Source organism: Rhinatrema bivittatum, chromosome 2 (assembly GCF_901001135.1).
Source record: "Rhinatrema bivittatum chromosome 2, aRhiBiv1.1, whole genome shotgun sequence".
Taxonomy (NCBI): domain Eukaryota; kingdom Metazoa; phylum Chordata; class Amphibia; order Gymnophiona; family Rhinatrematidae; genus Rhinatrema; species Rhinatrema bivittatum.
In genome coordinates, this window is record NC_042616.1 from 61432742 (window position 1) to 61504830 (window position 72089).

Consider the following 72089-nt stretch of genomic DNA (forward strand, 5'->3'; position numbering starts at 1 on the left):
AGTCTGTAAGAAGAGGGGAGTTGAACTCCATGCTAAGATATTGCAGAAAGACGATTTTGCCTTTGGGAGACTCAGAGGGAAGACTGCCTCATAGAGGAAGGTCCGAAGAGTTGCTGTCTAAAAAAAAGGACTCATCTGCTTTGGTATATTGTAAGTGAAACAGAGATATAGAGAGACAGAGAGTGAGAGAGCTGCATTCGGAGGAGCAGGTAGCAGGAGAAGTACCCAGGGAAGATGTGCCTGACTCGGAGGCCTTACCTGTCAGGGTGAGCAGCCTTTCCATTGACTAAAACGTTATGGATTTTTTTCTGTACTGTTCGTGCGCATGTTATAAAACCGGGGGTCGGCACGCACAAGGGGGTGCACAATTGTGCACCTTACGCGCGCCAAGCCCGCACCGAGCCGTGCTGCCTTCCCCCTTTCCCTCCCAGGCCGCTCCGAAATCGGCACGTCCTCGCAGGGAACTTCCCTACCTCTCCACCCCACTTTCCTTTCCCTTCCCCTCCTCTATCTCCCCCCCTCTTTCCCCCTACCTTTTTCTTTTTTTTGTTGTAAAACTTACTTCAGCCCTGGGGCTGAAATAAGTTGTGCGCGCCGGCCAAGCAGCAAATGGCCGCGGTGCCAGAAGCCTCTGACCCCGCCCCCTGGACCGCTCCTCCCCCACCCCTTTTTGTAAGCCCCGGGACTTACACTCGTCCCCGGGGCTTTACGTGCATCTCCGTGCCTTTTGAAAATCCGGCCCTTTATGTTTTGAACAATGGCTACAGAGTGAAGTGTGTGTGTGTTTTGGTTTTTTTTTTTTAACTGGATTGTTGCGGAGGAGCTCCAGGTAGATAAAAGCCTTCAGGGTCTTGAAAGATTGACTCTTTCCCCCTTGTGCGGAAAGAACCTGAGCATGGATACATGAGCCCCTGCATGCCAGAAGAAGTTGGGGGCAGGGGCTACACACTTTTGCAACCACCCTCTCACCTTATAGAATATTGCCAGCACAAACGATGGCTAACCGAGTGCTGGCAGCTCAGAATTCCCCACACGCCTTCCGCTCACACTCTTCTCAAAAGGGATGCAAGGCACTACTCCTGGAGTTAACCATGCTACACACCAGCCAAAAGCCACGTGTCACCCAGACAGGGATTGATGATACTCCATGTTTTTTCTATCCCTCAAGCCTTCTCTTTACAATACACTAAGGGTTGGATTTTAAAAGGTGCGTGCGCACGCACGTCGATGTGCCTGCGGTTCCCGGTGCGTGCACATGGATGCGCTAATTTTATAACATGCGCACGTCGCCACGCGCATGTTATAGAATACAATAGCCACATGCACATGTGCGGACAGGTGTCGGTCATGCGCGTAACGGGGGGGGGGGGGGGGATTTTTAGAAAATACTCGCAGCAACACAGGTAGGCCTTTCCCAGTTCCCTCCCAGTCTGCTCCAGTTCCTGTGTGCATCAGACTTTTCCTTCAGACGAGTCACATCTAAGGGAAGCTCGGGAAGAAGGAAGAAGAGCAGGAGACCCTCAACAGGATCTCCATCCTAAAGGACCAGGACACAGGCTGTGGGCAAAAGGCAGGACTATGGACTCAGGATTTTTCCGGGATTCAGGGGATTTTCCCAATAGGATTTCCCTAACCCACTGGGACAGTTTATACATTGAGAGGAAAGTGATAAGCTCCTTCCCAAATCTTGAGATTAGGACATAAGCCCAGAACTCAGGAAGACAGTGTAAATATTTCTAACGCACGGGGTCATTTGTGGAGTCCCTATTGGACATTGTTGGAAGTTTTTTAGATAACACTCAAGTCTATATCCAGCCTGTTTGTCCCAGCCATAAAGAAACAGCCAGAGAACTACACACACTTAAGGAAAAGCACACCACCGCCTGGGCCAAGAAGGACTACCTTCACACCCTTAGAAAGAATCCACCTCTTAGGATCTGCAGTGAAGGAAAATATGCTTGAGAAGGCAGCCCCAGAGAAGAAATTCCTTTATGGCTCATAGAGAAAATGGCAAAGTCCCCAAACAAAGGGTTACACAATTATGAGAAAATACTGCTTTACCAAGAAGTTGGTAAATGCCTACCAGCAGAAGTAGTGGAAAACAGAACTGTGACAGAATTTAAGCATGCCTGGGACAGATGTAGAGGACAGTGGTAGGTAAAGGGTTGAGAGGTTGATAAAAGACATGGGTAGTGGTAGCTGGTTGTTAGTTTATTTACTGCAATTTGCATGCTCTCAACCCAGTATGGTTGAGGTCCAAGAATGGAAGACGGCAAAGCTGATTTGGATAAGGAAAAATATCCTGCAGAGAGGTGGGAGCTATCCTAGCCAGAGCAGTGTAGACTGGAACAATCAGGCCATTATCTACTGTGTTACATGGTGCATTTGTCTCCAGTTGAGGGACACACTTGATTCTTTTTAACATTCTCTTCCTTAATAAATCTGGGGCAGATTTTCAAAGGGGTACGCGCGTAACACCCGAAAGCTGCTCCTTCCACCCCCTGTGCGGGCCGAGCCTATGTTGCATAGGCTCGGCAGCGCGCGTAAGTCCCAGGGCTTTCCTGGGGGCGTGTCGGCGGGCATGTCACAGCAGCATGTCATCAGGGGCGTTCTGGGAGCGGGGCTGTGAGTGTGGTTCCGGCCCGGGGGCGTGGCCAAGGCCTCCGAAACTGCTCCCGGGCCGGGGAATTGCGCGCCGGCAGCAGGCCGGCACGCGTGAGTTGTGCCTGCCTCAGGCAGGTGTAACTTTTATAATAAAGGTGGGGGGGTTAGATAAGGCTGGGCGCAGCCTGCCTCCATTCCTTCCAAGGCCGCTCCGATTTCGGAGCGGCCTTGGAAGGAATGGAGGCAGGCTGCGCGGCTCGGCGCGTGCAGGCTGCCAATTTTGCACAGCCTTACGCGTGCCGACCCTGGATTTTAAAAGATACGCGCGGCTACGCGCGTATCTATTAAATCCGGCGTACTCTTGTTTGCGCCAGGTGCACGAACAAAAGTACGCACGAGCGTACTTTTTAAAAATCTGCCCCTTTATGTTTTGTTAATTTTATGGGTATGTGCCAAATTATGGTTTACTATTACTATTAAACATTGATCTAGGTCTACAGGGTATATGCAGCACTATACAGTCATAGATAAGACAGTCTCTATTCTTTGGCACATACAATCTAGTTGACAGACATTGAGAACATATGGCCATTGAGGACAGGCTGCATTTGTGGATCTGGGATCTTTATCTGGTAAGTGTGAAGGACCATTTACTTCTGCTAGTTGAGGTGAGTTGCATGTAAACATGGCTCCTTTGGAAAGAGTGTAGTCGATATGTTTGGTCACAGTTTTTTCTTGCTTTCTTCTTCCCCTTCACCCTTTCACAAATGGCTCGATTATGGTCACCAACAGTTAAACAATCTAGCTTCCTTTCTTGAAACCAAAAGTCACTTGATATAATTCAGTGTATTCCAGTTTTTAAATATTGATCAGTAATCTTAATTTTATGATCTTGAGCTTGATCCCAGAAGGTTCAGATACCATATGGAGGACTAAAGCACAAGAAAAAATGACAGATAATCATGATCAGTGCAATCCAAATAATGGTCCATTTTTGCTTTTTTATACGCCCTAATCTGGAGGGCGGGTGAGTGTCTTTCATTTCTTCAATTTTAATTTGGTTGCTTCGTTATCAAATCAAATATACATTGCAAGCATTGTATATGGTTGGAATTCTTAATTAGATTTGTTCTTATAGTTCCATTGTCTTTGCCATCTGCATCTCCATCTCCATCTCCTTTTTCTTTTTCCTTCTTCTCTTTTTCTTTATCATCACGTTTTGATCTTATGTAACTATTCTGGAGAGAGAAAAAGATATAAGCTCTATCAATTGTGATCTATTCAACTTAAGACATTTCAAAATGCTAATCTGTTGCTTGCGATTTCTAGTCTCATTTATTATGTATAATCTTGTATTTCTGATTTATCTCATAACATCTTCCTCTTTAGGGGTGTGCAGTGGTAAAATATATATTTATATTTTTTTCTATCAGGGGAGGGGGCATTCCCTCAAATTTTATGCCTCGGCTCTGGCCTAGGCCGAGGTCCAGGCATCGGGAGCTAGCCTCTGGGCCGGGTCCTGGCATTAGGCCTGAGTCTGGGCTCTGGCCTAGATCTAGGCACAGGCATCTGATCCAGTCTCTGGGCTGGGCCCTAGCGTCAGGCCGGGGTTGGGTGCTGGCCCAGGCATTGGGACCTAGGATCTGGCGTCGAATCCCTGGTGGATCAGGTAAGCGGGGTCAGGAAATTTCTCGACCCTAGTTAAATTCTTTGGGCCTGGGCCTTTCCTTAGGTCTTGGCTGTGGCCCTGGCCTCAGTCCTGGCCCCTGAGACTCCAGCAACATGATCAGGTGTAGGCTACGACCCCTGCTTTGGCCACGGTCTGTGCTTAGACGAGGCCCCGGGCTTAGGCCTAGGCATAGGCCTGATGGGAGATATTTTTTTGTTAATGAACAAAACAAATAGGATTTGTTTAATTTGAGGGCCCCTCAATTTGTTTTGGGACCCCACAAAGAAACAAATTGGCCCTAGTCGTTTTGTTTTACAAATTCGTATTATATGAATGCACATCCTTATTCCCCTTATAGTAAAAAAGTCCACATGGCTTCTTGTTTACTTTAGTATTATACAGAGACTTTAGCTAGTAACAGGCATGGGGGGCAAGGGGGAAGAGAACAGTTTTCTTTTCCTCCTCTTTTCTGTGTTGTCATATCTGGATAGAATGAACCATTTTGATCCAACATATTGTGTTTTATGAAACTGAAGATAGAGTAATGGTTGTCTTCTCTGCTGGTGCTCAGAATCCTAGCTGTCATCTGGAGAAAGTACATAAAGGACATTGTGAAAAATATTTCTGTTTTGGTCAGAAACAGCAAGATTCTGATCTAGAAGCAGCAAGTCTATTGTCAGCTAGAGGGAGAGGTACAGGATTGCACGGGCATTCAGGGAGAGGAGGATAGAGAAAGCAGAAAAGAGCTGTTGGGGATGGGGAAGAAAGTGCGGAATGAGTGGGGGATGTATGTGGAAGAGAGAGCAGCTCATGGAGACCTGGGATTTCTGGGGGGTTGTGAAAGAGGAAGGTAAGGTTTAAAAGAGAGGATCGCATGGGCAGGGTGGAAAGAGAAATGATGGAGAAAGTTGAGATAGGATCATGCGGAATGAAGTATACTACTGTAATTTATTCCATTCATGTGGAGAAAAGGGAATATTTTTCTTCCTTTCATTGACCAGCTACTAATGAAAATTTGACATTGTAAAATTTGGTTCCTTGTGTTGTGAGGACTGAACAATCTCAAAAGTGTACATGTAAAAATGTTTTGAGAACTGCAGCTGTTATGATATGTCCCTCTGTCCCTCCTCAGACCACCCGACATTAGATGCCTATGAAAAGATGCTCTGGATAATTTCCAGTGTTAGTTGTCTTTATGGAATTCTGCATTATTCCTAGGGTTTAAGGTCCCCTGGAAAGACAGCATAGAAAAATTATTGCTCAGTTCTCATGCACTCTCTTCGTACTCTTTCTTTTGCCAGTCACAGTCATTGGAGGAGGAAGCATTTAACAGAGCAATGTTCCTGCTTTTAAGTGTTTCCGTTCTGATTTTAAACCCCATGTAGGGATGTGCAGAGGCAACATTTTTATATTGGTTAATTCATTCATTTTGTAGGACACCATCATTTGTTTCATTAGTCTCAAACAAAATAAAAATTAGTTTGTTTTATTCATTCATTTGTTTGCCATTATAGTCAATGCAGCCTAATTTGGGCTCCGAAATTGGTATTTTCTAATGAAACCAGTGGGTAGACAACATCAGAAGGGTGAAGGCATACCAATGACTCATGACTCTGTCAATGTGGCACCAAAAGTGGCATGAAGAGTTCAAGAACCCGCAATGAGGAAAAACAGTACCAGCAATGGCAAGAGTTCTCCAAGGAACCATCAGAGGGGCAAAACATCAACAAGACTTGCCAGATTATCCCACTGCATCAAAAGTGGTGCAAAGGGCACCAACAACAATGGCATGACCCCCCACCCCAAGGCTATAGAAGAGGGGTAAAACAGCACCAAATGTGACATGAATAATTCAAGGCAACATGAAAGGGGAAGAGAGCATCTAAAGAAGCAGAAAATAGTCTAAGACAGTGATAGAAGGTGAAAGTTAGTGAAAAAGTGGCATGAAGGCCCCAAAGTATCATAAGAGGTGCAAAACAGCCACCCAGAGTGGCAAGAGCACCCCAAGGCTCCTAATGAGGGGCAAAAGAATTGGTTGAAAACAAAAGGCAGAGAGAAGCCAGATGAAATCCCTGGAGGAAGTCTGATGCCATTTCAATATGGCATCATTAGGTGAAAGGGCTGGCTGTTCGGACATGGAGTTGGTCTTCACTGAAGAGTAAGATGCTATTGACTAGAAGAAGCAAATGCTCTTTAGCCACTAGCTGTCTAATATCTTGTGATTCAGGAAATCCAGGCTATGATTCTTCTTCTAAATCAATTTTTGCAAATATTGCTTCCATTACCTCAGAAGCAACAATCATGAAGGAGTATGGTCCTGGTTCTGGGTGTTACACTTTCACAAGTTCTTACTTTTTGCTGTGGTATGGACCATTGAAGGCTAAATACTGGGTGAGACCAATAATCCCAAGAATCACAAGGGAAAAGAGTTTGAAGAAAATGTCCAAGAGAGCATGAAACTGTTAAAGATAACTGGCCAGGGCCAGAGAAAGAGTCAGCAGGTACTTTAGGGGGAAATGATTTGGAAAGCACCAAGAAGACTGCTGGAGCAGTGGAGGAAGAGCTCTAAGGTACCAAGACAGGCTTAAGGTGATAGTGGCAGCAGTAGCGCTGGTGATTAAAAACTGAAATGGTAGGAGCAGCGCAATATAGATAGAAGAGTATTCATAACTCCCCAAGTGTACCTCAAAAGCTGAGCAGGAAGAAGAATTATATCAAAAGCCCAAGGAGTGGTGCAGCAAGTGTGCAAAGCAACAGCTCACCAGAACAAGAGCAAGAGTGGCAAGCATCATAGGGGATGGGGATTTGGAAAGAATCTCAAAGACAATCAGAGGCGGGGAGCGGGGGTACCCTAAGGTATCAAGACTGGCTTAGAGTGGCAGCAGCAGTGATGCTGGTGATTATAAACAGCAATGTAAGGAACACAGTAATGTAGGAAAAAGTAGCTGAAAACCCACAAGGTTTACCTCAAGGATTGAGATGGGAGAAAGAATGGCATCAAAAGCTCAAGGCACAAGGAGGAGCATGAAGAGCATAAGGACTGGTACAGGAAGTTTGCAAAGCAATGCATGGCCAGGCAAGACCAAGAGTCGGTAAGTATTGTAGGTGATGGGGATTTGGAAAGCCTAAGCCACCAAAACTAGCTTGGTATAGAGGCAACAGCGGTGGTACTGGTGATTTAAAATAGAAATGGTAGGAAGAAGAGCAGCTGAAAACTGCCCAAGGTGCACCTTGAGGGCTAAAGTGGGAGTAAAAATAGCATAAAAAATTCAAGTCGCCAGGAGGAGCAAAGCTATGCTAGAAGTGGCATGAATAGCCTGAGGAGTTTTGCAGGAAGCATGCAAAGCAACAGATGGGACACAGGGTAAGACCAAGAGGGAGTGCTGACTGAAAAACCTTCATCTGCTGGTGGTAAGTTGGACTTGCTAGTAAAAAAACACCTAAAAATAAAAAATATTCTTAAATGGTTAAACTATTACTGACTGTGTTTATTGTGTGTTAAGAGTAGAACTTGTTTGTGTGTATTTAGAAATAGAACTTTGGGTTATTTTGTGAGCTTATAGAAGTTAGTATTTTGTTTGACATTGTTAATAATTGTGTTACCAAAAGGTATAAATACAAAATGAAGGTGCAATACAATTCATAACACTTATTGGGGCAGATTTTATAAATCTGCGCACACGCGTACTTTTGTTCGCACACCAGGCGGGATTTCAATAGATAAGTGCGTAGCCATTAAAGTCCGGGGTCGGCACACGCAAGGCTGCCCAAAATTGGCAGCCTGCGTGCGCCGAGCCGCGCAGCCTGCCTCCGTTCCCTCCGAGGCCGCTCCGAAATCGGAGCGGCCTCGGAGGGAACTTTCCTTCGCCCTCCCCCCACCTTCCCCTCCCTTCCCAACCCGGATGACGCGCTGAATGCGTCACGCCCCCAATGACGCGCGGATCGCGACACACCCCCGACACGCCCCCCCCCCCCCCCCCCCAGGAAAGCCCCGGGACTTACGCGCGTCCCGGGGCTTTGCGCGCGCCGGAAGCCTATGCAACATAGGCTCGGCGCACACAGGGGGTGTTTGGGCCAGGTTTTCGGGGGGTATGCACGTATCTTACGCACCTACCCCTTTGAAAATCTGGCCCATTGTGTATATCAAGAAAGAAAGAAATAATAATTTAAATACAATAACATAAATATGAATCAATGTTACATTTTATTTTCTCATTATGCAACTTAACAATATATTAAATGTTCAAAAGTGTGATTGCACAACCTTACATAAAACTCAGTTCTCAAAACAGAATTTTATACTTCACATAATTATTACATTGAAATTCACTCACCTCACAATACAATTATAAAACCCCCAATATACCCCATCATTCTTCCTATATTCTCACGTAAATATAATATATTGTTACCTTGTGTAATGTGAAAATAAAATGTAACTGATTCCAATAATGATTGCTTTTTGTCTTGATATACACAGTGGGGCAGATCTTCAAACCTGCGCGCGGGCGTAGATTTGTTCGCACAACCCAGCGCGAACAAATCTATGCCTGTTTTTATAACATGCGCGTGCATGTTATAAAATCCAGGGTCAACACGCGCAAGGGGGTGCACAATTGTGCGACTTGAGCGTGCCGAGCCGCGCAGGCTTCCTCCGTTCCCTCCGAGGCCGCTCCAAAATCGAAGTGGCCTCGGAGGGAACTTTCCTTCCACCCCCCCACCTTCCCCTCCCTTCCCCTATCTAACCCGCCCCCCAGCCCTGTCTAAACCGCCACTACTGTTATCGTTGAAGTTACGCATGCCTCCGGGCAGGCGTAACTTGCGTGCGCCAGCCGGCTGCCAGCTCGCCATCCCCCGGCACAGTGGCTGTTCTGGAGGCCTTGGTCCCACCCCTGGAATGCCCCGGGGCCGGCATCCCACCCACGGCCCCTCTCCCGGAACACCCCTTTATTGGAGCCCCGAGACATATGCGCGTCCCGGGGCTTGTGCGCGCTGCCGAGCCTATGCAAAATAGGCTCGGCGCGTGCAGGGGCAGATTTTCTCGGGTTACACGCGAAGCCTTTGAAAATCTGCCCCAGTAAATGTTAGGAATTGTATTGCACATTCATTTTGGATTTATACCTTTTGCTTATATAGGTTAGAGGTGATTTCTGTACTTGAGAAGTTATTTTATTGAATAATAGTTGCGTTAACATGGAAGAATTTTTAAGTTCTTAGGAGCAAGCTGCTTCCTCTATCTTGTCAGGGTTTACTCTGTTTGATAATGGAGAGATGTCTGATGAATCCTGTGATTGGGAAACTTATTTGAAATTACAAAAAGGATAATTTGGCATCTCTAGCTGAATATTATTGTATTAAACGTATACCGAGGGGATTAAGAATAATGAAGGAACCACTGTTATTCAGTGATCAAGAACATTTTGTGGCTAAATGGAACTCTGTATTAAACAAATGTGCACATGATCTAATGTTTTTAATTGTTGATATGATTAAACATCAGTTGGGACATTTACAAGAATAAATTGTGGGTCAGACATCCTTATTATAAAAGGATATTACTAAGGTGGAGTTTGAAATAAAACTCAATTCATTCCAGAGTCAAATGGAAAAATTTTGATTGGACATTAAAAAAGTAAAAATGAGGAGAGAGGAGAGGGAGGTAGAAGCCTGTCTCTGAAGTTTGAGAACAACCTGCCTGCTTTCCGGAGGTAAACCGGAGCCTCAACGGTGGCTGAGAAGGAGCGGCGTTTAGTGGGCGGATCCCTGGACCGGAGCCGGAAGAGGCCCTTAAAATCGGCCTGTCAGCGGCGTGCGCTCTCAACGGACTTTGCCGGACTTCACCGGAACTCGCCACTGCTTCACTGCTCCAGGTATTTTGTTTTAATCTATTTCAAATATCCTGATCCAGCTTGACTCCAGACTCGGTGGCAATTCAGAGACCTTGTGGAGGCCTGTGGGTGGGAGTGAACAACATGCCTGCTAAGAGGAAGGGGAAAGTGAGGGTTTTTCCCTCCCTGCCCCCTCCATTAGCTTCCCCCATTCAACAGACAATCACAAATTTTATGGTCTCCCCTTCACCGCTTGTTCAGAGGGCCAAGGAACCTGATGAGTTGGATAGTGTGGGAGGACAATCTAACCCTACAGAGGAGGCCTCTCTAAGTCCAAACATTGGACTTCCCCTAGTTCAGAGGATAACAGAGCAAGGCATTGATACAGTTCTGACTGAGATCAGTGTTCAGGATGAAGTGGCGGGAGTGGCACAATCCCAGGCCACAAGTCCTATAAACCTAGGACTGATTTTGAAGCAGCTATTCCATCAAGCAGACAAAAAGTGGAGATGCCTACTCGACCTGAGCTGATAACACTGGACTCAATTTGGGAGATGATGGCGGTAATGACTGTGAACATTAAAGAATTAGAAGGGAAAGTTGATTTAATTAATTCTAGATATTTTCAAGATTCAACACAGATTCAAGCTCATCTTAAAAGTTCTGACGATAGGATTAGGAATCTAGAAAGTAATGTTGCTAAAAATCAGGAATTTAATATTGCAGTTATTAAGGATCGAGAACTGATAGCAAAAAGGTTAGAAGCACTCAAGAACAATGCAAAACGCTTTAATATTCGAATTTTAAATTTTCCTAGAGTGATGGGAGAAACTCCTTTGGTCACCTTAACTAAATTTTTCCATGAAGCGTTTGGGCTTGTTCCTGGTGAATCACCTATTGTAAATAACTGCTATTTTCTTCCTAAATCAAGTAGAATGAGAAATTTATCCGATCAGATGTTCCAGGGCGATTTAACTCGATTTCTGGAAGATTCAAATGTTAAGATAATTGATTAGGGAACTCTGTTAGTTACTTTTTTCTCAGTTACAGATTTGAACAAAATTATGAAGCACTATTTTAACAGATTCCCTATTCTTTATCTAGAGAAACCAATTAAAATGTTTCCTGACTTAGCTGTGATCACACAGCAAAGACGGAAGACTTTTCTATCTTTTCGGCAAGAAATAATATCTATGGGTTACTCTTTCAAATTACGATTTCCCTGTAAATGTTTTATTAATAAACAGGATGAATCCTTTATTTTTCTCCTCCCAGATCAACTTAAGTCATTTATTGAACAAAGGAAGGATCAGCCTACTACATCATCCCTGATAGTCCAGTAAGGGTAAAAAATTAACGGACGGATTTTAAAAGCCCTGCTCGCGTAAATCCGCCTGGATTTACGCGAGCAGGGCCTTGCACACCGGCGCGCCTATTTTCCATAGGCCTGCCGGCGCGCGCAGAGCTCCGGGACTCGCGTAAGTCCCAGGGTATTTTGTCGGGGGCGTGTCGGGGGCGGGGCCGGTCGCGGCATTTTGGGGGCGGGACGCAGCGTTTTGGGGGTGGGCCCGGGGCCGTGGTTTCGGCCCGGGGCAGTCCGGGGGTGTGGCCGCGCCCTCCGGAACCGCCCCTGGGTCGCGTGTGGATTTACGTCTCCCTCCGGGAGGCATAAATCCGTGGACAGAGGTAGGGGGGGGGGTTTAGATAGGGCCGGGGCGGTGGGTTAGGTATAGGAAGGGAGGGGGAGGGGAGGGCGAAAGAGAGTTCCCTCCGAGGCTGCTCCGATTTCGGAGCGGCCTCGGAGGGAATGGAGGCAGGCTGCGCGGCTCGGCGCGTGCCGGCTGCCCAAAATCGGCAGCCTTGCACGCGCCGATCCAGCGTACTTTTGTTTGCGACTGATGCGCCAACAAAAGTACGCGAACGTGCATTTTTTTAAAATCTACCCCTCAAGGTATAAGGTTTTGTCACCTGGATTGTGTTTAAATTATTTACCTGATGAATCTCCCATTGTTTTCTTAAATTGGAGTTTCAAGCAACTCTCCAATTGTTTGATATGGAAATAAGATAGAGTTTGTTGTTTATTATTATTTTTGTTTTTTTCTCTAGTCATGTATTTCTTGACTTCTATCTTATGCATTCTTTTTAAATACAATGATTGAAGATTGTATTTTGAAAATGATAAATAAAGAATTAAAAAAAAAAAAGTAAAAATGAGCAAATCTCAGAGAGTTCAAATGGATTATACTAAGGGGTATGTATATCTGTGGATGCAGAAAGGTAAGAAAAGTCATCCTGAATTATTTTCATCCTCTTCAGACAATTTTTCAGAGGAGGAGGATTTAAGTATGGATACAAGATCACAACAATAAAATCAGTATCAGTTGCTCAACAAATAAATAAGACATTGGGTAATAATAATCAAAATGAACTCCCCCTCATTCTTTTATGATCACAGATGAGGAGGTTTGCACCTGATTGCACATTGTATATTCTAAAAGATATTCAATGTATTTTTTATTTTTTATTATTAATAAAAGGAGGAAAAAGCTTCAGATGCCAAATTTTAGTGAAACATCACTTATTTTGGCAAAGGGCAAAATCATTAGCCAGAAACCTCCTTTCTTTTTATAGTGATACTGTGTCTCTTTTGTCCTTAGTTAAAAAGATACCTTTTTATTGTCCATAATTTCTAAATTTAATTTTTAATGTTCATATTTGTAATAAACTGTGGAAGCGGTGCAATTTGAATTTCCAAATGGACCCATCAATTCAACTTTGAAGAAAAAGTACTTAGCTTATTCCCAGCTGATCAGCTCCCATTATAGAATATGGATTCTTCAAATCATAAGATTTTTCAATGTTTGAAAGAATCTCCGACCTGGCCAGTGTTTAGCATCAATGACTGCTTCAGGGAGTATACACAAGTTCCAAAAACTTTTCTAAAATGGAAACATTCAAAATGTGAAAAAAGCCAAATTTAAAAAAAAGAAGAAAATTAAATACTTTGAAACTCACCATAATTGCAATGTTCAAATGTTTCGCAAACACTCATCTGTGGCGTTGGCCTACTAACTTGATAAAGCAAAACTCATTGTACCTAATTGGTTAACTTCCCTGTTCATCATTCCAGCCTTCTTCTAAATTGTATATTTGAATTTGTTAACCATACAAAATATCTCTATTGGTTCTCAAACCTGTCACTCTTGGAATCAACCAATCAAAATGCTCAACATGGTTAGTGAAATCTCTATTGGTTCATCAATATATCATTCAGGGAATTGACCAAAGTCCACTATTTGGATTCCTTTAATCACTTTAAATGCAATATCTCCACTCGATGTTCCCTTATGGAACCAATGATTCATAGTTTATTATTAAAATAATGAGAGAAAAATCTCATACAAACCCTCAATATTAGTATTTAGACCTGATGGACACAATGCCACTTAAACCAGATAGGAAGAAACACAAGTCATGAACAGTTTAAATACATCTATCAATCGGTTGAAAAATTATGTAATATTCAATAATAACTGGGCATGCGTGACAGTGACCACATTTACGATGCCCTTTTGCACCATCATGTTCCTTTTGAAATTCTGGACAATAATATGCTAGAAAAATCAATTCTTTCAAATTCTTCCCTCTAGTATAAGCAAATGTAATTTCCATTTCAGCGAATTGTTTATGTAAGCTCAGTAAATTCCAATGTTTCTTTATTATTTTCCGTACTGCTCCTGATCCTGAATTATACCTCAAAACACGTTATTACATTTTCTTGTTGCACATTCTGTTTCTTAGCCGATTCATCTAACAAACATTCAGCCCATTACAGTACCTTTCTTCCTTAAATATATTTTCCTCTGAAACATAAAAGAATTCTCTTTCTAATTTCAAAATGAAATACTGTATGCGGTCTACAATGCTCTCGCAAAAAAGAACCTATTATTATCAATGCCTCATCATGTGGAATGCTCGTATATAATGTGCTGACATCTAATGTGACCAAAATAGTATCACAAAGATCAATCTTTATAGTACTTAATAAATTAAAAAATTGTGTGGTGTCCTTGATATAGTTAGGCATTTGTTTTACAAAATGTTTGAGAAAGGTCTCCACATATACAGAAAGAGGCTCCAAGATCTTCCTAGTGGGTTACTCAAGGTTTTGTGAATTTTGGGTAATATATATATGTTTACCACACGAGAATGTTGCATATTCAGAAATTTATATTCCTTTTTAGTCAAAAAATCTGCTTCCAAGGTTGATTTGGTGGTTCTTTTTATAAGAGACTGCAATCTTTTGGTCAGATCCAGTTTCAATAGTTGATATCAATTTGGATCAGACAACTGCCTTAGAACCTCATGTACATAATCTTGACTATTCATGATGACAACTCCTCCCCCCCCCCCCCCCCCCCCCCCCCCCCCTTATCCACTGGTTTAATCACAATTGTGGAATCGGACTGTAATTTCTTAATCGCCGCACATTCTTCTTAAGATAAATTATGTAACTGATAACTTCTTTTATTTTCCATAGTCATTCCTTAAAGGTATATAAAATCAGATCTAGTGGCCCCAGTGGAATCCATATAGACTTGGGTTTAACAATAGAATAATCAACATCCAAAATATTTGGATTTTTATCAAAATATACTTTTATTTGCAAATTCCCAATAAAGCTTTCTAGATCAATTCTCACTTGAAAATCATGTGAACACGATTTAATAAAAGAGAGACCCCTATCTAGGATCAATAATTCAATTGTTGTTAAGGGTCTGTTGGATAAATTAAAAACCAAATATTGTTTGCCAGATACTGTAATTGTGTCTTTTATAGGATCATGGCTGTTGATTCCGAATGTTTGTTAGATGAATTGGCTAAGAAACAGAATGTGCAAAAAGAAAATGTAATAACATGTTTTGAGATATAATTCAGGATCAGGAGCAGTACGGAAAATAATAAGGAAACATTGGAATTTACTGAGCTTACACAAACAATTCACTGAAATGGAAATTACATTTGCTTATATTAGAGGGAAGAATTTGAAAGAATTGATTTGTCCACCATATTGTTGGCCAGAATTTCAAAAGAAACATGATGGTGCAAAAGGGCATCGGAAATGTGGTCACTGTCAAGCATGCCTAGTAACTATGAATATTACACAATTTTTTCATCCAATGACTAATAAAAGCCATGTACTTAAACAGTTCACAACTTGTGCTTCTTCCTATGTGGTTTATGTGGCATTGTGTCCGTGTATGAAGATCTATGTAGGGAAGGCAACTAGAAGTTTGAGAACGATAATTTCTGAACATCGTAGTTGTCTCAAGAGAAAGAGAATGGAGGCACTGATGGTTACTCTTTGTGTCAATGAGAATCATAAATTTGAAGAATTACGATTCTTTGTTATTGAAAAGATTGATAGTCATCCATGTAAGGGAGACAGAAATAAACTTCTCAACCAACAGGAGCAACGTTGGGTCTTCGAGTTAGCTAGCATAGAACCATCAAGTCTCAATACTAACATTGAGTGGGAGCAATTTATTTGCTAGAAGAAAATGTGGGTTTGTATGAGTTTTTTCTCCCATTTTTTAAAATAATAAACTATGAATCATTGATTCTGTATGGGAACATCGAGTGGAGATATTGCATTTATAGGGCATTAAAGGAATCCAAATTGTAGACTTTGGTCAATTCCCTGAATGATACATTGTTGAACCAATAGAGATACTTCACTAATCACTAACCATTTTGATTGGTTGATTCCAAGAGTGACTAGTTTGAGAACCAATAGAGATATTTTGTATGGTTAACCAATTGAAAAATACAATTTAGTAGTAGGTTGGAATGATGGATAGGGAAGTTAACCAATTAGGTACAAATGAGTTAGGATCTGATTGGACTCTTTTGATTTAAAAGCAACTGCTGGCCATTTTTTGCTTTATCAAGTTAGTAGGCAAACGCCACAGATGAGTGTTTGTTAAACATTTGAACATTGCAACTATGGTGAGTTTGAACATACTTAATTTTCTTCTTTTATTAAATTCGACTTTGTTCACATTTTGAATGTTTTCCTTTTAGAAACGTTTTTGGAAGCCTTGGAATATAAGTTATACTCCCTGAAGCAGCCATTGATGGCAAAACATTGGCCAGGTTGGAGATTCTTTCAAGCATTGAAAAATCTTATGATTTGAAGAATCCTTACTCTGCAACGGGAGCTGATTGGGAATAAGCTAAGTACTTTTTCTTCAAAGTTGAGTTGAAGGTTCCATTTGGAAATTCAAATTGCACCGCTTCTACAGTTTATTAGAATTATGAACATTAAAAATTAAATTTAGAAATTAATATGGAGAATAAAAAGGTAACTATTTAACTAAGGATAAAAGACATAGTATAACTATAAAAAGAAATTAAGTTTTTGGCTAATGATTTTGCTCTTTGCCAAAATAAGTGATGTTTCACTTATATTTGGCATCTGAAGTCTTTTCTTCCTTATAATAAAATAAATAAAAAATACATTAGTTAATTTTTTGCACCAATTACCTCATTTCATTTTGGTAACCACAGAGGAGGAGGTACAAACAAAATCAGTATCTACACTCTCAGACTTTGGGAAGGTTCAGAGGCAATCACAGAAAACACGATCAGGAATGAAGTGTATGGGAAATGACCCCCTTTTTTTGAAGATGTAAATTTGTTGATGAGTTTTGAATTAGTGGGGTTTGATATAAATAAATGTAACTTTAGGAATAGAGATTTGTTAGATATGGATTTATAAAAGTTAAGCATGAGAGGATGGAGCCATGGAATTGGTTTGAGTAACAATTGGTCAACTAGTGGTGACGTTATACTTGGTGAAAGTGTGCACATGCACAGCGTTTTTTGGAGTTTGATGGAGTCTGTACATACTTTGAAGTTATAATGTAAGGTTGGTGGGTCATATCCTATTGTATAATACAGAAAAACAATATTGTTGATTGTAAGTGATGTAATAAGTGATTTAATTGTATTTTAGGTTATTTATTTAAGTAAGCCATGTGAATATACAACGGAGTGTTTAATAACCGGTTGGTAAGTATATGTGGAACTGGTTGTATTGATAATAAAATATGCGGGTTTTGAGATGATTTAATATTGCAATACATTTTTATAGATGTGAAGCCGACGTGGCAGACATTTGATATTAATCAAGTATGATGAAGAAGTGAAACTGTGGCTGTACTTAGTCCCGAGACTCAATGCAAGGTGATGTTCAGTGTGGAAGATGGTCATATGTTTAGATGAATAGCGGACAGAGGGGAAGAGAAGTCGGGTTGCCCCGAAGAAGGAAGATGTTTGATTCCCTGAGGAAGCTGTAAAGGTGAAACAATTGGGCCCATTGTTGGGACTATATATATTATTGGAGACTCGCTATAAACGCTATTGTTGCTATTGTGCTTTTTTTTTTTTAAACTCTTTATTTAAGAATTTTTAACAATACAAAAAGTAAAATCTTGAAACATAGTTGAAGGAACAATAGTAACCCCTTTACCCACCCTCCCATGGAGCCGAACCAAGAGCACAGTATAAGCAGAATATACATATTATGCAGTTATACCAAGACTTAACCCAGCAGCACATGATCTTATTTCAATGATAACTAAAGTACTTCTACTACACAAGAAACGTTCTTCTATATACCCAATAGGGTGACCATATTGTGTCATATACTGACTTTTTTTTGTTTAAGTGAGCTTCTCCACAAGAGCAATCTCATGCACCTGTCTCATTCATCCTTCCAACGTAGGAGGTGATTTCCACATTAGTGCGATGGTAAATCGTCCTGCATGAATTAAATGATTGGCTAGTTTCCTTTGTGCAGCCATGAGGGTATGTTTCTTCCATAAGCTGAGTAAATACAACTCAGGGGTCTGGGTTATTTCCTTGCCCAGAGGAGATCAATATGTTTACAAGTCCACCACATGTGGACATAGGAGCCTGACAGGCCACATCCACAAACCGGTAGAAGTTGGACAAAACTTAGTGAAAACATAGGATACCAACAAGCCCTGTGAAGAAGCTTCACCATAACTTCCACCTGTCTGGGACATAAAGAAATCTTTTGAGCTTTTTCCCAGATACTTTTCCAATGTTGGCTAGTTAAATCAAGTTGTAGGTCCCTATTCTACTGTTGAGTGATATCGGGAGGTGGATCCTGCATACCCTGAACATTTAACAAAGCCTTATAAAAAAAAGAGAAGGGTGTCCTGAATAAGTATTCGAATAACAGGATCCAGAAGCACCGGTTGCCAACTATTGTGATATTTTTGGTATGTGACCAGATGAGGTTGTTTCATGATACATTGTGTAATGAAGGTCAGCCAGCTTTGAGGCAGGAAAACCCGGGCTGGTTCCACACTGGGAGAACCCGGAGCCGAGTTAGGCAGCACAGGGCACCTGGGAGCAAAAAGAAAACTACAACTCCCAAGCTCTTAGAGGCACAGCTCAAAGAGAAATCAGGGAGAGAAATCAGGCTGATTCTGCAGCTGAGCTAAGCACTGGTGGCTCACACACACCTGAGCCCATGAGTACAGAGCAGAAGGGCGTGCCAGCATGGTTTGACTGGCCACAAAAGCTGAGCTCCTCGGAGGAGGATGAGGAAATGGAGACAGAAGTCCCTACTATGGAAACCTCTGATTCAGAGATGGAAATCGCGTGAGTGACACTATTTAAAGAGGATTCCTGGGGGGCCTTTTGTGGGTATATTGTTGTTCTGTTTTGTTTGTTGTTAAAGGAATGGGAAGACCATGCCTGCTGCCCAACAGAGAGGAGTTGGGCATGTTGTACAACTCCCAAGCAGGGTGGTTGCGGCTGGCTGAGAAGCCAAGCTGCTGTCTTGTTGCTGTATCCCTGCGAAAGGGGAAGTGTTTTGAATCCCACTGGGAGTTTTTTTGTAGTGGGAATTGGAAGAGAACTGTTTTTCTTGCTAATACAGACTATTTTGACAAAAAAACCTGTATTTTTGTACTGTTTTGGGAGAGGTTGCTACTGACACATTTCTAAGGTGTGCACAAGCACTGCTGGGGCAGCAGAGGCCTAGGGTGAGGCCAGAGGACTCTGGAGGTGGCGGAGTGTTGCCGAGGGGACCTGAGGACAGGAGGAGAGGAGCCGAGGCCGAGGGAAAGGCCGGACCTGAGGGAGAGTGTTGCCCAGACCCGGCACAATTGTTACAATTGAATAATGTTTCAATGGTATGTGTGATAGGGTATGTATGTGAGAGTATGGCAAGAATGTCTGGGGTACATACAGGATTTTAGAATTGTATTTGAGGTGAGTGAATTTCATTATAATAATTGAGAACTGAGTTTTATGTAAGGTTGTACAATCACACTTTTGTTATTGTATTTAAATAATGATTCCTTTCTGTCTTGATATACACAATAATCGTGTTACTCCTGGGTGAATTCTGCACACAAAAAAATTAAAATTCTGCATACTTTATATTGGTCAAAATAATTAATTTAACATGTAATGCAAAAAAGTTATTACTCAAAGATGCAGAGTTTTAAATATTTTGAGCTGAATTCCTCTAGATGTACACTGTAAGAGTATCCCTTCCACCTCTGTCCATATTCTACTGGCCAGACCCCTTTCATTCTGCTCTCACAAGTCCCAACTACTCTGCCATCTACTACCTCTTCCGTTCCTCTCCATAATCAACCTCTTCTAAGCTATCTCCCATCCCCAGCCCTCCACTCCCAGAGTTTGACCCTTCTCTCATACAGCCCCTCTAACAGGCTCCCTCTCTCTTGCACATATGCATACACACATCATCCTCTGTCCTTCTCCCACATACACACACACACACACACTCCCTCATATAGGCTCCCTCTCTCTCTTGTGCACATACACCTCCTCACACAAGCTCCTCTCTCTCTCTCTCACACTAACCCTCATACAGGCTCCCTGTCTTTTTCTCACATATACATAACCTCCCTCTCTTGTTCACATACTCACCCACCCTCAACAGACTACCTCTCTCTTGCACATACACACTCGCTCTCTGTCCATCCACACACACACACACACACACATCCTCACACAGGCTCTCTCTCTCTCTCACACATAAATACCCTCCCTCTCTTGTACACATATTTACCCATCCTCACACAGGCTACCTCTCTTGACACACACACACACACACACACACACACACACACTCCCTTATACATGCATACAGACACACCCAATACCTCTCTAACACATAGAGGCTCCTAAACTCTCACTCTCAAACACACACCCTCACACAGACTTACTCTCTCTGGCACACACAGACTCACCCTCACATGCACAGTGTCACATTTCTCTCTCTCACGGGCTTTCTTGCTTCTCATGTCTTCTTCCGCCACAAATGGGATGGGCTCCGTTCATGGCCCGCCAGCTTTCCTCTTCTTCTGCCACAAATGGGATGGAATCCACTTACAGCCTGCAGGCTTTTCTACAACTTCTGCGCAAAAAATATAAATTCTACACAGGAGGGGAATTCTATGAAATTCTGTGCTCTACAATAGTGCAGAATTCCCCCAGGAGAAATACTAAGGGCCTAATTTTCAAAAGCATTTACACGCTTAAAAATAGTTTTCACACATGTAAATGCACCTGTATAAGTGGTTTTAAAAATTGCTACAGTACATGCCATTGGACTTACCCGTATAAGTGCACTTTACATGGGTACATGGCTTTTGAAAATTGCTACAATATTAGTTACATTTACATGTGTAAATGCGTTTAAAAATTACCCCACATATGTTTAGAAATAGGATTTTGGATTATTTTATGAGCTCATAAATGTTAGTATTTATTTACCACTGTTAAGAATTGTGAGAGTTTAGAGATGGTAGACTTTGACCTAATTTTGTGAACTTGTTTATGTTAGTATTTGTGTACTACTGTTCAGAATTGTGAGTTTTTAGAATTAGGACTTTGGGATACTTTGTGAGCTTGTAAAAGTTAGAGTTTGCTTGTAAGTATTAAAATTGTGAGTTTGCAAGGTTACTTACTAAGGGGCTGATGCAATTATGTGTGCTGAAAGTGGGCGCTGACTTTTCAGCGCCCGCTTTTTTAACCCACGCATGGCACCCGCAAGAGGGGGCGCCATGCAATATGGAAATTAGGGGGTCACGCAAGGAAGGAGGTCCTTGGGCCGCTTGCGTGACCTTAGCACCACCTTCCTAATGCGACCTGCTGCGGCTGCCAGATATGAAGACCGAAGCTGGTAAACTCAACCTCGGGTTTCATAACTGGCCGTCTGCCGTAATGAAAATGGCCGCCGATAACTCAGCGGTCTGCCAAGTTATTTTATTTATTTATTTTTTTACTTATGTAGTGGCTCATTGAAACTGTTGTGTTCCGCGGCCGCGGATGGCCGCGGCTGCGATCCCCTACCTGACCCGCGACAGTGGGGCCACCGCGGCAGCATCGGGGAGGCCGCAGGAGTCCAGCCCCAGTCGCCCCTGCACACTGGCACGGACCTCCGCGGTGACTGCCGGGTTGAGAGGCGTCCCTGCTCCTCCCTCGTGGCGTCGGGCCGCTTTCCTCCGCGGCGGGAATCCAAGATGGCCGCCATGCTCCTAGGCGCGAGGCCGCGCCCTCTTACAGAATTTAAAGGGGCCTCGTCCCCCAAATTGACTTCACCTGTGCCTGATGGGCCAGGCACATGGAAGTATATAAGGAGACTGCCCACAGTCATTCCTCGACTTGGCAACTTCGTTGTTCGAGTCTGCTTGCTTCGGTGAGTTCTCCGGTTCCTCGAGTTCCTGATTCCTGGTTCCTGCTTCTTCACGATGATTCCTCGGAGTGTGACTTCGGACTGGCAAGTGGTGATTCTTCGGTGTGTGACTTCGGACTGGCTAGCGGTGATTCTTCGGTGTGTGACCTCGGACTGGCGAGCAGCGATCCTCTGGTACTCGACCTCGGACTTCTTCCGGACCACCCATCTTCAAGGGCCCAACTAAGTCCCAGCGGCCCGGGTCCCTACGGGCTCCTCCTGGGGGGACCACGGGCTTCCAGTGGCGAAGATCCAGTTGGCCCTTGCACCGACCTCACGCCTCCTCGACCTCTCAAAGGTCCACCTAAGTCCCAGCGGCCCAGGTCCCTACGGGCTCCTCCCAGGGGGACCGCGGGCTTCCAGTGGTGAAGATCCAGTTGGCTCTGCTCCTATGTCACACCTCTTCACCCTCTCAACCACCGTCTCAGCCTTCAACACCGAGGGGCCAGCCAGTCCCGTCTTCTCTTCCGCCTCGCCACCCAACGGGGGAACCTAGGAGCCATCTCCTAAGGTGTTTTATCCTCCCGTCGGTCCAAGGGTTCACAATCCTGATCATAACAAACTAAACTTTTTACCCTGGAAATTTACAAAACACTTAGACAGAAATCTCAAATAAAACGTTGCACCTATTTCAAGGGTCCTACTTTTTAGTGCCAAAAATTGTCTCTTACGGACCTGTCTAGGTCTTTTCTGCTTTTCTGTACTTCTTTTCAATGTGCTCAGCTATTAACGCCTGCTCCAGATAGGTGTTAATATCTGAGCGATAAATGTGCATCTGAGACGCACATTTATCTTTTTGCATTCGGACTGAATGAGTAATAGGCTTTCACATGCATTTGCGTGTGATGACCATTATCCCATTCACTCCGCGTCAGATGTGCGTTAAATAGGCGCTAATCCCCCTTTTGCATTATGGGGTGGATTAACGCCTATTTATCCCTCGTCCGAGTGCGGGTTATACAGTTCGCTAGGCTGAGCGCACTGTATTGCATCGGCCCTTGATCTGAAAAGGTGAGAATACTGGTTTCTGAGGAACTAGTCACTAGTTTGATTCCCACCCACTCCCCCTCCCCATTTCCTATCCACTCCAGGCTCTTTTTCAGTTAATTAGATACCCCCTGCCCCTCCAATTAGGAGGAAAATCTTGAAAATACAAGTCAGTCAGTGATCTTGCTAAACATACAATTAACCCTGATTTTAGTGATTGACTCATTTTAGTCTTATTGCTGGTCATTCATAGACTAACAAGAGTCATCTAGTTATCAAGTTAGACGGTAACTTTAAAACAAGCACACGGGCATTCATACTTGTGCGTATGGGCGTGCAAGCGAACATATGCTGGAATTTTAAATCATGCATGCAAGTACACATGTATGATTTAAAATATGCCTACCACACGTATGTGTGCCCCTAATTTTAAGCGGATACATCAGCAAGCGTAAATCGTTTATCTTCCTCCTGGGGTGGCACTTTTGGAACTCATATCCTATGTGGCATCATTGAAGGGTGTAAAGATTTGCACCAGCTGCCTCATCACTATCCAGTCATAATGCCCCAGGGAGCAATGCTCACCTATGTCTTTTTCCAGAAACAAATCATGCAGGGATATCTGCTGCTCCACTAACTTCGGCAGCATCGCAAAGGTGCAATTCCAGCAGTTGTAAACATCTTGAATCAGATGCTTGTGAAGCATCCCTAATAGTTCCTACTTCTCTTAGAGAAGCTGGCCTCTCTTCATGCTTCGATGGAAATGCCATGCTATTTTCTTGTACCATTCTTCGGGTCGTTCAGCAAGCAGAGTGTTGCTTACCTGTAACAGGTGTTCTCCCAGGACAGTGGGATGTTAGACCTCACAGATGGGTGACATCATCAGATGGAGCCCTGTCACGGAACACTTTTGTCAAAGTTTCTAGAACTTTTACTGGCACACTGAGCATGCCCAGCATGCCACTATCCCCATGGCGACACAGGGTCCCTCTTCAGTCTTGTTTCAAAGTAGAAAAAAATACGAGTGAAAAATAAAATAACAAAACGCAGGCAAACCCAACTTCAAGGGGTGGTGGGCGGGTTTCGTGAGGACTAACATCCTGCTGTCCTGGGAGAACACCTGTTACAGGTAAGCAACTCTGCTTTCTCCCAGGACAAGCAGGATGATAGTCCTCACAGATGGGTGAATACCAAGCTGCAGGCTGTTTCCGGAACACCCTAGGCCAACAGTACCCAATAACATGCAACAGGCACAACAACAGGGGTACTATTGGCAACAATGGGGACAGCCTGAACCTCATACTGGACCCTAGGTAGGGAGAGTTGGGTTCTCACACTGTAAACAGGTTACGGAGGACAGACTGGCCAAAGACGCTGTCCTGTTAACCGTCCTTATTCAGAAGTAATGGGCTGCGAAGGTGTGGAGGGAACTTCACACCGCGGCCTTGCAGATTTCAGCAATAGGGATTTGCCCGGAAGGGTGCCACTGACACTGCCATGGCCCTCACTGAGGGCGCTTTTACTCAGCCCTCGAGCAGAAGGCCTCCTTGCCGGTAGCAGAAAGCAATACAGTCCACCAACCAATTGGAGAGGGTCTGTTTGCCTACCGCAACTCCAAGTCTATTTTTATCAAAGGAGAAAAAGAGTTGGGTGGACTGCCTGTGGGCTGCGGTGCGCGCTAAATAAAAGATGAGAGCATGCTTGTAGTCCAAGGTATGCAGAGCCTGCTCACCTGGATGAGAGTGTGGTCATGGGAAAAAGGTGGGCAACACGATGGACTGATTCAGGTGGAAGTCAGTCACTACCTTAGGCAGGTACTTATGGTGAGTGCGCAGCACCACCCTGTCTTGGAAGAACCTCGTATAAGGTGGATAGGTCGCTAAGGCCTGCAGCTCACTGACTCTGCGAGCAGAAGTAACCGCCACTAGGAAGAGGACCTTCCAGGTGAGATGCTTGAACTTGGGCTCAAACGGAGACCGCATGAGTCATGCCAGCACTATGTTGAGGTCCCAGGCCACAACAGGAGGACGTAGTGGAGGCTTCAGTTGAAGCAAGCCTCTCATGAATCACCCCACTAAGGGCTGCACCAAGACTGGAGTGTCGCCCAATCCTCGGTGGTAGGCGGATTGAGGTAGTCTGAAGACCAGACTCCAAGACGCACCAGAGGTACTCCAAAAGTCTAGGAGTGGGGCAAGAGAAAGGATCAAGACCCTCCTGCATGCACTAGGAAGAGAACCTCATCCACGTTGCTTGGAATGACTTCTGCGAGGAAGGCTTACATGAAGCTACCAGGACTTGCGAGACATTATCAGAAAGGTCGAGGGATTGTAGTATTAGCCTTTCAACATCCAGGCCATTAGGGATAATGGCTTGAGGTTCGGATGGCATAGCCTGCCCAGATCCTGTGTGATGAGATTGGGTGATGTGCCCAGGCAAACGGGTTCCTGGATAGACAGGTTGCGGAGAATGGTGAACCAGACCTGACGTGGCCAATGCGGGGCTATGAGGATCATGGAGCCTCGGTCCTGCTGTAGCTTCATGAAAGTCTTGTCTATTAGCGGAATCAGAGGGTACGTATACAGGAGACCCACACTTCAGGAGTGGGCAAAGGCATCCACTGCTGGTCCCTTTCCTTGCTTGTGTAGGGAGAAGAATGGGTCCACCTTGTTCTGCGAGGATGCAAAAAGATCCATATTCAGCTGATCCCACTGGCGGAAGATCCTGTGCACTACACAGGGGTTCAGGGACCACTCGTGGGGCTGGAATGTCCGGCTGAGGCAGTCTGCTACCACATTCTCAGTCCCTGCTAGGTAGATGGCTCGCAGGATCATGGAACATGACAGGGCCCAGGCCTATATCTGCACCACCTCTTGGCAGAGGAGATATTATTTATTTATTTATTTATTTATGCATTTCTTATATACCGTGAGTGGGAACACATGATTCTATCTTTACGGTTTACAATATGGCTAAAAACAAGTAAGAAACATGAAATACAATAACATTAATAAAACAATAAGAATAATTAATTAGTTTAAACATAGTATTAAAAAGATAAAATAGATAAGAGCCTGTGCCCCCTTGTTTGTTCACGTAACACATGGCCACTTGGTTGTCCGTCTGGATCAAGATGACCCTGTTGGCAGGCAGTCCTGGAATGCGTAGAATGCGTATTGCCCGGTTCCAGGAAATGTATCTGGTATCTCGCTTCAGCTTTCAACCACAGGCCTTGCGTGCGGAGGCTGTTGACATGGGCTCCCCAGCCTAGGTTGGAGGCATCTGTGGTCAAGATCACCTGAGCTGCTGGGGGCTGAAAAGGAAGTCTCTTGCTGAAGTTGGACTCCTGTGCCTACCAGGCGAGGGAGAGCTGCAGTGGTTTGGTTATCTGAACCACTGCCAAGAGTTTCTTAGTGGCTTGGTGCCACTGAAACCACAGGGTCCATTGTGATACCCTCAAGGTCAGGCGAGCCACTGGGGTCACGTGCACTGACAATGCTATGTGACCCAGCAACTTTAGGATCAGGCGGGCTGAGGCTGTCTGCCGGCAATGGATGGATCTGGCCTGCTCAGCCAGGGTGGCTATGCGTTCCCTGGGAAGGAACGCCTTGCTCATTATGGTGTCCAAGTGTGCCCCGATGAAGTTCAGTCACTGGGACAGAGTCAGCTGGAATTTTGGGTAGTTCAAGAGGAAACCCAGTGATTGGAGGAGGCTCAACATCACGGTCAGGGACAGAAGAGCTCCATCTTTTGAAGAAATCTTGATGAGCCAATCGTCCAGATATGGGAACACATGCACCCTGTTCTGGCGCAAATGTACTCCCACCACTGCCAGGCACTTTTTGAAGACCTGGGGTGTGGAGGCTAGTCCGAAGGGGAGAACTGGTGGCCTACTACGAAGTGCAAATATTTGCGATGAGGTGGAAAAATGGCAATGTGTGCGTAGGCGTCTTGTAGATCCAGAGAGGAGAGCCAGTCCCCTTGATGAAGAAGCAGAAGTAGGGTACCCAAGGATACCATTCTGAACCGTTCTCTGCAGAGGAACCTGTTTAATTCCCGGAAGTCGAGGATAGGACAGAGGCCACCTGTCTCTTTGGGCTGAGAAAATACTGAGAGTAGAATCCCCGGCCTTGCTGAGTACTGGGGACCACTTCCATGGCTCTGGACCTCAGCAGGGCTGAGAGTTCTGACTTGAAAGTTGTTGCGTGTTCTAAGAGGCTCCACGCTGGAGAGGGTGGGGAGTCTAGAGGAACAGTGAGGAGATTTAGGCGGTAACCTCGTGCTACAATGGATAGTACCCATCGATTGGTGGTAATTGGGAACCAGTTGCTGACAAACTGGCAGAGTCGACCCGCCACAGTTGGGTTGGATGGTGTGGGCAAAGGGAATAGGCTTCTGCTATCTGTATGCCAGTCAAAAGCCAGCTGCAGGGCTAGGCTGAGGGGCGGACTGAGACCTAGGTGCTCTCTGTTGGCAAGGGTGGCCTTTTTGGGAGGACCGAGCTATACAAGCACAGGAGGATGGAGGGTAGTATCTCCGTTGCTTGTAAAACTGCCTCCTAGTATCCCTACAGGGCCCTCTACGGGTCGCTGAAGAGGGGTCAGAGGTGGTAGTGGATAACTAATGTAGTGTCTCATGGTGGTCCTTGAGTTGTGTCACTGTGCCCCGGATTTTGTCCCCAAACAGGTTGTCTCCTGTTTAGGGGAGGTAAGCTAGTTTTCTTGAACCTCTGGGTGAAGGTTGGAGGCTTTTAGCCAGGCCCAGCATTTGGCACTAATGCCTGCCGCTGAGACTCTTGACCTGTCTCAAAAACGTCATAGGCTGCTCTCACCTCATGTTTTCCGGCTTCGAGGCCCTCCAGAAATTGTTGTGGTAGGGTCTCAGTGAACTCCTCGACCTGTTTCCAGAGGTTCCTGTTGTACTGGTTCATGTACAACTGGTATGCTGCTATCCGAGCGATAAGCATGGATCCCTGGAAAACCCTCCGACCCAGGGCTCTAAGGCTCTATGGTCCTTTCCTGGAGGGGTGGAGGAGTCAAGGCGGGTCCTTTTAGCCTTTTTCTGGGCTGATTCAACTACCACTGACTGGTGTGGCAATTGGCTTTTTTTGGAAGCATAGAGCCTGTTGTACTAAATAGGTGGCATCCATCTTCCTGTTGACCGGAGCCACAGAACCTGGGTGTTCCAAAGCCAGTGAAGGAGGTCTAGAAGAACCTCATCCACCGGGTCTGCCATCATTTCCTTAGGAGCGTCCACAAATTGGAGGACCTTAAACATCTTGTGGTGGGCATCCTCTTCGGTTAAATGTTGGAAGGGAATGGTCTCTGCCCTCTCCCAGACAAAACTCAGAAAGGAGAGATCCTCCAGAGGTGAGTGCCTTCTCTTCTGGCAGGGAGGGCTCCAACAGAAGGTCCTCGGAGGCCTCCGAGGAATGTTCAGCAGAGGCGTCTTTCCATAGGTCATAAGGGGCTTTCTCTTCATCAGCAAACTGCCTGGGTTGAGGAGGGAGGCTGAAACCCAGAGTATGGGGCACAGGCACCGATGGTCAGTGAAGTGGAACAGACGGCAGTGGCACCGGCATCGTGGGCACCGGGACCTGCAATGGACGTTGGGGCACCAGGAGGCCTGATGGCTCGGGGACGGGATCTGGCATTGGCGGTACCATCCGTGGAGATGGGTGAGGAGCCGCATCTTCCTTCTCTGAGGAGCCCAAAATTGGGATTGAGATGGGGGGGGGGGGGGGGGGAGGCACCGGTGGTGGACAGAGCACCAAAGGGACCGCCGGCATGGGCTGCGTCGGTAAGGCACCGAGCAGCACGTCTAGCCTTTCCAGCAGAGGTGCCAAGATGGAAGGCGCCAGTTCCGATGCCGGTATGGGGGCCAGTGTCTGGTGGCTGGAGACCCCGAAGGGCATTTAGCACTACCTGTTGAACCACGAGGTCCTCTCTGAACAAGGGTGCGGACAAGACCGACCCTGGAGTAGGAGGCAGGCTGGGCATCACCAGAGCATCCACGGGGGTCTGCGGAGGCTCAATGCCCAGCACCAATATCTGTGGGGAACCCCCTGGGCTCCCGGGTCCAGAGAAGGATGGTGCTTCCTCTCCCCGGGGCATCTTTGGAGGGGGTTTGGCCGAGGCTGATGCCATTCCGGTGTCGGTGCCGGCACAGGACGGTGATAACCATCGGTGCCGGTGTCGATGCTTCCCACAGTGCTCAGCCCGATCTTTCTCTGGCGCTGAGGAAGATGATGCTGAAGTTTTCGAGTGTCCCGATGCCGGTGAGGAGCGATTTCCTGCTCCCTGATCCTCTTGGCGGGGTATCGAAGGTGAGGGTTCCGAGTCAGATTGATCCCCACAACTCTACATACCTGGTACTGGAGTCAATGGAGCAGATTGCTTGGAACCAAACAAGTGCTCCATCTTGTCCAGGAAGCGTGCTGGCCTTTGAGGGTCATCTGAGCACAGCTGGGATACTGACGTCATGGAAAGGCCCGAGACACAGGACACAAACGTCGTGTGGGTCCGTTATGGACATAGTCCGCAGACATTCAGGACATTTCCGAAAACCGGTCGCCATGATAAAAAAGGGTGGCATGCATTCGGTGGCCATTGGCCACCAGAAGGTAAACGCTCGAGAACCGACAGCAAAAAACGCAAAAATAGACTTACCGAGTGCCAGAGGATTGGTTCACGATGGGGGATCCCGGAGCGGGGAAAACCTGAAGAAAAAACTTTTTCCGTGAGGAAATTATGAAGAAAAAGCTCTCACAGAGCTCCACTAACCACGAGGCAACAGCTCCGCAGAAAAAAAGAGACTGAAGGGGGACCCCATGTGGCCACTGGGATAGTGGCATGCTGGGCATGCTCAGTGTGCCAATCAAAGTTCTAGAAACTTTGACAAAAGTGTTCCGTGACAGGGCTCCATCTGAAGATGTCACCCATCTGTGAGGACTACCAGCCTGCTTGTCCTGGGAGAAAGAGATTCCTATGGTTCTTGGGCCCCAGCTCCATGGTATCCCTCACTACCAAATGCAGCAGTTGTATGAAGCAATAGATACCAGGAACGCCCCCTTTTTCTATTGCCTTTGTCATATTTGCATCATTGTCTATCACAGTGAAACCTGCCTGCAGATTTCTGCCTCTCCAGTCTAGATGCCAACTCTCCAACATCATTCATATGGCTGATAGAAACTTATATGAGGTATGGGGCTATCTGTCAACTGGGTATGCAGAAAAACCCTCCTGTGCCATCCCTCCAACCCTGCTGTCTGCCCCAGCCCCAGTCCGATCCCATGAGTGTGCAGTCAGGGAGAGCTAAGCATTCATGGTGTTTGTTCTAGTCCAAGTATCACTGGTGAAATGCACACTATTCCCCTCTGCCTTAGCCAGCTGCTCCTGCATGTGACTATGGCACTGGTTGTACAGGGTAGGAATGACCTTCCTAGTGAAACTAGTTCTAGATGGCACTTTGTAATTGGGGCCAACACATGCAGCAGACACTTAAAGCCCACGTTCTACACTACCTGCAGGGGGCAGGTCATCAAGTACAATCATTTTCCTGACGCTCCTTATTAGTACTTTAGATGCTGCCTACCTCTTGTCCCAGCAACGTGCTATGGAACCGCACCCCATTTAATCTATGATGGATTGCCACTGCCGACACATTGCTGGTGATTATTGACTTGTCACCTGCCTGGTAGAAGGAGCCATGGAATCAGCTTGGGGAATATTCTTCCCATTTTCAGTCTCCTTCATCTGGCTTTTACTTTGAGTTGCAGAAGGGGTCCTCAGGCCACTACTGCCACTCTCCCCTGATGCCAGTGCTAGTGGGTGCTGCTTCTGCAGGTGATGCTGCATACCAGCATTTTCGTTAGATGCCCTACTTGCTTCCCTTGAATGATATCTTTGCTGCTGTGAATACACTGAGCAAAATATGGGTCTTCCCTCACTTTAAAGTGCCTCCAGGACAGGAATGTCTTGTGCAATCTCTTCTCTACATCTTTGGGGGCTGATGCTGGTACTGGAGTTGAGATTGAGGGTAGACCCTGAAGAAAAATGCCAGGGGCATCATTCATGCTCTCTACCTGCGCTGCCTCCTCTTCCTAGGTGTTGATCTCAACATCGTCAGTATCTTATCGCTCTCCCCCATCTCCTCAGTGGAGGCTAAGACACTACTGACTAAACTCTCCAAATTCTCTTCAGCTACTAGCTCTTTAATATCTGATTAGGAGAATGCCAGACAAGATTCATCCTCTAAATCAGTTGATAAAGATAGTGCCTTCTCTACCTCAGAAGCAGGAACTATATAGGAGCGTGCTGCTGGTTTTGGCTGTTGCACTTTTCCTGCCTCTGTTCGTGCACCTGCCTCTGTTCGTGTGCCTGCCCTGCCAGTTTTAGATGACTCTACCACCTTGTCATGCTGTTCAAAAAACAAGAGGGGGAGGACCAGTTGGCCTTGGCACATGCTCTCCAAATTTCAGTTTCTTCTGCCTTGAACTATCTTCTACTCCTGCCACTCTGCAGCTAAAAATATCTCCCTTTAGTTTTGGGCCAGGACTCCCTTTTTTTGCTGCTATACTGGGCTGCCTCTGCACCAATTCCTCTACTTGCACCAAGCTTGCAACATTCCTTCCTCTTTCTTTTCCTGACATAATGGAATTTGTTGAAGTACATTGTCTACTGGGGATTTAGCTATTAAAAGGAAATTTTTATTTATTGATATTATATACCCCCACTTACAGTACCACTCTACTGTATGTGTGGAGAACTGTCTGTCACACACAGATACAGTGTATCTGTGTGCACACACAGATACACAGATACAGTGTATCTGTGTGCACTCAGTGCTGACTGACAGTGACTCCTTTTCCAATCCCCACACAAAATAACTGTTAAACAAACAATCAAAATGTCTGGCAACCTCTTAAAACTGTTCCTTTCTTCAGTCTGCTCTTGTGTACTGTTCAATTCACTGTCCAAACAGAGACAAAAAAAAATCACTAGCACTTAAGCACCACTGTAATCATAATCAAAATCAGCAGTAGTGTCATTGCCTGTCTTTTTGACACAGTGAGTGAGATCAGTGCAGCACAGAGCAGATCAGAAACAGCCCTTTATCAGTACCAAATCCAAAAGTGTCTAAGCTTGTTTTAAAGCTTTGTAAGAGCTTCTACAAATGTGTCTTTCTCTGCCAAAAGCTAGAGAGGAAATACAGACTGATTCTTGCACATGCTCAGACTTTACAGTGAGAGTGGGTCAGTGTCACTTGTTCCAAATAGCAGCTACATGCTTTTTAAAATGTTGCTGCACTGTGATTTGTCCTCTCTGTGGTTTTGCTGCAAACTTATCCTGCCTCAGCTTTGTCAAGAATTTGAGATCACACAGGCAAGAGTTGGTTGATATAATTGCCAGTTGTTTTTTTGCTCAGCAGTACACTGCCATAGACATCAATAAACTATAGACTTGAATGGGAAACATAAACAGATGTGTTGAAGAGTTTTTGTTAAATTCATGGGACCCCTCCATTTGTTTTGAGAGTCCACAAATGAAACAAAAATAGACTCATTTATTGTGTTTTAACCATTTGTTTCAAACAAATGCTTATCTGTAACCCACCATAACCTTTACTTTACTGTGAGTCCCTAATAGTACCTACAATCTCATCTCCCTAAAAGGACTCAGAAACACTGCTGTCCAATCAGGGAGGTAGCCTAGAGTTACTTTACTCTGCTGGCAGGATCTGGGGGCATGTAGGGTGGACACAGTAAGAAAACTTGGGGAGCAGAGCTTCTAATGTCCACCCATCATGACAGGCCTGACTCTTTGTCCTAATCCACAGATATGATGAAGCTGACCTACCTTTAGCATCACTGTGTTGCAAGTTGTTCTGATTTTCTGTTCCATGAAGAATGCTGTACAGTTTTTTATCAGCTGCAAGAGAGAATATGGAGAATATCTTGCAAGTAGGCTTAAATATCTTTTTTCTCTGCATAAGAAAAATGCCATAGGTCTATAATCTCAAGATAATTGGCAATTTTTATGGCTGGAGAATTTTGCAGAATTGAGGCCATAAAAAGAAAGGCTTTTTAGTTGAGTTATTTATGTTGCACAGACCTTAAATCAGTTCCTGTTATGGGCTGTCAAAATATGCACTGTGGGGCGGATTTTTAAAGGGTTACTCGCTTAATCCCGAGAATCCGCTCCTGCGTGCGCTGAGCCTATTTTGCATAAACGAGGCCGCTCCAATTTCAGAGCGGTCTCGGAGGGAACGGAGGAAGGCTGCGTGGCTTGGCACATGCAAGTTGCACAATTGTGCACCCCTTTGCACGCGCCGACCCTGGATTTTATAATATGCGTGCGGCTGTGCGTGCATATTATAAAATTGGGCGTAGATTTGTGCGCGCCGGGTTGCGCGCACAAATCTACGCCCGTGCATAACTCTTAATATCTGGCCCTTAATTACTAGCAGCTTAAAGAAAGATCTTTATTGAGATAAAGTATGAGGTATCCCAGCAGAGTGCGGAATTACCAGCAAAGCAATTCAGAAGCAGTCTCAGAGAGCATTGTTTACACAATAGATTAAATAGGCCACACCTTCAATCTACACACCAATGAAATTAGTTTGTTTGCATAAAATTTCCCTAATTGATTGGTTGAGGTTCTTGTAAGTCAAGTGATTTCTTGAAAATTTAGCTCAGAAGACAGGAATGAAACTTCATGTTGAACTTTGACATATGTTTTGACGTTTAGTATACATTCTAGCATTTCAACATATTCTGGCATATCAGCAACCTTGAATAATTTTATAAGTCTGATCAGGGCAATTTCACAGTGCAGTAATAGTTTTCTACTTAACTAGTCTGACCTTATAGGAGGGAACCTTTCAAAGCACCCCTATATCTTACCAAGAAGGACTTCTGTGTTGCGATGTAAGTACAGAATATCATCTAGTCTAAGGACATTTCTAAGCCATTTAAATGAACAGGAAGGAGAACTATGAAGAGTAATGAGTTTTATTTTGTTGCTCTGCCTATTCTCTGCTGTATGAACCTGTAAATTCATCATTTATTTCTGATTTTATTGCTTTCTATTGATTGCTGGAACTCCCAGAAACCACAATAAAAGTTTCTATTGTTTGAAAATATTTCTGGTGTGAGACTACTTACTTAAGTTCAAGGCATGCGTTCGAGTGTGTGGTCTACTGTTTCCAGATAACTTTAGACCTGATCTTGGAACAAGCTAGAGTTAGCTGAAAAAATTATTCTGCTAATTCCTAATATTGGAGTTAACCAGATAAGTTTTCAGCTAACTCATCCCAGCCCCAGCATGCCCCGGATAAGTGCCATAGATTTTCAAAAGTCAGCATTTAGTCAGATAACATGTGAGTTCTCCAGCTAAACTCCTTTGAATATTGGCCTCTCTGAGTTTTCTGATTCAAGGTTTTATATATGAAACAAGACAGTTGAACTGGAACCTGAAACATATAGTTTGAATCTTAAATCTGACTCTACATTTGAATGGATATGATAAGAAAAATGTTATACTGCCATTTAACACATCGTTTTTCGAAGATAAAAATTTCTGTTTAATCTGGATCACTCTTAATGCATCAGGATGTAACCTAACTTTAGAACTGAGAAAGACTTCAAGTAATCTTTGGAAGAAAGGTTTTATAGTTTAGTCTCTATCCAGTTCTAATATGAAGGTAATTGATAGGGTGCAATATTCAGATGGAGGGGGTGAATTTTCAAAGATGTAAATGGGGGAAATGCATATAAAATTGGCATATATTTGTGGAAGTAGCCTCCGTGGTTGGTAAGGGCAGGAGTGCACATGTAAGTTGAATTTTGAGGGCATTCAGGGTGGGGCTTGGAAGAATGCATACATTTACATATTTATAAACACAGTGTGTGCAAAACCACCAGTTGACCCAGACTTTCACCAGTTAACCCACACCCTCCACCATCTGCGCCAGACGTCCCCACCCAAAAGCTGCAGACAAAAGAGAAGTCAGATTTAATTTCTGTGACTTGATTAGCAGGTGTAAAAAGCACACACTACATTTATAAAATATATAAATACATGCATATTTCAAAACCCTGAATGCCTGCAAATTCCAAGAGATGGACCTCTGCCAGTAGCTAAGGCCTATTGTTTGCTTATGAAGTCTAAATTTGGATGTAAAGTCAGATGGTCTACAATCCATACTGAATTTTAAATTTAACTTTAGAGCCTCAGACCGTGATACCCATTAAACAGTTGTAACATATGCATGTAACAGCTCTGAGTTTATGTATGCAGGCAAGTATTTTGTATGTGCGCATCTTGTTTATGAAAATGCATGTGCACACACATCTTCCACTACTTGCTCCAGACCTCCCCATTTAGAAAATGCAGACAAAAGAGAAGTCAGATTTAAATTCTTCGACTTGATTAGCAGGTGTAAAAGCTTGCATGCATACATCAGCTAACTTTACAAAATACACGCCTGCATGCATAAACTCAGGGTTAGCACGTGCATATGTTACAATTATTTAATGTGTAAAATATATGCACATACTTTCATAAAACAGGTTTATAAATGATAAGGATCTATGTATTAAAAAATGTGGAAAAATGCAACATGCAGGTATAATTCTGATGCAGTGAAACCACAGTATTTTATAAACTATGCGTCTCACAATGTAATTTTAAAATAAAGTAAAAGAAGCAGTTGCTAGGTGTTGCATGTGCCGGCCGCGGCAGGCCCGCGGCCATGCCTTCTTACCCTCTTCTGCCTGTTCCATCGTCTGGCTCCACTTCCCTTGTGGCTGTGGGCCGCCGCCTTCGACCTCGGGCCACCCCGGTGCTCCTGTCTCCACGGCGGACATCTGTGCTCCGAGGTAGGCCTCCCCGCGTGGTCCACGGAGAGACGCCGCCGGCCCACGCCACGCTTCTCCCTAGGCGCGCGAGCATCTCCTTTCCTTTTAAAGGGGCCACAGCAGGAAAGCAACCCATGGCCCCGGATGATTATGTCACTGGGCTCTGGAATTAAAGGCCAGGCCCAGCCTCAGTTAGTTGCCTTTGCAACAGGTCTCCACGCTGGACGCGTACTTCGTTGCCTCCTCTGGTGATTTCCTCATGATCCTGGTTTCTGTTCCTTTTGTGTTCCTGATCCTGGTTTCGTTACTTTTCCTAGTTCCTGTGCCTTGTGTTTACTCAACTTGATTTACGGACTGACTTCTCCTGGACCCGACCTCTGCTTTGCCTGAAAACGTTACTGATCATCTCCTGGACCTGACCTTGCCTTGCCACTGCTTCTCACTTGCCACCTGCCCTGACTTCAGCCTGTTCTATGAAGCCCCTACAGTCTCTACTCTGGTCTTTCAGGCTTCGGCCTGCTCTTACCCGGGCGCCCCCTGTCTGATTCTCGTTCCTTTTGACGCCCAGGTCTCTGGGACTCTGCCTCATCCAGAACAGACTCTCCATTACTACTATTGCTGGCCCCTGGCTGACCTCCTCCTCATCTACCAGAAGACCTCGGATGGAGGCCCACCTAACTCCATCTGGCCCTGGCACCCAAGGGCTCAACCTGCAGGAACGAGGGCTGGTATTAGTGAAGCTCCAGCTGGCCTCCGTCAGTCAGCGATGGTGGGGACCCTTAGGGCCTCCCCTACGGGTAGCATCAACCCCACCTCTGCCCAAGGGTCCACCTCCTGTATCACACTAGGGTTAAAAGTTTGGGTGAAACATGAACATTATTTAAAAATACCATTTTGGAATCCCAGATAAATTGTGTTTCTTGCATTAGAAAAGGTGGAAGGAAGACCAATCAACTGCCAAGTTAATGATGAGGTAAATGAGCAGTTATAGCTAAAAAGGTATAGTTCAGAAAATGGAAAGCCAGAATAATGAAAATAATGAAAATAGGCAAACGTATAAGCACTGACAATTTAGAAGTAAAACCGTAGTTAGACAGACCAAGAGATACTTTGAGGTAAGCCTACTAGTGAGGCAATAAAACCTTTTTCAAGTACATTTGAAGTAAAAGCCTGTGAGGAAACCAGTTGGGCTGCTTGATGACCACAGAACTGAATGAATTATTTTCCTTGGTCTGTCAGAGGAGGATGTTAGTAACATGCCTGCACCTGAAACATTCTTTAATGGTGGAGATGCTTAGGAAATAAAACAAATAACTGTGACAATGGGGGATATAATAGATCAGATTGACAACCTAAAGAGTAACAATTCATCAGGACCAAATGGTATCCACCCCAGAGTTCTAGAAGAACTAAAACATGAAGACACTAACCTGTTACTATTAATCTGTAACCTATCATTTAAAACAGCCATGATTCCCGAAGATTGGAAGGTGGTAAATTTGAAACCAATTGTTAAAAAGGGCTCCAGGAGTGATCCGGGAAACTGTTTACTAGTGAGCCTGATGTTGGTGCCCAGCAAAATGGTAAATTCTCAAAATCACTGCCCATGTGGACAATGCATTAAAATCCACTGCATCATGGAGGTTAGAAAAAGCAAATAGAATGTTAGGAATGATATGAAAAAGAATGGGGAATAAAATGGAAAATATCATATCGCCTCTGTATCGTGCCATGGTGCGACTGCACCATGAGTGCCCTCCTGTGCAGTGCTGGTTGCCCCATCTCAAGAAAGACATAGCAGAACTAGAAAAGGTGCCATGCAGGGAGACAAAATTGATAAAGGGGATTGAACATTTCTCCTATGATGAGAGGCTACGCAGGCTAGGGGTCTTCAGCTTGGAAAAAGACGGCCGGGAGGGTACATGATTGAAGTTTCTAAAATCATGAGTGGGGTGGAATGGGTAAATAAAGGATTGGTTATTTACCCTTTGAAATAATATTAAAACAAGGGGAGGTATTCCATGAAACCTGTCACGCGTCCCATCCGCGCTCGGCCTGTGCTCAGGCCTGCTCACCTCACTAAATCCTCCACGGGTCCCGGGTCGTCCTCCCCTGCAGCAGCAGCGAGCACAGCCAGGCCTCGGCGTCCCCTGGCGGCGGTCGCCGGGCCTTCCACCTCCAGCCAGGCCTCACGGCGGGGTTCGGTGTCCTCTGTGGCGTCGGCCCCGCCCCTAGGCGCACACAGACTGCCCGGTCCCTTTAAGGGCCAGGGGAGGATCCCAGCTCCGCGGCGCGCCCTGATTGAACGCTGCATAAGAGGAAGTGCCTGCCTTCACTTCCTCGCCTTGGCAATCGGGTCGATCACGCTGTGATTTCTAGTTTGCCTCTGCGTTTCCAGTCTTTGTTCCAGTCTCGTTCCAGTCCTGTTCCTGCCCTGTTCCTGCATCCTCCTGTTCCTGTGTCTCCCCAGGTAGTACCTCTCAGACTGTCTTCTCGGTAATAACCTCTACCTGTTCTTGACTATGTTGATCGCCGCCTGGATTTGACCTTTGCCTGTTTCCTCGACCACGTCTGCATGCTGCCTGGTACCGACCTCTGACTGAACACTGACCACGTCTGCATGCTGCCTGGAACCGACCTCTGCCTGACCACTGACCACGTCTGCCTGCTGCCTGGAACCGACCTCTGCCTGACCACTGACCACGTCTGCCTGCTGCCTGGAACCTGACCTCTGACTGAACACTGACCACGTCTGCACGCTGCCTGGAACCGACCTCTGACTGAACACTGACCATGTCTGCATGCTGCCTGGAACCGACCTCTGACTGAACACTGACCACGTCTGCATGCTGCCTGGAACCGACCTCTGACTGAACACTGACCACGTCTGCATGCTGCCTGGAACCGACCTCTGACTGAACACTGACCACGTCTGCATGCTGCCTGGAACCGACCTCTGACTGAACACTGACCACGTCTGCACGCTGCCTGGAACCTGACCTCTGACTGAACACTGACCACGTCTGCCTGCTGCCTGGAACCGACCTCTGACTGAACACTGACCACGTCTGCACGCTGCCTGGAACCTGACCTCTGCCTGACCACTGACCACGTCTGCCTGCTGCCTGGAACCTGACCTCTGCTTTGGCTGTCTATGCTATCTTGACTCTGACCCTGATCCTTGCCATACATTCAGAGACTCTCTTCTGGCCTTCTCTGGCACCCCGGACTGCTAGCCTGAACATCGACTGCGCACCCTTGATCATGATGGGCACACCCCTGAACTTTCTCTCGAGGAGATCCTGCGAGGCCCACCTAAGACCAGGCGGCCCGGGTAACCAAGGGCTCAACCTGAGGGAACCTCGGGTTGCTATTGGTGAAGCTGCAGCTGGCCTCTGTCTCCTCTTGTGCTCCACTTCCTGGTGGCAGGCGCTCTCTGGATCCGACCAGGGAGCCTACCAATCCTGCACTAGGCCAAGGGTCCACCTCCCAGCGCAACAAAACCAACAACCAGCAAATTCAAAGCAGATTGTAGAAAGCACCTTTTCACTCCACCAGTATGAAACTGGAATCTGTTGCCAAAGGACATAATCCAGGCGATTAGGATTGCGGGGTTTAAAAGAGGTTTAGACAAGTTCCTGGAGGAAAAATCCATAACACATTATTAGCCAGGTAAATTAACAATAACTATTGCTATTCATGGGAGTGGAATCAGATCTACTTTATAGGATCTGGCAGGTATTTACAACCCAAATTGGCCACTGTCAGAGACAGGATGCTGGGCTTGATGGACCTTGGCCTGCACCAGCAATGAAATCCTTATGTTCTTTTTAAATGACCAATAGATGTCTGGTGAGACAAGGTTTTAACTTCTAAATCATCAGTCTCTTTTTTTCATTGGATTCAGATATGGAGCCTAACTTTCAAACCTATCCGCGGTACAGCATTTACGCACGTAAGTGGATGTGCAGAGATTAATACTAGTATATAAAATACTGCATATTCCTGCTATGGAAGTCTGCCTGTATGTTTCATTATGCACAAATATTTCCAATGCAGGGAAACGTATAGTTTATTAATTTATAAACATACTAACACATATTTTAAGTGTGTAAAAGTATATAATATGTACATGTAATAATCCCAATTTATGTACAGAGGCAGGTATTTTATAAAGAATGCACATATACCGTTTTGAAAATACCGGCATGCCTACTTAAGATCACGAGTTCACCTAATCCTCTGCCAGTTCATCCAGTCTTTTATAGGTTCATCTAGACCCTCTAGCACTTCAATCTAAAACCCAACCCCACCCAAAAACTGAAGACAACAGACAAGTCCGATTTCACTTGTGACAGTCAGAAGGTATAAAAGTATACAAATAAGCTCAGTAATGTAGCGCAAATATTTCTTACAAAATAGCAGATACCGCGCGCACTTCAAAACTATGTCCCGGGACACCCCTAGCACGCACTTTTTTCCCCTCAGTAAACTTTGAGCAAGAAACCACAATATGCACGCAATCTCAACGTTTATAAAATAGCATATATATATATATGAGTATATGCTACTAATACACCAAATCCCTTTGAAAAAGTACTCCTTAGTGCCAGGATCTGTTTTATATCTATAAAGCTTTCCATACCTAGTTTTAAGGTGATCTCAGCAAAAGGCTCACCCACATGTGGACTTCCAAAAACCAGAAAGTCCTTGATTGCAATCCTTCCTTATAGACACCAGGAAACTGGATGTCCTCAGTTGACTCCTTTCCAATTGTGGGTGCTGTTTGGTACATGTCAGTACCTCACCCTCCTTGGAATTCTTCACCCTACATCTATGACTGTACAGTTTTCTTACATTGAATCTTAGCTGCCGGGCATCTCAACATATTTCAAGCTTTCTCAGGTCATGTCTCAGTTAACTATTCCCTCTAGCAGATTTTAGTATTACCTGCAAAAACATAAACCTTACTTACTAACCCTTCCACAGTATCTTTTATTTATTCCTACATGTTTTAATTCATGATATTATGATGGTAAAATCTTTGGCTTTTCTTATGTACTGCAGTATAAATTATATTTACCCCATTCTCTTTGAAATCACATTCTTCCTTGCTTTCTAACTCTGACTTCTGGCACACAGTCTCTTTAATTCTGAACTTCACTTGCTGAGGTTCAAAAGCGTTAGCCTGAGAACAAATTGAATAAAATACATGGATTAACATTCAAAAATAAAAGTAACAAATGGCAATGAGTTAAAGTCAATCAACAGAGCAATACCCATTTTGTCCATCAGGCAGAGACATTGCAGTGAGAGCTGTAATGACAAGCATTAACCTCCATGTAATACTTGTATTCCTCAGAGCTCACAGACTCATAAATAGGCTTGCCAACTGGCCCCAGATTTTCAGGATAGGTTGATCCAGTCCTGGTTTTACACTCTTGCGCACTGAGACTTATTCTGATTTCCCTATTGCATTCCCTAAGAAAAGCAAGACAATAAGTACCTGTTTGCAGGGGGAATAAAACCAGGACTGGATCAACCTGACCTGAAAATCTGGAGCCAATTGGCAACCCTACCCATAAATGGCCCCTTGAACCATTCCCTCCTGTTTTAGTTAAGTGGCTGGAGCCCTGAGCATACAACTTCACTGGCTATCAGTACCCTGCAAGGCAAAACTTAAAACTCTGACCACCAAGGCCTTCAGAGGAAATGGGCTAGATTACTTGAAGAAGAGACTATCCTTCTATGCACCTTTCAGGCCTCTAAGATACTCCCAAATGGCCTCTCTAATTATACCTTGACCAAAGGAAATCAAGCGATTCGACACCCGCCAGTGAACCTTCTTGGGACCAGCGTCAGCCTATGGAACTCATTCCCAGAAGAGCTTTGCTTAACTCAGGACTTCCTCCACTTCAGAAAGCACGTGAAATCCTGGCTCTTCTGCCAGATCTTTAATGGGGGATGCCTGACTAGCCAGCTGTGCATACCCTGACTGAGAACTTACATCTATGGGGGTAATTTTATAAGTCATTTATGCATATAAAACCCAGTTTCATGCATGCCAGCGGCTATACTAAAATAGCCCATGGCTCTGCACATGTACTTTTACACAGACTGCAGAGAGGCATTCTGGGGGATGGGGGGGCGGGGGGGGGAATCTGGGGTGGAATTGAAATGCATTTGCATACTTTTTCATTTTAAAAAGTATATACATATGCACACAAATTATGCTGTCCAAAGAGGTTGTTTATGCACAGACTGGGCCAACTGAACATTTTCAAAGCGAACTTACGGAGGATGGTCCCCACTTAAGAGCAACTATTACATATCATTTTATCACGCTGAGAGCCTGGACACAAACGAATATTGCTCATTGATCAGCACTCCTGTAGGGTAAGGATAGCAATGATGATCACTTGAATAACACCTGCTGTTAGATTATGAAGTAACTAGTACACACACACACACACACAAGATTAAATAACAAGCACTTACCGATATGTTCTTAGAGTCATATTCAATGATCTTAAAGACAGAGCTTCCAGGAAGATTTTTGATGTAGAAGTCAATAGCCAATGTGATTAACTTTTCTTGGACTATCCCAGAATTCAGGGGAAGTGATGCCGAGTCAAGCAGTGTAGCTACACCAAGCGTCCACGCAACTTTCAACCAGCTCTCCATTCTTTATCCTTTCAGTTAAAACTACTCATTGATATAGTGTGAGTAAGCTCCTTTTATTTGTTTCCTGTTGTCACGTACTCAGGAAGATTTTTTTTTTCTTTCGTTCTAGTACCAAACCATTAATTAGTCTTGCAACATCTCAAATGGGAGGGTGCACAGCACAATAATTTCTTTCTACATCATGTCTTTTATATTAGTTACAATGATGGGAAAGGAAATGGTCTAGACTGCAGGTTTTATGGAACATGGGGATGACTTTTGTCATTCTTCTTGTCAGCTTTTCTTTTCAGTAAAGTACTTTCTCTGCCAAAGCAAATCTTTCCCGGGTTTTTCTGGCTTCTGCTACTTCCTTCTAATTTACTTACAAAATGGCTCCATTTTTTTTTTTTAGAAGCACAACAAAGAAAGTGAAAAGATTATCTAATAATATAGACATGAAAAATGCAAGAGAGAACCTGAAAATATGCTGTTTCAAGAAAGACCCAGCACTGATCTAGCAAATGAATATAGTGTATGTGTTGCGGAGGTAAACCCGAGGTGGAGTTGGCGCTACCCATGGGGAAACCCCCATGGGTCCCCACCATTGGGAGGCGGGGCCGAATGGGAAGCGGAGGCCGATTGGAGCTTCACCAATACCAGCCTTCGTTCCCCGCAGGTTGAGCCCTTGGGTGCCGGGGCTGGCTGGACTTAAGCAGGCCTCTGCGTGGATGATCCCGGAGAGAGTGCCTAAGGCAGGGTGCCAGGAAGCTGCGGAGATGCAGGGTCCGAAGGAGCAGAGTCGAAGACAAGGCCAGGTTCCAGAAGCCCCGACAGACAGAAGCAGGCGAGCGATTAGGAACAAGTTAAGTCCGGGCTTGTGAGTAGGCAGGTGCCTAAGAAAGGCCAAGTCCTAAGGCATCAGCTGAAGATGAGATCAGGTTTGAGCTGAAGTCGGGGCAGGCGGCTAAAGATAAGGTCATGTTCGAGCAAGGGTCAAAAGCCAAGGAATCCATCCAGAGAATAGTCAAGTACAAGCGAGGGTCAAAACCAAGGAATCTGTCCAAAGGGTAGCGGGAACAGGAAGCTGGAACTGGAAAACAAGGACTGGAATAGGAACAGGTACTGGAATAGGAACACAAACGAGGTAGCAACTTAGCACACGACAGGAAGCATGGAGACCTATTGCCAAGGCGAAGACTGAATGGCAGAGCCCACCATATATAGTAAGGCTGAGAAACGTCATCATCTGGGGACCGCGGGAAGGTTTCCCGCCGTGGCCCCTTTAAAGTCAGTGAAGGTAAGCACACGCGCGCCTAAGAAGGGCAGGCTTGAACCAGGAGATGGTGGCATCTCCCCTCGATGCAGCACGTGGGGAGACCCGACCGGGACTGGTAGAGGCTGTGGAGCTGCCGGAGGAGCCTGGGAGCATAGCAGAGAGCGAGTGCAAAGGCAACTGCCTACCGCTGCCAATGAGGAAGGGCCAGGTCCGGGACTCGGGCGTCGGGGGTGAGTGGAGCCGGCTGCAGGCCGGCCGCGGCCGGGAAATGCAACAGTATGGTAATGATTATGATCAAATTTATTTGTATGCTGCCCATATTCTGCGCAGCTCACAACAGGCATACAAAATAATAGCAAGTATTAATAAATATAGATAAAATGAGAAACATAATGCAAGACATAACCTAAGGAATAAAATCCTAAATGTATATTATTTTTATATTTATATTTATATTTCGCTTTTCAACACTTCAAAGTGGATTACATTCAGGTACTGTAGGTATTTCTTTATCCCCAGAGGGCTTAAAATCTAAGTTTATACCTGAGGCAATGGAGGGTAAAGTGACTTGCCCAAGGTCACAAGGAGTGGCAGTGTTTGAATCTAAAATGCAAACTTGAATCATCACAACTAAAATAAGTAGAGCAGGACAATTGCTGCATTTGCATCATCGCATAACAGGATAAAATAGCGCATGTGAGATGGTCAATAAATAAATGCATCATTAAATAAGTGATGAAGCAAAAATTACTTAAGCTAAAAATGACTTCTAATAATAGGCTTGCTCAAAAAATAAAGTTTTTAAATTGTTTCTTAAATGTTTTAAGACAAGTCACAGATTTCAACCCATCCAGAAAGCAGTTCCAAAGATCCGGGCCTGCCACTGAGAATGCAAATTTCCGAATATCACCTAAGTGAACCTGCTTGAATGTCGGCACCTCTAGAAAAACTTTATGAGAAGAATGCATGGATCTAGAGGGGGCAATAAGGCTTAATCATAGCTGGAATCCATGAGGTTGCTGGACAAGTTCTCAAATTGTGTACTGACCAAGCCATTTTAAATTTAATTCTAAATGAAATAAGAGGCCAATGCAAGCTTGCCAAGACGGGAGTTATATGTTCCTTAATTGGAAGACCAGATATGAGGTGGGTGGCCGCATTCTGTAAAAACTGCAGAGATTTGATAGCCCAAGCCAGAAGACCCAAAAATAGTATGTTGCAGTTGTTGCACACCTACGGGTTGGCCACTAAATTCCACTAAGACCCTGTATTGAAAACACTATCAATGAGCCTTCCATCCCTCACAGCCCCTCCCAACCTCACAGCCCCTCCAAACCTGTAGGATCTGGGTTAGATGCCTCAACCCTATTTAGCCCAACCATTTTAGAACTCTTTGGGATCAGTTTTAGGGAGCCTTGTGACAGTAAGGATGGTTTGGTTTTACATTTTGGTGAGGCCTCCCAGCTTCACCCTGGAGTTTCAGTTGGAAGTGATACCTCATTGTGCAGTCCTTCTTCTAATAGTTTACAGAAGAGAGAGATTTTTATGCCTGATTCCATTTTGGGGCAAAAACGCTTTCTCCAGTAGGACTGTAGACCTGTGACTCCACTCTGAACCCTAAGTGGGCAAGCACCAGTGATGGATCCTGCTGCTAGAGACAGTGATGACTGAAGATATATCCAGGTTACCATTTAGAAGTATTTTTTGGACCTGAACAGTGTGGGGAGATTTTTGGATCCCCTCTTCCCAATGGAATGCAGTGCTGGTATAGCCTGATCCCATTTGAATTTTTCCCCAAGAGAAGTCCCCAGAAATATCAAGTAAGGGTGAAAGAACAAGAGCGAGAGACCCCAACCAAATCTCTACCTATAGGACCAGGGCAGGCTGGGTATCCAGTAAGGAGATGGATTAAGGTAGCACTATTTTTGCTGTGAAGTTAGGGACTACTCCAATAGGATTCCCGGTTAGCTGCTGGGTGAACTTTGCACAAGTAAAATCACCACGGGAGATCTACCCAGACATCTGAAACAAAGGTCACCTACCTACAGAGAAAACCAGTCATGTAGCAACAGTCAGATGTAACTGCACTATTTATGGACAAATGGACTTATTATCAAATCAGTAAACTTTAACAGCCCAAGCCCGGTCCTGCCGATCTGTCCCTGCATCTCACCCATGGGATACATCTAAAGTCTACACACACCAGAAGTAAGACACCATGGTCTGGGCCATAAGCTAGGGCTTCTTCCCATAAAAAGAATACTTCCAGGATTAAGAGTTAAACATCAAGACCTCCTGCTGTGTAACTTTACTTCTGCAATGGATGCCGTGTATGTTAAAATTTAAAGAAATCTAGGCAGATGTGTGGGGCTTTAAGGGTCAGAGCTAACTGTGGGGAGTGAAGGCTATCAAACCAAGGAGTGCTGGAGGCCCAATCTCTTAACTGGGTGAACTGGGAATAAACTGGGTAAAACTGGAAATGGTGTCAGCACATGCCTGTTTTTAAAATCCCTCGATTTAAATGGTAGAAGCTGGATTTGTGCACACATGGGTGGACTCAGGGATCGGGGAACCCTGTATTTGGGATGCCCAGGGATCGGGAAGACCTACCCCTGAAGTGGTGGTGACCATAGGGATGTGCAGGGGAAAATATTTCATTTTCATTTTCAGGAGTTTTTTCCCCATGAATTTTGGTTCATAGAATCATTTGACTGGTGTGAAAAAACAAATCAATTAAAAATCCACCAAACAGCCAAAAAATGAAAATTAAGCCTCCCGGTGCCTCCCAGCCACCCACATGCCAACTTGAAAAATACGGGGGCCAGGATTCCCCCCAGCCCTTACTTACCTGGACCAGAGGAGATCTGCCGGCAAGGCCTAGGTCCAGGCCGATTCCTTGGCCTTACGTAGGTCAATGCGACTTAAGCCTACATAAGGCGGATGGCTCAGCCTTGTCCGTAGCTCAGATCCTGATGCCTGGATCTTGGCCTAGGCCAGAGCACAGACTTAGGCCCAACGCAGTGACCCAGTCAAGAGGCTGGCTCTCAACACTGGGGTCTTGGCCCAGATTCAGGTCTGATGCCACAACCCAGCCCGGAGGCTGAGTCTCGATGCCAGGGCTGAGGCCTAGGCCAGAGCACAGACTCAGGCCCGATGTCACAACTCGGCCTTGAGAGCAGGTCCCAATTCCAGGGCCTCAGCAAATACCCAAACCTGATGCCTCGACCTGGCCTTCCTTCCTCTTTGTAGCAAAGAGAGCTGCTTGCTTCAAGGGGATTCCTCCCATCGGGGATCCAGAAAGAAGAAATAAAGAGACTGTGTAAGAACCAGCAGATCTGCTAACCACGAGTAAAGGAAATCAAAGCTCACTGTGGATACCCATCCAGTGTTTCACAACCCTGGGGAGAGAGATTTACTCCGTGTACCATAGCCTCTTTAACATTTTTATCAGATTGGAAGGGGTTTTTGACCAGTCTAAAAAAATCCTGCCCTTTTGGAAATTCCAGTTTTCCTAATCTAAGAGAGTGGATGTTTCCCCGACCCTCATATGTGAATCCTGCACAGACAGAGAGAAGACATTGTTAAGTAAACAAAATAATTCTGTGGCGCTGCAGTTTGAGTTATTGTTCCGCTCATCACCGCTGTTGTTTGAACAGTAAAGACTTTAATTTTGGAAACTGAAACAATGACTCCAGTGGCTTTATTTGAGCACACAGAAAGAGAAGTCGCCCCTCTTCCAGAGATAACCAGGAGGAAGTTAGCCACCCCTGCACTGACACCCGAAAGGGCACCTTTCTTCTCCCAGCCAAAAGGATTCACACCCCGGGGAAGAGGCATCAGACAAGAGTTTGTCAGGGTTCTTGCACCAAAGATCTTATAAATACTTTTATGGCCCCACCTGTGCTGGACCTCAGCCTAGGTGTTTTCCCATGTAACCCCAGGGTGGGGTTACATGGGAAAACACTAAGATGTGGGCACACCTTTTATAATTACATAATTGCTACAATTCCATAGTGATTCCCTGGCAGGCAGCATCCTCTCAACTATTACACTGGAGGTTCCTTTGTGCAGCACAGAGATTCATGTGATAACCTGCAAAAGGAACAAAAAGCAAGACGGATAGGTTTTGGGAAGCCATCCCAAGATAAGCAAAAGCAGAGCGAGGAGCAGGACAAATTCCTGGAGAAAAAGTCCATAAACCATTATTAGGATGGACTTGGGGAAATGAACTGCTTATCCCTGGGATAAGCAAAATGGAATTTATTGACCTCTTGGGATTCTGCCAGATACTTGTGACTTGGATTTTCCATTATTGGAAACAGGATACTGGGCTTGATGGCCCTTAGGTCTGACCCAGTATGGCAAATCTTATGTTCAGCTCTTGAAAAACTCACAAATCGCATCCAAGCCAAGTCGTGCAGGAAAATCCCAGAGAAAAGACAAAGAATTCTGGCATGGTGGGGTTCATTTCCATAGAGTGCATCTGTAATTGAAGGAGAAAAAGAAAATGTATCTCAGGACTGACAGATCTCCGGAGATCTGATATATGAGAGTTACAGGAAATGCCCCCCCCAAATTGCTACATAATTGCTGCAGCATTTTTGAAAAATCAGCCAAAGACTTTGCAAATTCTTTCTGCATAATCTTGAAAAATCCACTGCAGGAAAGTGGGGGATCTGATTATTGGTACTAATCTGAGCCACTTACTTGTAGGGGGTGGGGTGAGAGGGGATAGAAATAAATGAAAATAGAATGGAGTTGGAGAACCCTCTTAAAGGAAGAGTTACTGGTATGTAGTCCGCTGGTGCCCACGTCATATAGAAAAATATGACATTCTGGGTTGGTTTCACAATGGTAGGGGTTTCTGAACTTGGGTCTTTGGGTTTATTAAGGAAAGGAGATGTAGCCACCTCCATATAATAAAAACTGCAGACCCATCCAGCTTTAACAGCAAAAGCCTTCTCAAAACCCAATCCTTGTTTATTTTGCAGGTGTTTTTTGTTTTTTTTTTTAACACACTCATGCTATGGAAGTTTCACCAATACGTCCCTAGGATGATTAATGATGGATGAATCTGTGAAGGAGAATACAGTTCCCACATTATGGATTTCTTGGAGAGATGATCTAGATGTAACCATGACATTTTCATGTCATGATTTTGTTTTTAGGTTATGACACAAATCATTATACAGCAGAGAGGAAACTACTCTGTATCTGTTGTGAATATATTGAATGGCACTGATTAAGCATGAGGTGGCATCTCTGTAATTATGTGTGCCACTCTACTGGTATCTCTTTTTATGTAACACTTGAGTGTTTATGGGATTGGCTTAGGCATGACAGCTTTTTGTTTCATTTTGTCAGAGCTCTTATACAGTGGGTGGATTGCACAGAAACTGTGAATATGATGTTTATTGACATCAAGGTCCTAGTTTATAATCACAGTCCCATGCACTACTATAAATATTATAGAAATAATGTTTTTAATTGCCTCTACAGATAACTTAATTTCAAATTCTCTCTTCGCTTGTTTTATCAATGTTTTACACTTGACAATGCTTATGCTTTTTCCCATTTTCTTCAGATGAATCCTTCTTCCAGTTTTTGAAGGATGTTTTTTTGGCTAAAATAGCTTCTTTCACCTCACCTTTTAACCATGCTGGTAATCGTTTTGCCTTCCGTCCACCTTTCTTAATGTGTGGAATACATCTGGAATGAACATCTAGTATTGTATTTTTAAACCATGCCTGTTGATCACTTTTAACCTTTGCAGCTGTACCTTTCAGTTTTTTTCTAACTATTTTCCTCAATTTATCAAAGTTTCCCTTTTGAAAATTTAGTGTTAGAGCCGTAGATTTACTTATTGTCTCCCTTCCGGTTATTAGTTTAAATTTGATCATGTTATGATTAGGGATGTGAATCGTTTTTCAACGATTAAAATTATCGTCCGATAATGTTTATATCGTCTTAAATCGTTATAGAACACGATACAATAGAAATTCTAACGATTTATCGTTAAAAATCGTTAAATCGTGTTAGTGCGCACTAAATCGAGTTAGTGCGCACTAACTCCCCGTTAGTGCGCACTAACTCGATTTAGTGCGCACTAACTGAAAATGATACAAATAAACACTTTCCAGGTCACTGAAGGTCAGTTAGGAATGAATATGTGTTCCTATTGGCTGGCTGCCCTCTTATCTATTGATGTTACCAAGGTTACCACTGAGGTGATGGTTGGGGGGATGGGAAATGGAACTGGAAACTAACGAACACCAACAGAAAATGAAACAAAGTGTTCACACTTCCCAGGTCAGTAAAGGTCACGTAGGAATGAATATGTATGTATGTATTCCTATTGGCTGGCTGTGCTCTTATCTATTGATGTTACCAATATGGTTGGGGGGATGTGAAATGGAAACAGTTGGAAGCTTGACAAAAAAAGTAATGTAATGATCAGCACTCACGTGACTAGAACTTGTTTGTTTATTATTTTTGTTAGCAGGCACCTGAAATGCTAGTGCATGTTGAATTTGCCAATCACTGTGCATTTTAGAAAGGTGGTCCTGGCTGGAACTGTACACAGTTCAAATATATGTAATTGATTGTTGGTAAGTGTATTTTTTAAGTAGCCACACTGGCACCAGTATGTTTACTTTTCCTCCTACTTAACTCACTAGCTCAGCTTTGTAAGAAGGGCTTCTCTGCTTGTGTGTTGTTTTTGTTTGGTGTGAGGAGAGCAGAAACATCAGATCTTTATTCAATCTACTACAGTCATCTCTTACAGTGCCCTATCCCTATTAATACCAGGAGTGTTGTGATCTTCCTGCACACAGTGCCCTAACCCTGATACCAGTCTGAGACAGCTCCCTCCCTGCATTACTAGTGAGAGGCTGACTTCACAGACAGGGGGGAGCTGCCTGACCCTCACTCCTGACTTCCCCCATGTCCCAGCTAGTGAATGGTGTGTGGGTGAGGGGGGGGGGGGGGGAGGATGGTGAAGTCTGAGACAGCTCCCTCCCTGCATTACTAGTGAGAGGCTGGCTTCACAGACAGGGGGGAGCTGCCTGACCCTCACTCCTGACTTCCCCCATGTCCCAGCTAGTGAATGGTGTGTGGGTGAGGGGGGGGGGGGCGGATGGTGAAGTCTGAGACAGCTCCCTCCCTGCATTACTAGTGAGAGGCTGGCTTCACAGACAGGGGAGAGCTGCCTGACCCTCACTCCTGACTTCCCCCATGTCCCAGCTAGTGAATGGTGTGTGGGTGAGGGGGGGGGGGAGGATGGTGAAGTCTGAGACAGCTCCCTCCCTGCATTACTAGTGAGAGGCTGGCTTCGCAGACAGGGGGGAGCTGCCTGACCCTCACTCCTGACTTCCCCCATGTCCCAGATAGTGAATGGTGTGTGGGTGAGGGGGGGGGGGGAGGATGGTGAAGTCTGAGACAGCTCCCTCCCTGCATTACTAGTGAGAGGCTGGCTTCACAGACAGGGGGGAGCTGCCTGACTCTCACTCCTGACTTCCCCCATGTCCCAGCTAGTGAATGGTGTGTGGGTGAGGGGGGGGGGGGGGGAGGATGGTGAAGTCTGAGACAGCTCCCTCCCTGCATTACTAGTGAGAGGCTGGCTTCACAGACAGGGGGGAGCTGCCTGTCCCTCACTCCTGACTTCCCCCATGTCCCAGCTAGTGAATGGTGTGGGGGTGAGGGGGGGGGGGGGTGGATGGTGAAGTCTGAGACAGCTCCCTCCCTGCATTACTAGTGAGAGGCTGGCTTCACAGACAGGGGGGAGCTGCCTGACCCTCACTCCTGACTTCCCCCATGTCCCAGCTAGTGAATGGTGTGTGGGTAAGGGGGGGGGGGAGGATGGTGAAGTCTGAGACAGCTCCCTCCCTGCATTACTAGTGAGAGGCTGGCTTCACAGACAGGGGGGAGCTGCCTGACCCTCACTCCTCCGGGGTATTGTGATCTTCCTGCACACAGTGCCCTATCCCTGATACCAGGGGTGTTGTGATCTTCCTGCATGCAGTGCCCTATCCCTATTAATACCAGGAGTGTTGTGATCTTCCTGCATGCAGTGCCCTATCCCTATTAATACCAGGAGTGTTGTGATCTTCCTGCACGCAGTGCCCTATCCCTGATATCGGGATGTGTGCAAGAAGATCACAACACCCCCGGTATCAGGAATAGGGCACTGTGTGCAGGAAGATCACAACACCCCCAGTATCAGGAATAGGGCACTGTGTGCAGGAAGATCACAACACCCCTGGTATTAGGGATAGGGCACTGTGTGCAGGAAGATCACAACACTCCTGGTATTAATAGGGATAGGGCACTGTGTGCAGGAAGATCACAATACCCCTGGTATCAGGGTTAGGGCACAAGTTCTAGTCACATTGACTGATCACATTACTTGTTTTGTCAAGCTACCAACTGTTTCCATTTCCCATCCCCCATATACTGTCAGTAGGAAACTTGGTAACATGAATAAATAAGAGGGCAGCCAATAGGAATACATATTCATTCCTAAACTGACCTTAACTGACCTGAAAAGTGTCAAATTGTATCATTTTCAGTTAGTGCGCACTAACTCCCAGTTAGTGCGCACTAACTCCCGTTAGTGCACACTAACTCGAGTTAGTGCGCACTAATCGGAAAAAAACGATTTTTAACGATTTTTTAACTAAAAAATCGTGCCTAAGACGATTTTCTTGCCCTGCCACACGATTTCTATCGTTAAGACGATATGGAAAACGATTCACATCCCTAGTTATGATCATTGTTGCCAAGTGGCCCCAGCACATTACCACTCGCACGAAATCCTGCGTTCCACTAAGAATTAAATCTAAAATAGCTCCCTCTCTCATTGGTTCCTGAACAAATTGCTCCATGAAGCAATCATTTATTACATCCAAGAACTTTATGTCTCTAGCATGTCCTGATATTACGTTTTCTCAGTCAATTTTGGAGTAATTGAAATCTCCCATTACTTCACTGCCAAATTGGTTAGCTTCCCTGATTTCTCTTAGCATTTCATCATCTGATGACCATTTTGTCCAGGTGGACAGCAATATACTCCTATCACTATACCCTTATCCAACACACATGGGATTTCTACCCATATAGATTCTACTGAACATTTAGACTCTTGTATAAACTTTATCCTGTTGGACTCTATACCCTCCCAGACAGAAAGTGCCACACCCCCACCAAGTTGATCCTCCCTATCATTGTGATATAATTTGTACCCTGATATAGTACTGTCCCATTGGTTATCTTCCTCTCACGAGGTCTCTGTGACAGTGGCGTAGCCACGGGTGGGCCTGGGTGGGCAGCTGCCCACCCAATTTAGACCCAGGCCCACCCAACTGACACCAGAACTGCAAGGCTGTCGCGGGATCCCATCCCCGCGACAGTGAAGAGGAGAACCCATGCTTGGCGCGCCATCACGGCACACGTGGGGAAGCGGTCCTACAACCATATGGCCGACCGATCTTCCTGTTTGCGGGGGGAGGGGGGGAGCAGAAGCGCCGCGCACAGTTTCCACTTCCTCCCCCAGAGCAGGAAGATCAGCTGCCTCTCCTGCTGCCACTGGCCTCCTGCTATCTTCGGGCCCTATGGCCGACCGATCTTCCTGTTTGCGGGGGGAGGGGGGGAGCGGAAGCGCCGCGCACAGTTTCCACTTCCTCCCCCAGAGCAGGAAGATCAGCTGGCCTCTCCTGCTGCCACTGGCCTCCTGCTATCTTCGGGCCCTATGGCCGACCGATCTTCCTGTTTGCGGGGGGAGGGGGGGAGCGGAAGCGCCGCGCACAGTTTCCGCTTCCTCCCCCCAGAGCAGGAAGATCAGCTGCCTCTCCTGCTGCCACTGGCCTCCTGCGTACAGCCGACCGATCTTCCTGTTGGGGGGGGGGGGGAGAAGAGCGGAAGCGCCGCGCACAGCTTCCGCTCCCCCCCCCCAGCAGGAAGATCGATCGGCCGTATGGCTCGAAGATAGCAGGAGGCCAGTGGCAGCAGGAGAGGCCAGCTGATCTTCCTGCTCTGGGGGGAGGAAGCGGAAACTGTGCGTGGCGCTTCCGCTCTCCTCCTCCCCCCCCCCCCAAACAGGAAGATCGGTCGGCCATACGGCCCGAAGATAGCAGGAGGCCAGTGGCAGCAGGAGAGGCCAGCTGATCTTCCTGCTCTGGGGGGAGGAAGCGGAAACTGCACAGGCTTGAATGTGTATGTGAGGATGAGAATGGGAGCCTTGTTGTGTGTGTGTGGGTGAAAATCGGACCCTGGGTGTGTATGGGAGTGAGAATGGAGTCTTGAATGTGTGTGGGTGATAATGGAAGCTTGAATATGTGGGTGAGGATGGAAGCTTGAATGTGTGTTATATGTAAACCGGCATGATATGATCTTATCATGAATGCCGGTATAGAAAAACCTTAAATAAATAAATAAATAAATAAATAAATAAATATATGGGTGAGGATGGAAGCTTGAATGTGTGTATATATGGGTGAGAATGGGAGCCTGGGTTTGTGTGTGTGGGTGAGAATGGAAGCTTGAATATGTGGGTGAGGATGGAAGCTTGAATGTGTATATATATGGGTGAGAATGGGAGCCTGGGTTTGTGTGTGTGGGTGAGAATGGAAGCTTGAATATATGTGGGTAAGAATGGGTGCTTGAAAGTGTGTATGTGTGGGTGAGAATGGGACCTTAAATGTGTGTATGTGTGGGTGAGAATGGGTTTGTGTGTGTGGATGAGAATGGGTGCCTGGATGTGTGTCTGTGTGTGCATAAGAATATAAGCCTGGGGAGGGGTGAGAAAGTGAGAGCTTGTATGTGTGTCTGCAGAGAATGTGAGCTGGGGGGGGGGGGGGGGGGGAGAGCATATGAGAGTGAGAGCCTGAGTGTGTGAGGGAGTCTGTGAGAGAAAGCATTTATGTATATATGTGTGTGTGTGTGTGGAAGGGAAGAAGACAGTAGTAGAAAAGACACTGAAGAGGAATTAGGAAATGAGTGACAAGGGAAAAAATGGGAAAGAGAGACCAGGACCAACTGATTAGAAAAATACAAAGATCAGACAACAAAGGTAAAAAAAAAAAAAATATATATATATATATAGAGAGAGAGAGAGAGATGTTAGCAATTTAAATATGACTCAAAAAAGAACGTAAATAATTTCCAACAAAAACCAAATCAGCAATAGGAAAGGAAATGTCAATCTGTATGCCGTTTCCCAATTAAGTTGGTTAATAATTTTTTAGTTTTCTATTTTTTTATTTTTTATATATATATATCTATATCTAGCCGCATCAGCAAGCCTGTCGGCGTGTACTTTCTTATGATATTTCAAACGAAAGCCGCCCGGACTTCTAATCATTTGCGGCAGTCCTTGATATTCTTTTGTTATATAGTTATTACTAAAGCTTTTCATTAAATCATTAATAAATTCACAAATGTGCAGTAATCTATTCCAACACAGTTCACTCCTCGTAGAGCATGTTTTCTCAAAACGCAGTGTGTTGACAAAGTCAGATCTTAGTTCAAGAGTAGCTCAACAACCGGCCGAAGTTTTGCAGCTTATGCTGCTTCATCAGGAGCTTGAAATATAAAACTTTGTCAAGCGGCATTTAACTCTGTTGAAAAATGATAGACATAGTAATTTAAATATTTAAAATTCGATAAATAAACCACTTATCTGGGATCAGCGGAAGCTCAAACCTTCAAAACAGGACGACCTCGTCTCATGACATCTTGAAATGAACAGAGACCATTTTGACCACAGATGCAGATATTTAAGTGAGAGCTGAACCAATCAGGAACGCATCCGTCAGCGTCAGGGGTGGCGTCACTATCAAGTTAGTTCTGAACAAGACTTATGTGACGTCAGTATCAAGCTAGCGTTCACAAAAAAACATTAAGTTCTATTTCTGAATTCAGACCCTTTGGATGTAGAGGATGTAGCAATTTAAATATGTCATCTTTGGGAATGTGCATTCTTATATTTTTGTATTTTGCTCTTTCTTAAGTATTCCACTGTTCAGACATTTTAGTTTCTCAGGCTTTCTATTTTGGCTTTATCTACATGTTTCTAATTTATAGTCTCTTATTTCTATATTAGGTAAGGGTCGGTCTCAGTTTTGCCTGTTTGTGACAGAAATGAGTATTTCTAGCATATAGTTTCTCTGTAGTAGTAGTCCAGCCTGTTCTGTTATTCCCGTAGGTGATGTATTAATGTTCTAGGGCCTGGTGTAGTATTTGCATTGCTGCTTTTTCATAAGGTTGCTGTTTGAATCCTGAGAGTCAGTGCTGTGATTGTTTGGCAAGGTTCCAGATGCCTCTTTCTTTGCAAGAGTTTGTTACTTCACAAAATAGCAGTGGAGGGTTATTTTTTGCTGAGATTACACCAGAATTTGAATTTTTCATGTTACTTGTAATGTGAATTGCCCTAGCTCTGCGCTGCACCTGTTCTGATGATTAATTATATTTTATTGTATTTATGAAGATTTCTGGGTTTCTGCAAAGATGGTTCATGAAAGAATACATTAATTTTTGTTTTATTATATGATTGGATTTGATTGTTTTCTATACTTGAAATAATTGAAGTAAATTATTTTAAAGTTTCATACATGACACATAATGGCTGTTGCAAACTACTTAGAAAGCCATTCTAGGGTGCAGTATATGGCATTATTTATCAGTAAGAAAACAACTAGTAGACCTGCATGCCTTGTGCCCACCTATGTTAACCTTGTGCCCACCCAAAAAATCAATTCTGGCTACGCCACTGCTCTGTGATGCCAATTATGTCAGTCTCATCATTTACTGCTATATACTCTAACTCTCCCATCTTACTTCTTAGACTTCTGACATTGGCATACAGACATTTCAAAGTGTGTTTTTTGTTTGTATTAACAACCTACTTTTTAGTTGATAAGGATAATTTGGAAATCTTTAGCTCAGGTGATTTTTTATGTATAGGCACATGGACTACGTTTGATTTTATTGGAACCTCTCTGTTGGGATGCCCTAACTCTCCTGTTTCATTAGTATCCTTCAAGGATACATTCCTCCGAACCATGCACTGCTGAGGGACTGTCGACTTTCCCCCTTGTTCTAGTTTAAAAGCTGCTCTATTTCCTTTTTAAAAGTGCCAGCTGCTTGGTTCCACACTGGTTAAGGTGGAGCCCATCCTTTCAGAAAAGTCTCCTCCTTCCCCAAATGTTTCCCCAATTCCTTACAAAACTGAATCCCTCTTCTCTGCACCATTGTCTCATCCATACATTGAAACTCTGGAGCTCTGCCTGCCTCTGGGGACCTGCACGTGGAACAGGAAGCATTTCAAAGAATGCCACCCTGGAGGTTCTGGATTTCAGCTTTCTATCTAAAATCCTAAATTTGACTTCCAGAACCTCTCCCACATTTTCCTATGTTGTTGGTGCCCACATGTACCATGACAGCTAGCAGTGGACAGTATGTGTTTTACCCTATTCACCACACATGTATAGGATTCAGCACATAATAAAACATCATTGGAGAGTGTTGGGGTTGTATCCACAATTTCAGGAATTGTTTGTACTAACTAGAGGAGAGAATATCATGGATATGGTTGTCCACTCTGAGTATGTAGAGAGAGAGAATCTATCTGATGTTTAACTGGAAGAAATGGGTCATCATTCCTGTGGAGGTTGTTCTGTATGTCTTCAGTCATTTGATGGCAGTGTATTGCTATTAGAGAAATGTCTAACTATATTAAGAGCATTTACAACATATGCAATTCAACGAGTAGTATACATTTTATGATTTACTTGTCCTTTAATATACATTGGTAAGACCATATGATGATTACGGACATGGATGATCGAATAGTACAGAATAGAAGCACCATTAGTTACACATTGTTTGGATAGAGGACATTCTTTTGCTGATTTTACTTTTGCAATACTTGAGAAGACTGGGGACAGCAAATATTGGGGAGATGTTGATTCAGTATTAAATTGGAAAGAACAGCGCTGGATATCTACTAATGGGTAAATTTTCCAAGACGCGCGTGGGTATCCATGTGCACGACAAATTTATCACATGTGCACGTCGCTCACGCATATTATAAAATCCAATACCCGCACGCTCATGTGCGCCCGATTTTATATTGGCACGCGCATGTGCACGCGGGTGCCAACTTGCGCATGCAAGGGGGAGAACTTTTGTAGAAATGCACAACAATGGGACAGGGCCTACCCCAGTTCCCTCCCAGTCCACTCCTATAAAGGAGCCCCTGCCTCCAGCCTGCCCCTTTTATAAAAAAGACCAGAAAAACCATCCAATCCTGGGGCCTTGTGCGGCTTAAGGTTAGAGATAGCATCCGAAATTTCCCCTCTGGTGATAGGCTTGTCCAAAATTTTTGACTGTTCTTCACTCAAGGTTGGCATCTTTATCCCTTGCAAATATGCATCAATTTCCCCTACCGGTATGGACTTTTCTGCGGTATACAATTCCTTATAGAATTGGGCAAATCTGGCCTGTATGCCTGTGTTATCCAGGAGATAATTACCCCCAGGCCCCTTTATTTTTAATATAGTGCTCTGCGCTCTTTGCTGCTTTAACTGCCTGGCCAGCAGCCTGCCCAGTCTATTGCCCTCCAAAAAATGGAAGCCTCTAGTTCTATCTAACTTGTCCATTATTTCCCCATCCAATATATAAAGTAACTCATTACGCTTCTTATCCAGGTCCCTAAGGGTACGCCACCCCCCATATTTTTTATGTTTTTTTCTCCAGAGAATCAATATCTTTAATCAAGATCAGGCGGGCCTTCCTGGTTTCTTTCAGACGTGCTGCGGCCATGGCAATAAGCTTCCCTCTAATGACTGCCTTAAAGCAATCCCACAAAGTTCCACATTGTTATTAAGAGAAAAATATTCTTCAATCTCTGCCCGCAAGATATCACAGATCTGGGCATCCATGAGCAGAGTATTATTTAGTCTCCAATATTTAATCCCTGGCTCATCCTGTAAAATACAAAAGGAACTCTGGATAATCGCGTGATCAGACCATGTGATATTTCCTATCTTGGATTCTTGACGCCCCGCATACCATAATTTACTACCTAGCCACATATCTATTCGGGAGTAAGTCCCATGAACTCTGGAAAAAAATGAATAGTCTCTTACTTTTGGATGCTGTAAGCGCCATATATCCACCAGACCCCCGTGTTCCATCAGGATTTTTAACCTCGCTCTATGCCCTTTAGTCCCGCCCCCAGGCCAATTACTGTGATCCATCTGGGGCTGTAAAATGGTATTGAAATCACCCCCCCATTAGTAACGGACCTTGGATAAAATCGCTCAAGGATTGTTCTAACTGAATAAAAAATGCGCCCTGATTCTGGTTAGGTGCATATATATTAAGTAGTGTCACAAGTACATTATCAATTTTAGCCACCAGGGTGAGGTATCTACCCTTCCTATCTCTCCTGCTATCTATAATTTCCACTCTTAACTCTTTAGCAAACAAAATGCTTACCCCGCATGTCTTTTTTTCCTCACAATTAGAAACGAAGAAGATCTGCGGATAGGCCTTATTTCTTAACAACCGCTCATCTTTTCTCAAAAGATGAGTTTCTTGTACAAAGATGACAGATGCCTTATACGCCTTCGCGTCTTTAAATAATAATTGGCGTTTCCTAGGATGGTTTAGGCCTTTGACATTAAGAGATACAATACGCAAATTAGCCATCTTCTCTATGGGCCAGGTCACCATTGTTTGAGCCCCTACCCCTCTCCGGAGAATCCAACTTTACAACCCAAACTGAAACCCCATTTTTATACACCAGACAATTTTCTCAAAAACCCCCAATCCCTTCCCCTTCCCCCCATCCACCAACAGTGAGGTATCCATCCTCACCCTAATTACAGTGGAGGAATGACATCATCCCGTTTAGCTTAATAGCAGAAACTATATTACCCATTCAACTTTTCCAGATCTTATACTTGAAATGCCCCCCCCCCCCCCATGCCTATATATAAGCCCCATACATGTGCCTAACATCATTCTGTACACATTGTCAACCTACAACAGAGAGAACTGGTCTACCCCTCTACTTTTGCACAGAAACAAAGCCAACCCTAGGGGAATAATGAAACACTCAACCCCCTCATTTCAAAAAACCTCCATCCACGTCTAAACACTAGAGACTATTCATCCCTCCTTCTGTCCAATTCCTCCTTTGTTGCTGTCGTGTCGTCGCAGGCGTTTTCCCCCTTTTCCAATACGTTGCCATCTGGGTGCAAGTCCAGCCCCTGTTTGCTGAGTCTCGGCTGCCTGTAGTTTCACTTCAATTCCATGCTGGCATAAGAATTTCTCCGCTCCTTCTGTTGTTTTCGCCACACACGCGGTCCCACTTATGGTGAACATTAAGCCAAATGGGTAGAGCCACCTATAGCGCACATTCTCTGCTCGCAGCGTGTCAGTGGTATTTTTCATCGCCCTGCGTTTTTGCAGTGTGACTGCCGACAGATCATTAAATATTTGGATCGCCGCCCCATGCCACATGATGTTTCCAATAGAGCGTGCCTTAGCCATTATCTGCTCCTTGATAGCAAAACTATGAAGGCATGCAATTACATCCCTAGGCTTATTGTTTAGAGGCTTACCCAAGGCCTTATGCACCCGGTCAATGTTAATCGCCTGCCCATAGGGTGTCGAAGACTCAGTACTGAGCACTGCTTTGCAGATATCTTGTACCAGCCTCACATAATCGGTGGTCTCTTCCATCTCCGGGATTCCTCGAATAGGGATATTACAGCGCTGCTGTCTATTTTCCAAATCTTCAACTTTAGTAATCAGTTCATCTGTGGCTTGTTGGATGGCGCTGATCTCTTTAGTCTGTTGCGAAATGGCTGCTGCCTGCTCGTCTGTACTCTGTTCCACCACGTGCATCCTCTCACCCAGCTCCTCCACCTCGATGCGAAGAGCGCCCATGTTTTCTTTGATTTCCTGCTTCAAGGTCTGTATTATTTCTTTTTTTATCTCTTGAAGCCACACTTTCAGTTCGTGTCTCGTGGGGCTTGGCTCGTCAGTCGGCACATTCTGGGCCGCCGCCTCCGACGCGGACCCCTGCGCCATGTTGCCTTCTTCCCCCAATGTCGGCATGCTCGGATGCGCTGCGTTCCCACTATATGAGAACTTCGATAAATCAATTGTGCGCCGGCGAGTTGACATCCGAATCACCTATTCAAAGGCTCAATTAGAGGGTGTCCGGGGGCGATTTCGCTGACTTTTTTGCTTTTAAAAGCAACAGCTACACGGAGCTGTAAGCTTAGGCGTCCATTCACTGGGGCTGACGTCACTTCCTATCCAGCCTGCCCCTTTTAAAAAAAACTCAGCACTTTCGCTCATAGCGGGAGATATGCGCGTGGCTGGGCTGCTCTGAAAATGCACTCAGTGGGCCAGATTTTCGAACCTACGCGTGGGCATAGATTTGTGCACGCAAACCGGCGCGCATAAATCTACGCCTGATTTTATAACATGCGCGCGCAGCCATGCGCATGTTATAAAATCCGGGGTCGGCGCGTGCAAGGGGGTGCACGCTTGTGCACCTTGCGTGCGCCGAGCCCTAGGGGAGCCCCGATGTCTTTCCCCGTTGCCTCCGAGGCCACTCCGAACTCAGAATGGCCTCAGAGGGAACTTTCCTTTCACCCCCCCCCCCCCCACCTTTATTATTTAAGTTGCACCTGCTTCCAGGCAGGCGTAGGTTGCACGTGCCGGCCAAGTGCTGGCGCGCGATCCACCGGCCTAGCAGGCCTTCGGAGGCCTCTGGCCACGCCCCCGCCCCACCCTGGACCACCCCGCCCCACCCCTTTTTTCAAGCCCCGGGACATACACGCATCCCAGTGCTTGCAGGCGTCGCCGAGCCTATGCAAAATAGGCTCGGCGCGCGCAGGAGGGGTTTAAAAGGGTTACGCGCGTAACCCTTTTCAAATCCACCCCAGTGTGCGCCCGGCCACATGTATATCTCCTGGGATTGGCGCATGCCAGCATTTAAAAATGGACACCTTTGGGTACTGTTCAACCTTTTGGCCTCAACAAGGAGATAGAATGGGGCATGTGTCAGTAGTATGGTGGATATGAATAAAAATTTAGAGAGGGTGGTTTAAAAGTGCAACTAATGACACAGTGGTTGATGTTGAGTGACATAGGTTTATGTCTACAACTTGATTTGCAGTGACCATGCATGTAAAATTAGTATGTTTGGACAGCTCGGTTTGAGCTTTTTGCCATTTTTGAGAGGGCTGGCAGCGTTAGATAAGGTAAGGTGCCCAGTATTATTGTGAATATGTGCAGTTCAAGAGAATTTGTCCCATATGTGATATTTTGTTAGTCTTTTAAATTTGTGTTTGTTTTATTGCAGAACGGTAATCCCTGAAGCAGGTGGCTTTACCCGCTAAAACATGAGCTCATGTCAGGTGAATCAATTTTATAGAGAATTTAGAGATAGCAGGATACTGTGATCATTTCTAAATTAGAGATAAATAAAAATGTCCTTCAGTTGAAAGTTTTAAAATAACAATGATAAAATTAGTGCATGTATGTTAAGAGGATTTCCCCAACAGAAGTGTCAAATGAATGACAACCTGAGTGTTTACTGCTGATCCTGCTGGGGGCCCATAGTGTGGCGAGAGGCATTGGATGTAAATCTAAACAGCACTAAAACATTTCTGATGCCGTCTTTTGCAATTTATTTATTTACGTCATTTATAGCCCACTGATCCACCAAACTCGGTGAATAATAGAGATGTGAATCGTGTCCTCGATCGTCTTAACGATCGATTTCGGCTGGGAGGGGGAGGGAATCGTATTGTTGCCGTTTGGGGGGGTAAAATATCGTGAAAAATCGTAAAATCGTGAGCCGGCACATTAAAACCCCCTAAAACCCACCCCGACCCTTTAAATTAAATCTCCCACCCTCCCGAAACCCCCCCAAATGACTTAAATAACCTGGGTGTCCAGCGGCGGTCCGGAACGGGCTCCTGCTATTGAATCTTGTTGTCTTCAGCCGGCGCCATTTTCCAAAATGGCGCCGAAAAATGGCGGCGGCCATAGACCAACACGATTCCACGGCAGGAGGTCCTTCCGGACCCCCGCTGGACTTTTGGCAAGTCTTGTGGGGGTCAGGAGGCCCCCCCAAGCTGGCCAAAAGTTCCTGGAGGTCCAGCGGGGGTCAGGGAGCGATTTCCCGCCGCGAATCGTTTTCCGTACGGAAAATGGCGCCGGCAGGAGATTGACTGCAGGAGGTCGTTCAGCGAGGCGCCGGAACCCTCGCTGAACGACCTCCTGCAGTCGATCTCCTGCCGGCGCCATTTTCCGTACGGAAAACGATTCGCGGCGGGAAATCGCTCCCTGACCCCCGCTGGACCTCCAGGAACTTTTGGCCAGCTTGGGGGGGGCCTCCTGACCCCCACAAGACTTGCCAAAAGTCCAGCGGGGGTCCGGAAGGACCTCCTGCCGTGGAATCGTGTTGGTCTATGGCCGCCGCCATTTTTCGGCGCCATTTTGGAAAATGGCGCCGGCTGAAGACAACAAGATTCAATAGCAGGAGCCCGTTCCGGACCGCTGCCGTTCCGGACCACCGCTGGACACCCAGGTTATTTAAGTCATTTGGGGGGGGTTTGGGAGGGTGGAGGATTTAATTTAAAGGGTCGGGGGTGGGTTTTAGGGGGTTTTAGTGTGCCGGCTCACGATTCTAACGATTTATAACGATAAATCGTTAGAATCTCTATTGTATTGTGTTCCATAACGGTTTAAGACGATATTAAAATTATCGGACGATAATTTTAATCGTCGAAAAACGATTCACATCCCTAGTGAATAACAATTTCACATACAAAGTAAAAACAACCTTACAAAATATTCATCCCCTGTGCTTTTGACCTCCAAATGGTGAATATATGAGGCTTTTCAGGTTTTTACAAAAAGCAATTTTACAAGGAGATATTTGGGGTAGCTGAAAAGAGATTTGTTTGTGGTTCAAAAAATATATCATGACAAGAAGATAGCGATGCTAGAGAAGTTAGGGAAGTCCCCCATTCTGCCGATGGATCATTCCACAGGAGGTTATTCACCCACATATTTTTTTTTAATTTATTTATTTATTTATTTAAAACATTTCTATACCGTTTTTTCAGTGATGTTACTGTTCAAAGCGGTTTACAATGATAACAAATAGGAGAATAATTATATAAAAATAGTAAAATAAAAAAACCAACATTAAAACAAGAAGATACAATAAGTGAGAATAAAAATACAAAGGGGGTCATTATCAATGATATAACTTGTAAAAATAAAAGAAAAATTGGCAACTACTTTATAAAAACTCAAAGAACAGAAGATCATATAAAAGTAATAAACATTTATATAAATAAGAAAACACTAAATATACAATGCTCTTCTAGTATTGTTATTTCAACTGGGATTTATCATATCTTTAAAGGCTATTTGAAATAAATGAGTTTTTAGTGCCTTTTTAAATTCTTTTGCGTTATGTATTTGCCTTAGGGGGTTCGGTAGAGCGTTCCAGAGTGTGGGACCTAAAGTATGCAACTATAATACAGTAAAAAATATGTACAAAAAATTATACATATATATATATATATATAACCCAAATACTGTGTGAGTTGAAGATTTGTGTCATGGCTGATGAAGATGTTATACAAATAATGGTTGTGTATTATGGCAGCAAATGAATTGATGTAATAACACAGTAGTACGATTTAACATTCGATATAATTACTCAATAACATGTTATTTCTTGAATTCTACTTCAATTTTAATTAGCAAACATTCCAATTATAATAAAGACAAATTGTACATATATCAATTACTTATATTAATTACTTTCCTTAAATATTCCCATGTACCATTTCTACTAAGATTTTTTTTCATTTGTATATTAAAATCTTCCAATCAGTAATAAGTATCAGATCAACATTAACATCAATTTTCTTCCATAATATTTCTAAAGAAAACGTGTTTGCTTCTTCCTTAGTATTCAATTCTATACTTCTATCATGTTCTAGTTCTTTCTGAATGAAAGTCTTTGCAGTGGTATTAACTTGTAGTTCACTGTAAACATACTCTTATTTTTCGTTTTGCGGCTTGATGCCACCTCCATCAACAGCTCCTGCATCACTTCCACAGACCTCCTGATCCAAGCGATCCCTCTCCTCCTCTTTCACTTTCCTTGCAGTCATGATGGCTCCTCCTCCTGTAGTTTCAACGGCACCTTCTCATTTTACAATCACGGCCTCTTGTGGTGAGGAGGTCTGTGCCTGTTTTCTGTTTTATTTTTTAAGTCATGGTTCCCTCCTGTAGCAGATAAACAAAGGCAGTGTAGCTCCATGTCAGCTAGGCCTCTCCCTCTCTCTCTGAATTTCGCAGCAGGCCCTGAAACAGATCCTCGACTAACCGACCATGCATTTCCTGTTGCCAGTGAGTTTGTCGCTGCCTGGCCCACTGCAGCTGAACCAGAGAGAAACAGGGCGGGAGGAGAAGATTTTTCTTTTTTTAATATATTTTGTTTTGGGGGGCCATAATACCACACCCCAGTATAATCAAATCAGAGGCAGAGTGGGCTGAGAGAAGACCAGGCAGAAACAGTGGTACAACAGCACAGCAAGGAACTGAGCTAGGAGGTAGGCAGAAACCTAGGCGTGGGCAGAGCAGCAGAAGCAAGATGTCAGGGGCAAGGGGAGAGAAGGTTTTCTTTTCTTTTTCTTGAAATGTTTTTGTTTTCATGCCACAGCAACAGAATATAACCAAGACAGAAGCAGGGAGGGCGGAGCAGGCAAGGCAGCAATAGTGGTACAACAGTACAGCAAGGAGCTGAGCTAAGATAGAGGCAGGGCTCGAGTAGAGGGCCTGGCAGCAGTGGCAAGAGTGGCAACTGGCAACAAGGCACTGAAGGTAAAAACTGTGGGCATTGATTCACTGTAGTTGTGCACTCAGTCCTCCTGGCACTCACATGGAAATTCAGTGAAAATTGACAGAGATTTGTTTTAATGAAGACCAATGAAATGCTGGGCCACCTTGGCCAGGTCTAGAAAGACTGTGGCCTTGCATGCCCAGCATGTCAATGGATCTATAACCATGTGGTCAATGGGCTCTGCAAGAAAGCATGTGACAGAAATTTATGTTTAGGTCTTCTTTGCAGAGGAAATAATCTCCTTTACTGCCAGCCACTGTAGCTATGGCCTGTCAGGCCTGCACTGGTCATGAAGGGTGATTGATAAAGGTGGGTAAGGAAATGATAGCTAACATGGTGCTGCTCATACTGACAGTCATATGTGGGTGACCACACTTTCCTGCACTACATCTCCACTGCCACTTTGCCTCTGTTGGTTCCATTCCCACACCCTAGTCACCAGCATCTCCTCCCAGTATACTAGACTGTTGCACTGGAGGGTGATACTCCCTTTCACCCATGAGTCACACATCATGGCTAGCTGGGTCAGGGGTTTGAGTCTACCTTGCAGCAAGGTGTCCATAAATAGAAATATCTCTGGTACAAGTCCCTGTTGTCACGCTCTCCTCCTCCAGAGGGGAAGAGTTAGCAATCTGCTGTCGCTCACCCCACCAGGAGGGCAGAGTTAGCAATTTGTACTGCCTTTCTCCTGAAAGGGGGAGGAGTAGCAATCTGTCATGATCTGCTCCTCCAGAGGGGAGGAGTTAGCTATCTGTAATGTGTACCCTGCCCGGAGGGCAGAGATGGTAATCTGTTAGCGAACTGCTGTAAGATGCTCCTGTAAGGAAAGGAGGTAGCAATCTGTTATGGACCAACTCCCCAGAGAAGAGGAGTTGGTAATCTGTGCAATGATACTCTTCTGAGGAGAGGAGCTAACAATAGGTATTTGTACTTCGCTACAGAGATAGCAATCTATCATGCACCCGCTATGGAGTAGCAATCTCTTATATATTCCTCTTAAGGAATATCTCTTATATATTCCTTAAGCCTTTTAACTAACCTGTAAGCTAGATGTTTTATTAACCTGAAAGCTAGATGTTTCTTAACACGTAGCTAGAAGTCTCTTAGTCCTTTTCTTAATGAACCTGTAAGCTAGACGTTCTTAATGTATTGTTATGCATTCCTTTAACTTGCCCTCTAGATTGTGAACGCTTTTCACCCGGTATTCATCAGTTATTTCAGTTTCCCGGTAATTATTGTTCGTACCCAAAGTGTATTTGAAGTGAAATCATGTATAGCTTTATGTTTCTTATTTTACTATTTAACTATTTTATTGTATTACATGTTCCTTGTATTCGCTCCCAGGCGACAGTTCAGTTTCTATGTAAACCGGTGCGATATGTATGCTATAAAGGAACATCAGTATATAAAAGTTAAAAATAAATAAATAAATATATAGGCTGCTGGCAAGTCCCATAGAAAGAGAAGGTAGCTATCTATATAATACTTCTGTAAGTGGTGTTAGTGGTCTGTAGTGGTTGGCTCCCACAGAGTGGTAGAAGTGTATGGAATAACCACGTGGAGGAAATGGTCTGGGCCGATGGCAGATGACAGTGCCCCCAGGAGGAGATCCTGAGAGGAACCACCGGCTAGGCTAGAATATGAGACAAATACAAATAGTTCTTTATTAGACTGGAAGCTGGACCACCAGTGGTGGCAGTAGTGAGTCGATGTGGCCGGCAGGGCTGAAGTCCTTCTAATACTGGAATGTAATCTCTGGGTCGCTGAGCTATAGAGGGAGAGACTAGAAGCAGTGAGTAGACCTGGATACGAGATGGTACACTCACAATAGTAGATGTCTGCAATGGTCTCTATGGCACAGATAGTCTTCAGTATATTCAGGAACAGGAGCCGTAGGTGAACATTGGTTCCCACAAACAGTCTGTAATAAGAACTCACAATAGCTGTATATGAAATGGCTTCTAGAGTAGAAGAGAGTCTCTAAAAGATTCTAGGAACATGGGCCCTCGTGGAGTGAGTGACGGTTCCTATCTGCAATCTTGCCAATATAACTCTCGATCTCCATACCTGCGATAACGTCTGGACAGAAGGGAGTCTTCAGAGTTATAGGAATGTAGGCCCTCGTGGAGCGAGTACCGATTCCTATCTACACTAGAACTCACTGTGTTCACGTCTGTGATAGCCTCCAGGCAATAAGGAGTCTTCTGAGTATTCAGGGACGTAGGCCCTCGAGGAGCGAGTACTGGATCCCATCTTGGCAATCTGAAATCAAGAAGAGAGAGCGGAGCCCCCATGAAGCAGGTACTCCTGGTAAGTTTGAAAAGGCCGAGCAGTGGGGAAGGATTCCCCTTGCTGACTTGGATCGTTGTTGCAAGTATCGTGGACTGCCGAAGCAAGTCTTGTTGGAGTTCCTTGCTAACTCGTTAGAGGTTGGCAAAGACCTTTTAAAGTGGAATTGGATGACATCACTACGGGGGGACGCCCCCAACGTTCGCTTCCTTGCTGGTACAAAGTCTGGAGCGCGCGCGCCCTTACGTCATCAGGAACATGGCGGATCCGTAGCATCAAGCCAGCCCGGGGACACCGGGACCAAGAGGCAGGGAGAAGCCGCGGCTGCATCTGTCCGTCAGAGCCGAAGGGAGTCGCTCCCAAGGTAGAGAGGGTGGAGCGAGGGGCAAGAAGAGGCACAAACGCAACACCTGTTCCTGAATGAAGTCCTTTTATTGAAATTTATCAGATCATTAGCCAATTGCAAGGCATTCAAGAGGACCTTGTGAGACTGAGGAATTGGGCTTTTAAATGGTAGATGAAATTTAATGTGGACAAATACAAAGTAATGCATATAGGGAAGAATAATCCAAAACTATAGGTCCCTGATGCTGGGTTCCATATTAGCATCACTACCCAAGAATAGGTTTTTGGAATCATTATGGATAATACTTTGAAATCCTCAGCCCAGTATGTGGTGGCTGTCAAAAAAGCAAACAGAATGCACATTTTATTAGGAAAATAATGGAAAACAAAACAGAGGGTATCATAATGCATCTGCATTGATCCATGGTATGACTGAACCTTGAATATTGTATTCAGTTCTGGACATCCCCTTTCAAAAAAGATACAGTGAAACTGAAAATGTACAGAAAAGGATAACCAAAATGATTAAGGGGATGAAACAGCTCACCTATGAGTGAGGCTAAACATATTAGGACTTTTCAGCCTGGACAAGAGACGGCTGAGAGGCAAGCTTCAGGAAGTTACCAGACACAGTGTATCCACTCTCCCCATTATTGTTTATCCTAACCTTAGAGCCTCTGGCTATAAAATTAAAGGTCACAATGATTTTCAGTGAATGAAGATTGGTAAACAAGAAGTAAAAATGTGCATGTTTGCAGATGATATCTTATTGATTATGGGAAATGCAAAGGAAGAAGACCCAGAGATAGTGAAAATGTTTTGACAGTATGACACTTTTGCAGCCTTAATGATTAGTTTTGATAAGTCAGAGGCTATGCTGCTAGAAAGCACATACCATCTGTGAGGTAGAGATAAAGCAATCCATATGGATTACAGCTCCCCCATGAGGGCTATGTTGGTAGCTTCTTACTACTATAAGAAGGGAAAATCTCGAGAGAGCGTGTGGATTTTTAGTTAGACTTCTGAGCAGGCAGGATGTTGCTGTTCCTGCTCTTATTTTGTTTTGTTTTTTTCTTGCTTTTGGGAGAGAACTCTTTGGGTCTTATGAATTTAGGTCTAGGTATGGAAAAAAAGAGGGGTGCCTCTTTTCCCAGTTTTAAGGAATATTATTTTCTTTTGGTCTTGTTTGTTATTTTTGTTGAAGGAAGCTTTTGTCTACTCTTCATTCTTTTTGTTTAGATTTTGAAGATTGTTGTTGTTTTTTTTTTAATTTTTACCAGCCACTTAGATTCCTCTTTGTTAAAGGAAGTTAGTTTCCATCAAATAAAGAACAGGTTTTTTTTTTAAAGAGGAGATTCTCATCCAGAGAGATCCAGTGACCCCTCAGAGATCATAATAACATAGTAATGATGGCAACAAAAAAAAAGACCAAATTGTCCATCTAGTCTGCCCAGCAAGCTTCCCCACGTAGCAACTGCCACTCTGTGCAGGCTATCCCCACGTTTCACTTAACGGTAGTACCTGCCACTCCGTGCAGTTATCCCAAGAAAATTAGAAAGAAAGGAGAAGCAATCCGATGTTACCCACTACAGTAACATCAGGATATTCAGCAAGGAATTTGGATAATAAGAAGTAAGATGCCTGTTCATGACATCTGAATCAAGGTGTGAGAAAAGGGATTTTAAATTATGCCAGCTAGACAAATTCAAGTATCAGGTCCTTCAATTTTGTAAAGAAACTCCAAATCTGCCTCTGAATTGGGATGGGATATGGAAACAAAAGATCAGATTAACTGATCAGTATAAGGTCACAGATTTATAGGAAGAGGATTATGTAATGGACTGTATTGCACAAGGACTTGGACATTGTCATTTACTTCACTTTAAAATCAATTATCAGTAATGTTATGGTGGAATCACATTCATCATCCAGTGTAATTACTGTACATGTTATAGACTGTTAAAACAGCATCTAGGACCTTCAAGAAAAGTCTCCAACCCATCAGGGAATCCTGGAAAGTAAGGATTTATGGATGTTATAGGAAGCGTGAACAGAGTAAGCCAGTGAAATTGGAGGTGGCCTTCCATTCAATAGGTCCATCGCTCCCTGCCTATTAATAGGCTGACCAATAGCACCCCGCTTCATGCTCCCCCCACCCCCCCACAGGCTTCCTCCATGTGTAATCTTTGGCACCTGGACTCTTTCCACCTCCCACAAACACCAAAGCATCCCCCGATGTGCTTTGAGGCCGGTGAGGCTGTGACAAAGTCCCGCCCCCAACCCGTGCCCTGCAGCGCCGTGGGGTGGTGGGAGGGCTGCTCTCTCGTTCTCTGTCATCCCCTACCCCCGAACTCCTTCTGAGCTCTTGCTACTTCTCCCATTCTCATCAGCTCCCGGCATAGTTGTAAATCAGCTGGGAGCACTATTGGCCACTTGATCCCCTCCCCTTGAGCTGGCTGCAGCACACCTGCCCAGTTGCAAGGCCCCTGCATCAAACGACTGGGCCTCCTATGTTTTCTGTTGAGTTGCGAGAGAAACAGATGCAAGAGGATTATCTGAGAGCTGCTGACAGAAAATGATGGGCCTCCATACAGTGAACCAAATCTATCAGAAACTAATGGTTCTTGCCTAATCAGAGCAATGGTTACAAAGCATCTACGAATACATACATGTGATGGACACAAATACATACATGTGACGGACACATTGTTTCTGTCCCTAATCACCTTTCCTTTGGTTTTACACCAAGGGACTGCTATCATCTTTTGGAGGTCGTCCCTAATGGTTTTCCCAATTATAGGGGTTGGGATTGGTCCAGCTCAGGCTATATAACCTAATGTTTGAGCATGTGATCGGGTGTCATCTCCTTTTGAGAAAGGAAGGAGAGTCCTGGAAGAAGTGGTAAAGACAAGAACAGTACTGGAATTCAAAATAGCATGGGATAAATACAGAGGATCCCTGGTGGCTGGAGGATGGAAATGAAGACGTCTAAACCTCTGATAACTTTAAATGTAACATTTCTGAATGAGGGTAACCTCTATGGAGAGACAGTTACAACCTTAAACAACTTGCTGGGCAGACTGGATGGGCCATTCACGTCTTCATCTGCTGTCATTGACTATGTTACTGTGTAGCTTGTGACTTTTGGGGGCATTGGAATAGTAGGTGGCCTTACTATCTTTCAGGATGATACAGTACAGTGCGCTCTGGTGGAGCGCACTGTTAACCCGCATTTGGACATGCATTTTTGAAGCGCAAGCTTTACCCCAAAAGGAAACCTAAAAACCTAAAATCCCCTCCTCCCAAAGCCAACCCCCCCCACCCCGAACCTAATAGCGCCCGAAACATGCAAATGCATGTTGATGGCCCTATTAGTTATTCCCGCGCGATTCAGTAAGTAAAATGTGCAGCCAAGACGCACATTTTACTTTCAGAAATTAGCGCCTACCCAAAGGTAGGCGTTAATTTCTGCCGGCACCGGGAAAGTGTACAGAAAAGCAGTAAAAACTGCTTTTCTGTGCACCCTCCGACTTAATATCATGGGGATATTAAGTCGGAGGTCCCAAAAGTAAAAAATAATAAAAAAAAATAAATTTAAAATCAGCCCGCGGCTCGTGGGTTGAAAACTGGATGCTCAATTTTGCCGGCATCCGGTTTCCGAACCCCGTGGCTGTCAGCGGGTTTGAGAACCGATGCCGGCAAAATTGAGCATCGGCTGTTAAACTCGCTGACAGCCGCCGCTCCTGTTAAAAAAGAGGCGCTAGGGATGCGCTAGTGTCCCTAGCGCCTCTTTTTACTGCGGGCCCTCATT

At 44.7% G+C, this 72089-nt stretch overlaps 1 protein-coding gene across 3 annotated transcripts; it reads right to left on the reverse strand.

The window, feature by feature from the left end:
• Positions 1 to 2976: 2976 nt before the first annotated feature.
• On the reverse strand, positions 2977 to 42451 carry LOC115084013 (cathelicidin-6-like). Of its 3 annotated transcripts, none has more exons than XM_029588265.1 (4): positions 42252 to 42451; positions 40837 to 40941; positions 32752 to 32823; positions 2977 to 3842 (listed from the first exon to the last, which is right to left on the reverse strand). In XM_029588265.1, the coding sequence occupies exons 1-4, from the start codon at positions 42435 to 42437 to the stop codon at positions 3657 to 3659; spliced, it is 549 nt and encodes a 182-aa protein (XP_029444125.1). In that variant the 5' UTR covers positions 42438 to 42451; the 3' UTR covers positions 2977 to 3656. The 3 variants fall into 3 exon arrangements, with proteins under 3 accessions (XP_029444125.1, XP_029444127.1, XP_029444126.1); XM_029588266.1 differs by lacking the exon at positions 2977 to 3842 and adding an exon at positions 12052 to 13040; XM_029588267.1 differs by lacking the exon at positions 40837 to 40941.
• Between the last annotated feature and the right edge of the window lie 29638 nt (positions 42452 to 72089).

Coding starts and splice junctions, on each gene's coding strand:
- LOC115084013 (XM_029588265.1), bottom strand. CDS start 42,437: ATGGAGAGCTGGTTGAAAGTTGCGTGGACGCTTGGTGTAGCTACACTG. Junction 40,942..42,251: donor ATGACTCTAAGAACATATCG/GTAAGTGCTTGT, acceptor ATTTGTTCTCAG/GCTAACGCTTTTGAACCTCA. Junction 32,824..40,836: donor GTGATTTCAAAGAGAATGGG/GTAAATATAATT, acceptor TCTCTCTTGCAG/CTGATAAAAAACTGTACAGC.